This window comes from Pleurodeles waltl, chromosome 7 (genome assembly GCF_031143425.1).
Source record: "Pleurodeles waltl isolate 20211129_DDA chromosome 7, aPleWal1.hap1.20221129, whole genome shotgun sequence".
Classification (NCBI taxonomy): Eukaryota; Metazoa; Chordata; class Amphibia; order Caudata; family Salamandridae; genus Pleurodeles; species Pleurodeles waltl.
In genome coordinates, this window is record NC_090446.1 from 1,159,895,588 (window position 1) to 1,159,967,676 (window position 72,089).

Genomic DNA, 72,089 nt, shown 5'->3' on the forward strand with positions numbered 1-72,089 from the left:
CGATTTTTTAGTACTAGGCCCCCCGCGGTCTGCAAGGTGCTTATGGGCTCTTCAAGCCTTGACAGCTATGTTCAGGGAGTTTGGGGTCCCTCTGTCCCCGGACAAGACCGATGGCCCTTCCACTTGCATTACCTTCCTAGGGATTTAGATTGATTCGGTGGCTGGGGAGTGTCGCCTACGCACAGACAAAATACAGGTTTTTAAAGAGTCCATCAGAGTTTTGTTGTCACAGAGTAAAGTCTCCCTCCACCAGTTACAGGTCCTGGTGGGTCAACTGAATTTCACTCTGAGGATTATCCTCATGGCTCACCCCTTCTCCAGGTCCATTGCTAGGTCCATGGCTGGTTTGACCGAGAAACACCATCACACTAGACTGTCCCTGGAGGTGAGAGAGGACTTAAGGGTTTGGGATGTATTTTTACGGGACTTTAATGGGGCAATTATTTGGCCTTACTCTCCGGTTCCTAGCCACACCCTGGGATTATTCACAGATGCAGCAGGCAGCGTAGGCTTTGGTGCCATACTGGGTCCCTCCTGGTGCAGAGCTGACTGGCCAGCTGAGTGGGTCAGCATAGAAGTAACTAAGTAACTAAGAATATAGCTTTCCTTGAACTGTTCCCCATTATCGTCGCTGTCACCGTTTGAGACCAAAAATTTAAGGACAGGTCAGTGGTCTTCTGGTCTGACAACATGGCTGTGATGGAGGCGATCAATAGACAGAAGGCTACTTGTCGAATGGTACTCCATCTCCTTAAGCACCTGGTGTTGACTTGCTTAAAGCTAAACATTACCTTCCATGCGAAACATGTGCCGGAGGTTCATAACAATGCTGCTGATTTTCTGAGGTTCCACCAACAGGTGGCAGAGAAGATGACTGAGTTCCCGGCATCTCTGTGGAAGATTGGTGTCCCGCTCTCTCAGCTCTTGTAGCAACATCCTTAGCCTCCCGTATGAGGGGGGCCTACGAGAGGGCTTTCCAGCAATACAGACATTTCTTAAAGTCTCAGAATATTTCTGATTGGTTTTCTGCAGATGCAATCTGTGCATTTTTACAACATTTGAGGGACAGGGGTAGACCAGTTTCTTGCGCCAAAGCTAACCTAGCCGCCATTCGTTTTTTCGCGAAACTCCGGAATCAAGAATCCCAGTTAAACACCTTTGTTATTAAGCAAGCGGTGGCTGGGTGGACTAGAGTAGAAGGGCCCAAGTTAGACACTAGGCGTCCCATAACGGCCCCCTTACTGGAGAAGTTATTGAACACAATCGCGTCCTTGCCCTTTGAGACTGCACTATTCGCAGCAACATTCTCGGTGGCCTTTTATGGGGCTTTTCGCATTAGCACACTAATAGGCGCTTCCAAGGGTGACCATTTAGGTGGTCTCCAGTGGCCTGATGTGCAACTCAGTATAGATTTTGTAACAATACAGCTGCGTAAGTCAAAGACGGATCAGCTCAGTAAGGGTGCACGCATTAGACTCCGCGCGGCTCACAGGTCGCCTTTATGGCCAGTGGGGCACTTAACAACTTACTTGTCGGTCTGCCCGCTCGCAAGGTCCCCCGCGCTTTTCATACATGCAAATGGGGACTGCCTATCGCGCTACCAATTTGCTGAGGTAATAAAAGTTACACCAAGGGCAGTGGGGGTTGACCCGCCGGGATACTCGCCCCATTCATTCAGGATCGGTGCAGCTACGTTAGCAGCCTGTGCGGGGTTGCCAGTAGCGGACGTAAAATCCATCGCGAGGTGGGCATCTAACTGTTATAAGAGTTACATTAGACCTGAATTGATATGATTAGTGCTCCTTTCACTACATCTGCAATTTCAGGGTTGATTTCTCATGCAATTTTCTTTCATTGCAGTCGATGGCACCACATGTGGTTTGGGTCTTGGGGCATTCGTTTGTTTGGCGGGCAGCCTACAGGTTGCATCAGCTCCATAAGCCTAATCCGGCAGCAAGCCAAGACGTGGCTTTTCGATGGTGTGGGGTTGGCGGAATGGGAATCACACAGTTTCAATAACTCGTCACATTGGCTAGAAGATACGTGGGACTCTAGTTCCCGGATCTCATTATTATTCACCTTGGTGGCAATGACTTGGTGCGCATGGGAAGGAAGGCACTTAGGGAAACTATCTTTTTGGAAATTACTAAACTGTCTAAACAATTGCCGAACGCGGCCATCGCTTGGTCTCATATGGTACCTCGCCGAAAATGGGGCCCAGGCATTAAATCACGGACAATCAACATATCAGTTTGGAGACTCAACGCAGAGATGGCCAAACTATGCCCAGGTCCTGGACGATTATGGAACATTCCTCATAAACTTTTGAAGGGTCCCGAGATGTTCCATAAGGATATGGTACACTTGTCAGATGCGGGTACAGACCAATTTATGTCTGATATGTGGTTCTTCTCTCACAGTTTGTTTGCGGGTGGGGAGGGCGAAGGACCTTTGGGGCCCTGGTCGCCCTCGTGGCGGGAGAAGAAGTACTAAAGTAACCTGAGGCAACAGAGGGGTCCCCAAGGCTGGGGCCCCGGGATAACACCAGAGACAGGATCCTGAATTCCTGGACCAACCTGTGGATATACACACCAGATTAGGGGGTAGGGATCCCAGATCACTGGGGTGGCCACGGGGCTCCCGCTCCTGGCCGCCCCGTTACACCCTTGGCAGATTGGTGTTTGGAGAGGGGGCGGAACCCTGAGCGTGTGGGCAAGGAACGGTGAAGTCAGGGGTGCCGCCCCCCTATGGGTCAGGTACAGTTCACCTGTGTGGTCTAAGGGAGGTTCAGGACAGGAAGGGATCCTGTCACAATTGATTTATGGTTACAGATTGAAATGTACGAATATAGTTATGCTATTGTAAATATGTTTTGGAAGTTTCTTGAAGTGATTTATGATTAAAAACGTGTGTTATGTTATTAACAAGTAAATTAAATAAAAAACTTCTTCCAACAAAATTAATTTGTCGGTCTGAGTATGACCGGTGTTGGGGGTGAGGGCCTGCTGGGGGTCTCCGAGATCTATAGGAGGAGGTGTGAAAGTGGTGGCCCCATTTTATTCATGAGTCGGGAAGGTATGTATCAGTGGCTGGTGGCTGCAATTGAGGTTGCTAGCCCTGAGATGGGGTGGTAATTGCTTTGCAAAGGGAAAGCTGTCCCTCTAGGACAACATCCGATTTGGGAAATAGTAAGAGGTGGTCTTGGGGGAGCAGGCATTGGTCCAAAGGACCACTGTCTGCTTCACTTACAGTCTTTCCAAATGGGAAGCATTTTTTTAAAATCAGCTCGGGCGGCTTTTAAAATAAAATTGTTTCTCAATTGCAGCTGATCACGGGAGAGGGCATAAATTATGACTTGCCTAATTAATGTTCATTAGGCAGGTCGTCTTGTGACCCTCTGTGAATGGACAATTTGGAAACCTGACATTGCACAAACTACATATCCTAGTTTGTGAATAGATGTTTGATTATCTCATTCATCCATTACATACCCAAAGCAATTCTTTTTCTACAAAATAATGTTTTGCATTGCACTAGGCACTGCTTACCGCTATTGTTGCTTCTCCAGTGCGAGCACCGACTCTAGCTTCTTTCCCAGTGCTTGTGCTTATATTTTGCTTGGAACTTAGATTTTGCAGGTACCCTGCTTTTACTCTCCACAGCAATGCCAAAAGACCACATCTTCAATAGACCACCTTGCCCACAAGTTCTATTTGTTGATCAATTTATCTGTGTGTACTCAAATCGCACAGCATCCACCTTGTGGGTCCTGTTGACAATGCACAATACACCACTGATATTCATTCTTTCCACCTCTTCCATCAGGCTACGCAAAGCTAACCAGGTTTGTACATTTTTTTCTGAATATTAAATGTGCACATTCTCTCCTCAGGAACAGAGGCAAAATAGTTCATAGCAAAGCACCTGGAACTCTGACAAATCCAGCGGTGGCCACCGCAAATCTCAAGGGGTGCGGCGGGCCGGGGAGGGACAGGGATGGAGGGAAATAAAAAAATAATTTAAAAAACAACTTACCTGTTCCAGTCGTCACCAGCCGTGTTGCTCCTCTGCTCTTTTTCTGGCACAGGCTCCCCAGCAATCCTGGAGCTGCTCTCATGCTAAACCTAGCATGAAAGCAGTGCCAGGATTGGACTGAGTGGCTTGTTCTGCTGCTCAGATACTACGTGGGAGTCTGTGGAGTTTGTCCAGCCCTGGAGAAACCTAAGTGCGCAGGTGTGTTTGGCCGACCTGAGACGGCTGGCCAAACACAAATGGGCATTTAGTACACAGATTCCACTCCCCTCTTCCACCTTCCGTGGCCCAGCCCCGTCCCTCCCTGTATCTGCTAATGTCTGATCCAGCAGCTGAAAGATAAAATGATAATTAAATATCATTTTTTCTTTCAGCTCCTGGCTTAGTCAGGGGGGCGACGCTCCTTTGCGATTATGAAGGAGCCACCCCTGGACAAATCTTCCACTCCATATAGAGTACTGAATTTACCTTTGGAAAAAAACAGTGGAAGCCATGTAAATAACGCATTGTTAAGCTTTATGTCTTTTCAGTGCAAGCTTGAAATGTGATTCACTCTGCCCTCGAAGGTGCTGAAAATGGAATACATTTACTTTGGAAACTCATAAATTGGGAGTGGTAGCAGAAAGGGTTGTGTTACCCTGGACAGGTTGATAAGGGTAAGTGCTGTGAGGAGAACGGCAAATGAAGCTCAGGCTATGCATTATTTTGTTTGCAAACTCCTCAACAGTAATTGGCAACAAGGAAAATATGATAGTACAACTGTTTCGGCTTAGTTAGTCATAAATTGCAGTTGATGGTAGCTGTTGGGGTTAAGGCACCTACAGCAGAGAGTGGTTGTGCCTCAGCAAGTTTCAGGATATAATACATGTAAAATAACTCTGATGACTAATACTTTTGCTGCAGAGATCTCTGTGCACTGTATGATCACATGTCTGAATTATAAAATAAATGGGAGGGATAATGTGCCTGCTGCAGAGCACAGCCAGGATGCCAGTTGGGCACAAAGAAATTAGAATGCGGTTGAAATGCAGGCACCCCACTGAAAAGAATAATGAACTCTCTGAAGCTCCCTGCAATGAAGCACAGCATATGTTTATGAGTGATGCTGCCTTTGTCCCATTGTTGGTGCAAAGTACTGAGACACAGGTGAGACTATTCACAGAGACGAGCTTGGAACCTGGTTCTGGTTCAAGAATAGCTGTTGAAATAGTTTCCACTGGTCCTGGGACTTGTGTGTTACCTGACAATAAACTCAGGGGAATATTTACTAATCTTTCATGCAAAGCAGGGCAGCAAGCAGCGTTTCAGCGCTGCATTTTGTGAAAGGGAGACACTAGAAATGCTCCATATTTATAAAGTTAAGAAGCATTCCTGCTCTTTCCTCACTGTGTGCTGCCTAGTGCCAATGCCGGCCCACTTGCACTACCATGCAAGGGTGCCTCCCTTAAGGGCAGGATGTTTTTGGGCGAGATTGAAAAACCTTCCTGAACAAAAAAAGAATCCTTACAGGCATTTTCTTCTTTCTGTCTGTGTTGCAGTGATTCATGCATAGAAAGGTTATTTCTCCTCATTACTGCCTCAGCGGGGGAGGTGTAGTATTTTGATGCATTCCCAGGCTTACCAGCTTTAACATGTCTGGAAATGCTCCAAAATCCAGAGATGGATCCATGGGAACATCCATTCTGCCCCCATTGGACAGGAACAGGCACAGTGTAACGCAACGCAGCTGTGTTGCATTACTGTCGCTTTACAAAGCCATGCAAAGTGGCGCAAATCACCACCTGCGTGGTATATTAATCCCAGTTAGGGGCTTGAGTTAACTTGCGACTGCTTGCTTCACGCAAGGACAGTGCAAGTCCTTAGAAATCTGGACCTCAATCTGCCCCAGCCATATGCATCATTCAGTACAGCTGCCCGAGATGCGGCTGACTCCTAACAAGACCCTTCCAGACACAGGCCTGATATTAGTCATCTCATGCCCTATTTCTGAGACACATCTTTTGCTTGGGGGTGTCTTTTTGTGGTGCTCCGTTTCTATTAGCCTTTCTGGGTTATATATGTGACTGATTCTTTCACAGCCCCTATAGCCTATGGGAGATACAGACCTGACACGCGTAATTCTTCCCTAGCGAGATTCACCTGTTCACCACTTTCCTGCAGACCAGTTTAGCCTCTAAACGAAAGTCGAACATAGGCCACTTTATGATGGAATAATAACATCGCCCTCTATGTGACCGGCATTTACATTGAAAATGCGCATACACACATCTCAAGCGGTCCACCTTTTGCGTCTAGAAACTATAGAGAGAGCGCAACAGGGGCGGAAATGGCGTTGATGGGGAAAAGGCAGCTCGTCCATCCCATGTCTCGCAGGCCGTCGGTTATCGTTCAATTACCATGTGGGATGTCTGACGAAAAAGGCTCCACGTTACAAAATGTCGAAAGACGCTCCAGGTTCCTCAGACCCCCGAGGTCCAGATGCGCCTTGGGAAATGAGGCGGACGCTGCACTTTTGGAACCGCCGCGCAGCTGTTGCGTAGGCCGTGCCGGGTCCCCCGGGCCCTGGATTGAGGTCAGTCGCTGAATTTGTGCTGCTGCTCTGGGTTCTAACCTTCACAAGTCATCCAATCACTGTCTGGCCCTTCACGTCAGCACTTGTCAGTTATGCGGTTCCTTCCGTACCCCGGTTATGAAATGGATCAGTCGCGTGCACGTTGTGCGCAAAATACATTATACCCAGTGCTTCATTTGTACTTGTTTCCGGCGCTGAGCACCAGCATTTATTTTTTAGGGCCGGGGCTTATTCTTATGCCTCAAGCATTTGCGGCGAGCAAAATACATAAATGGGGAAGATGGTGGAAGGGAAAAACGAAAAAGCGTCATAAAGGGAGAAAGTAGAAAGCTGCAAGTGTGAGCTGAAAGGCCAGGGAGTGGCTTTATGTGGTTTCAGGATTACGCCGCCTCAGTATTCCGTTCACACATTTAATTGCCGCAGCCCCGTGTTTAAGAGGAGGGCTTTAGGCATCGGCACCTTTTTATTTACAAATTAAGCACTGATTGTACCGTACATTTTCTAACAATAGGTGGGATATATGTTCGCCAAAATTGACAATGAAACTCTGATGAGGGGTATTAGGGCTGCCTTGTCGGCAATGTAGCAAACTACCCCCAAACAGCTCGATTCCAGTAAGATTTTGCAAAGCGTTTGACTCTCGCGAAGTCACCGGACTATATAACCACAAAGTACACCCCATTCTTAGATAAAGTGCAATTAGGAGAGAAGAGGCTCGACAAGGAGGCGCAAAAGGCCAACTGTCGACGTCCATAAAAACTCCAGAAATTTCCCAAGGAACTTAAGAGGTGATGGCAAGCACTATAAAAGTTAGTTTTTGGTTAACAGGAGGACAGGAGAAAATGAAAGGCGATATTTGATGCTTCGAGGGCAGTATTTTTCCAAATAGTAGCTGAAATTCTTAATTTTAAAGGCAGAGCACCTGCACTTGTCAGCAGGGGTGCCTTTATGGCGATGAGAGGGCTGCTCCCTTCCCCCCAGTTCAGACACCCGTCCATCTTAGAACTGCAGTGCCCCTGCAGGGGGGAAAAGAATACAGCCTTGAGTGGAAGTAAAGCTGGGGGAGCAGCCGAGGGATTACTTCGCTGTAGAAATCTTGGCCCCGCTTTAACACAGGATATTCATGGCTAAGATAAAGTTTAACAAAATCTGGCCTTTTCATTATCCTTATTTTCAACTAATTTACAAGGGTCACTGTAGAGCGCCAGACTGCTATAAGTGAATGTGTCTAATCAACTTCGATGAAAAAATATTTGGAATGGCCACTTGCAAAAGAGTGTCAGATTGGGCTGAGCACGGGTTGGTAATTACAGAGGAGTAATCTTACTTCCAATCAGACAAGTGGATCAATGGGTAAACCTTTTGTCCATAGTCCAGAAGAACGTCTGTGTATATATAAAAACAGTATGCCTGGGATTTATTGACTATAAGGTGACATTGGATTCTCAACTTCTGAGATATTTATGGTCAAAAATGTCGGATGTTGAAATAGAATCAAGTGTACTGTGGTGTCTAATTGTGCAGTCTAATGGTGCAATTCTTGCCTTCCACTTCTGAATGGGTGAATATTCGAAAGAGGAAGCCTTAAAGGTCAATGAGGTTTAAACCATAACAAGAGCCCTTTAAAGGACATTGATATTTAACTTAGAAAATCTAATGGAGACTAGCCAGTGCATGTCTTTGAACACCTCGTTAGAGGTTCCAGCATTTACAAACAGCCTGGTGGCATGCCTTGAAGTAGATAGTCAACCTGTGAAAGACTGTTGGAGGTGGCACGTTCTGGTTGGCTGAGGTAAGGTCTAAGCCAGGCAGAACCCCCCAGTCCAGTTAGGGGTGGGTGATTGCACTCACTGTATAACCTGCGCTCACCCTTGGGTAGTTTGGCACTGAGCAGTCAGCCTTATCACAGGGTCAATGTGTAAAGCATTGGCACATCAATCTTACACAATAAATATACGGAGCGTCACAAAAGAGACTTCCCACGTTGTGTACATAAAGAAGATTTGTATTCAACACACACATTAACTAACACAACATGTAAATCATGTACTTCAGGGCATAAAATCACATTTGGAAATATCACTTGCAGTACTAGGCCCAACCGTGTTAAAACATCAGCAATATGTACACTTGGGAAAAAACCTACTTTCCTTCACAACACCCTCAAAAAAAGTGCAAAACATTATCGAAATGAGACCTACCCTAGCAATTATTCCAGTTCAATACAACACAGTTAAAGGGTACACCCTCGTTCACAATGATAGCAGAAATGTGTACACACTGATAATTACAGCACTTTTAAATATGCTTGTGGGCCTAGGCCGCACAGGTAAAAACCAATGTCAACCGTGATAATCTTTTGGCAAGGAAACAACATGTACAGCAACACCGTTCTGTGGTGCAGTTAATCACAAGCCGTCAATCCCACACAATCACTCCACTCCGCTAGATGGTGCCATGGATATCAGACAGCCAGGCTTGTATAGCACGCACAAGCACACACTCGCTCCTAACACCCAATGCGGTGCATTGATATCCGGCCGGTCAGTTGTTACTGCACTAGCAGACCTCATGGGCCCAAACCCTTCTCCACCCTTCAACCAACCCCTAATACCCTACCTCACCGACTGGAGATGAAAGAAACCTTTCCCTGGGTACTAATCCAATCACAGCTGGAGACACAATTATTCAGGGTCCCAGGAGAAAGGTGTGAGGGGGGGGAATAGTTGACAGACTGATCATTCAGTAGTCAACAAATGTAGGTTTGGCCCCCACTTGGGAAGTTCACCTAAAGGTCTCCGCCTTCCAGCATGAGCCCTGTTCTGACATGCTTGGGGAAAGGGTCACCGTAGGACACACGCCATTCACAATAGCACCCATCGGAGCTGGGCACTCCAGTACACAAATCTGCTCCTCTACGCCACCCTTGGAAATGGCAAACGAACCCAGATCTGTGACTGGGGTTGAATGTTTGATTTTCTCTGCATTCTGTCCATCATCTGTTGTTTTTGCATTTGTCGCCCCAAGTGGGAAGGGTATGCCCAGACGTGGGTCCCGTGCTTGCTATGCCACCAGATTCAAGCTAGCCTGGCTGATGAAGGGTGATATCCTGAAACCGATCCCAGGATGCTTGTTTCTGGTCCAGGGATGACCTGGCCTCGCAGTTCGGGTTGAACTGCTCCCATGGGAAACAGGGTCACAACTGATTTGCATATGGCTGGGTCCAAACTGGAATGGCATGGAAACCACAAAAAATGATGGATTAAACCCAGAACTGTGACTGGGGGTGAATGTTTGATTTTTTTCTGCATTTGGTCCACCATCTGTTGTTTTTGCATTTGTCGCCCCTTGGAAATGGGCACAATGTCTGGTGCATGATGATTTGAGTCACACCAGACAATTCCAAATACATGCAAAGAGATACAAGTCTGTCCCTCCCTGGAATGAGGCACAACATCTGGTGCACAATGACGTGAGTCACACCAGACAATTCCAGTCACACACAAAGATGTGCCAATTTCGTACTTCCCTTGACTGAGGCATAACACCTGATGTGCGATGACTTGAGTCGCACCAGATGATTCTGGTCACATTCGAAGAATTATCACTTCTGTACCTCCCCGAAATGAGGCACTATGTCTGGTGCGTGATGATTTAAGTCGCACCATATGATTCCAGTCATAGACGAAGAATTACCACTTCCACATCTCCCTGGAATGAGGCACTACGTCTGGTGCGCGATGACCTGAGTCGCATCAGAAAATTCCGATCACACATGAAAAGTTACCAATTTCGTACCTCCCTGAACTGGGGCACAATGTCTGGTGCGTGATGACTTGAGTTGCACCAGACAATTCCGATCATAAACGAGGAGTTACCAATTCTGTACATCCCTGAAAGGAGGCACAAAGTTGGTGCATGATGACTTGGGTTGCATCAGACAATTCCGATCACACACAAAGAGTTACCAATTCCATACCTCCCTGGAATGAGCACAATGTCTGGTGCACGAGGACTTGAGTCCCACCACACAATTCCAGTCACACACACAGCCGCAAGTTCAGTGGTGCCACATGAGGTAGAACGCAGCACTGTTACAGGTACGCCCCCACCTCTGAGGGTCGCAACCTGTGAATTGGACACTGCACACAATGAGCATGCATTTGGCATGTTGCACAAGAGAAGTGCGGCACAATCCATGCGGACATGTGGGGTCCCTCAACCAATGAATCTGCTCACCACCAACAAGACACTTATGCTTGTTGAGGCCACATGATAAAAGGCCACACTCCTTGAATGCGGGCAGTACTTTGAGGGCTCTGCACCAGGCAATCTGGTCTCCAGTCACGATACTTAGTTCCAGGCTCACACCGCTGCTACCAGATGGAACCCAGCAGATGGTGGGGGCACTTAGGAGGGCACAGCTCTCCAGATGTCACAGGTAGAAGGTGTAGGTCCCTTTCGGGATGTCTTTGATGTCCCTGAGACCTCCACCAGAAAACAGGGGGCAAGCCAACAAACCTGTGGAGAGCACCCTTTGGGGTGCTACACAGCAGCAGGCAATCATCCCAGGTCAGCCACTATTCAGGAAGGGTGCGCAGAGATTACTCCTTTATGCACAACAGATTACTCTCTCAGTGTGCACCACACAGTCCAGTACATTTGGTCCTGTGTCCGCACAAGCATATCTCTAATTTGCTGTAGTGTGGCACCAGTAGTTATACTGTAGTGTCCCTTTGAAGTTGGGGGAGGTTTAGAGGGTTCCCTTTTGAACTACAGACGTCTCCCATAAATTTCAGTCCTGTCTGCCATGGGGCCATGGAATGCAGATCCTAATCTTTAAAGGGGCTATGATCAAGTGTCAAAACCTTTATCTCTAATCTATCCAGTCAGGCTCTCAAATGGCAGAAATATGTAATTCCGGTTTCCCCAAGCTTTATAGCCATCGCTGGGGAATGTAGAGATGTGCTTCCCCAGGCTTCAGTGTGGATTAGAGTCAAATTTAAAAAGGCACACAAAAATGTTTTAGAGTATAGACATGCTCACTTTCTAGAAGTGGCATTTCAAAGTTAATATTGACAAACCACCTTTACCATAGGAAGGGGTTTGTCAGAATGATTCCAATGATAGGAAACATTATGAGGCTGCTCACTGAAATCCACTATTGCAGCTAGAGTTAATTGTAAACTTACCCCGTCTTAACTTATGGGCAGAGCAACTCTCATTGGTAGTGAAAACACTCATGGGTATCCTTCACTCCCTGGGCATACATGACCTTGCACACACACACACCTGCACTGGCAGGATGGACACGTTTAAGAACACCATAGGTGCCATTGCACACACACAGCCCAGCTATGACAGGTTGGACACATGTTTAAGAACACCATGGGTGCAAGTGCGCACACACAGGCCTGCTATGACAGGCTGGACTCATGGTGAAAAACACCAAAAGTGCAAGTGTGCACAGACAGGCCAGCTATGACAGGCTGGACTTGTGTTTAAGAACACCATAGGTACAAGTGTGCACACACAGATAATCACCACTTCCTAACATATGTAAGAAAGATGAGCACACTTTTGAAAGTGCCCTGAACCCTAAGGCTACTAAGAGAGAATGAGCAAAACCTACAGGAAAAAGCAATAACATTTGGGGAAACACTACCTCAGTATGTCAGGCCCAACAAAGACAATTAAAATGTGCCATTGCTCTACTAGGACAAGATTTGGCAAGCACAATTACAGTTGCTGACCACAAGACAGGCAAAAGGCCTAGTCGTTTCCTAAGAATACCAAAAAATATCAAGATTTAGTGCTGCCAAATTCTCTTTTGAAAAGCTAGATTCAGGAAGTTGGTGTTAAGACCATCCAATATGCAAAACTTGTTAAGGGGAGTATATAATTTATTTGGGAGAGAGCGAAACACAGGAATTCTTAATCAAACATTCAGGCATAGAATATAGCCTATAAAGGGTACAGAAAGGGACGGGTGGGGGAAAGAGCAATGCTTGGACATTTTTATGGTTCAAAAAGATAGAGCCATCTTGAGAAATGTAGGCTGAGGAAATTATTTCTTGGAGAAATGCAAGTATGGTGGAAAACCTCATAAGAAAGATCCCAAAAGCACATCTGTTTGTGCAGTCAGAGTAAACAGAGGATACAAACTGTTTGACTCTCTTCTTCCATTGGTGCCTAACACTGTGAACACAGCTTTTCTTCCCTGTGGCTAGAAAACCTTGGAGCCTGGAAGTCCAAGGAAGCCGCCTAAGTATGCTTTGTTCAAGTGATTGTAGAGCACCATAAATGTTGCCCAATATATAGAGCATGCCTTAAGTGCTTGCCTTAAAAATATTGCTTTCTATGACACTTGTCATGGTAAACGACACCTAATGCATGAATATTTAATAATTACCACCTGAGAACTAACGTTATGCAGGCTGTACAATAACACAGATGAACTAAATTGGTAGACTTAGGACATCCTCAGTTTCTTTTTCATCACATTTATCGCCTCCTCTCAGTAGGGTAGACATTATGGGACAGGTCTCAGAGATCATTCATATCTAAAGCAAAGTATTAAATTGAGAAGTGAAACGTCTTCAGTCCCCGATTGTTAATTCTTTTAACATGTAAACATAAATATGTATTGATGATAATGTAATTATTAATGAAATGTATTAACTTCTGTATGTGACAATGAAATGTTTTATGTCTTATCGAGAAAGGTGGCGATTGAGCATGACTCGAGCTCGTAGCACAAAAGGGATCATGGAAATGTCCTTGTACAATGCCTCCTCTGAGCACTTAGACTTTAATGTGCGATTTTGAAGAATACTACTATGTGGAGTTCTTCACATCATTGCACACTTTGCACAGTGACCTCTGATTTCCATTATGCCCTTTCAGGTGATTGAGTTACCGCTTCAATTACTGATTTCTCTGCTATGTGCATCAAGCCAGCCCCAGAGCCTGTGCTAAGAGCACAGTGGTTGTGCATTATTCAGTGTAAGCTTTAAGAACCAGCACACACACACACACACACACACACACACAAAGTGATAGAAGGAATGCTTGCAAATAATCTGACCACTGGAAAATGCTTGGGGAAGCACTCCAGCCCATCTTTTTTTGCCCACTATTTCAACTCAGATTAGACTCAACCATATGCAAACTCGCCTTGGTCCTGCTCTTATAGCAATAGTCCAACCAGAATGACAGGCCAGGCTCTCTCTAAACCAGAACACAAGCAACTTAAGACTGGATTCTGCCTATTTGGATACAAATCATCTCACTGCCCTGTTATAGACCGTGTCTTATTTTAGCACTTGCATGAGCACTTTCTATCCTCACCCTAAGTGATCCGGCCCTGTTCTTGCAGCACATATACATACATGAGAGAAACCTTCCTCCATTTTGTTTCAATCTGTTTTATTATTTAAAATTTTTGTAGTTGAAATTACAGTGAACATGTGTATACAGTGGTATCATCCAGTTTATAAAAATTTTCATTATGATACATGTTGTTCAGCGATTTACATTATGCACAACACCATAAGTAAAAATTATTGAATCGCCTTCAGCAAGAGTAATGTTTTACCTGGCTGGTGTACACCACGTCTCTTCCGATTAATGACCATTCTTTGCGTGTAACCTCAGTTATCAGATATTACATTTCTATTTTAACATAATAACAAAGCGAACTAAAGGGATTACAAACCAGCTCTGGAGCAAACTGGGTTCTACCAGGTATGAGGGTATGTGATTATCTTAACCATTAAAAAACAGACTTCCAGTTTTAGAAATACATACACAGTGTGAGTGAAGTGGGGGTCCTAGGGATCCCACTACGATGGCCCAATATGGTGTGTAGTGTGTAGTTTGGGGCGGTGCTATCTTATATTGACCAATACCATCTGCGTTTGTGTGTTGTGTGTGGTCATGGGAGCATGAGTGAAAGGTTTTTTAGCCCCGACATTTTGTTAATTGAGGCAACTGATCCTCCCGTGCATTGTCAGTGAGAGGTGTGCAAGTCTGCTAGTATTGTGTCCCACTGGCTCGCTATGTGGTATTTGCCGAGTCCCAGCGCATCCTCCTTGTGAAGCACTATACTCTCAGCCTGTGCTCAAACCGTCACGTATCGGGACCAGGCCTCATAACATGGCACTTAGTTTTCTTCCATCTTTAGGTAATTAATGTTTTGGCTAGGATAAATCCTAGGTCAAGAAATCTGGAGGTGGCACGGTTATGTTTAGTAAGGTGGAGTAGTCCTAGTATACATGTTTCCCAGGTGTTAGTGATTGTTCGGCGTGTACAATGCTGTAGTCTATCCATCACTGCCCTCCAGTAGTCCTGTAGCATGGGGCAGGACCATAACATGCAGTATGTCTGCGTCCAGCAATTGACATCGGGGGCAGCTCACGTCAGTTCTGCGGAAGAAGCGATTAATTTGCTGGGGTGTCAGTTAAGCTTGATGCATAATATAGTATTGGATGACGCGGAATCTAGCATTACATGGCACCCTAAGTGGGCTCTCCAATATTTGAGACCATTGTTTATCTGTGTATGGCGCATCCTTATGAGCCTCCCAATGTTTGCGTAACTGTGCAAGTGGAGGGGAGGTGTGGTGTCTCAAGTGTTCTGCTAGCCAATGCACCAGGTGTGTACCTGTGCCAAGTACATGCAAATATTGTTATGTCAAGTGTGTGGGAGCTTCTTGATTAATGTTCCCCCAGGTCTGCCGCAGTGCTCCAGTGAGAGAGCGGTGTAGGAGGAAGCTGCCAGGGGGTATATTAGTATTTTCCCATAATGTGGCATATGGGAGGAGAGTGCCATTGTATATGTCCCCAAGTATATGTATCCCGGCTGCACTCCAAGTGGCCAATTCTGATGTCGACGTGATATGTGTTCCATGTGGCGTTCCCATTAGTGCTATCACTGGTGCGTAAGGGATCACTCCCTTCATAAGGGATACTCTCCATTGATAACAGCGATATGCTGTTCGCAGTAGAGGGGCCTCTGGTGTAGAATGTTTTGTACATGGGTGGAATAAGTGAAGCAAGTCGGGAAGTGTCCATGCCGGGGTGAGGGTTGCCTTGTCCGCCAGATTCCTGCCAGCAAACCAGTGCGATACCCATTGAAGTTGGGCCACGTGGTAGTAAAGTTCAAAGTTAGGCAGTGCCATTCCACCCTGATCAGTGGCACTGTAAAGTTTTGGGAGTGCTAAGCGGTAACGTGTACCGTGCCATAAGAACTCCTGAAGTAAACGTTCCAGTGAATGAAAATATGACACCGGGATATATGTTGGGAGCTTTGTAAAGTAATATAATAGGCAGGTAACGCAACCATTTTTGTCAGTACAACTCGACTTGTCATAGAGAGTGGAAGGGACTTCCAGAAGGTCATTTATGTCCTTAAAGAGGTCACTGCCCGCGTTATGGTCCCCTCCATCAGGTAATCATCTGTGCGGTATATCTGTATCCCCAAATATCTAAATGTTTGCAGTTGCCATACCACCTGTGACTGGGGGAGGGCTGGGATCTGGTGTGGTAGAAAAAAATGGAAAGGTACAGGACTTGGTCCAATTGACGCGATGTCCCAATAGTTCTGCAAAGTTAGTAAATGTTTCCATGATCGAGATAGGCAGATGTGTGACATCCCATAAGTAAATGAGGATGTCATCCGCATATAACGATAATGCATGCATGCCATCTCCTTGGGGTATTCCACATTCCTGTCCCCACTCTCTGAGTGCCACAGCTAAGGGTTCGACTGCTAGGGCAAAAGGGCAGGGGCTGAGGTGGCATACCTGGCGCGTGCCCTTCTCTATAGAGATGGAAAGAGAGATCACAGATCCTGTGCACACTCTGGTCATTGGTGATGTATAAAGTAGCCGCACCATATTAATGAATCCGGTGCCCAACCCCATTCGATGTAATACTCGAAATAGGTATAGCCATTCCAGGGAATCAAAGGCCCTCTCCAAATCAAGCAGCAGACAGCTGGCTAATGGCCGCTGCATCGGTGCATGTCTTAGGAGCTGAAAAAACCTACAGATATTGAACGATGTTGTTCGGGTTGGTATAAAGTCATTCTGATCTTTGTGGACCAGGTCTGGTATCAGGGGTGCTAATCGGTCAGCTATGATCTTAGCCAGTATCTAATTGTCGGTGTTGAGGGGTGCTAGTGGCCTATAGGAGCTGGTTTGTGTTGGGTCCTTCTGTGGTTTTTGCAGGGTATTAAGAAAGGCCTCTTGGAGTGTGGTGGGCTAAGTCCAGCGCCTCCTCATAGAGAAGAAGCAAATGGGATGCTAACTGTGGGCCATATGTCTTGTAAAATTTCAAGGGCAGCCCATCTGGGCCATGGGTTTTATTGGTAGACAGGGCTTTAATGACGGACTGAATTTCAGATAATGAGATGGGTTCATTCAACGCTGCTCGGTGTTCTAATGACACATGTAGTAGTTGGAGACCCAGCAGGAATGAGTCTATGTCTCACACGGGGGTACAAGTAGTGTGATATGGTGTAGTGAAATGGTGAGTCAACTCTGTATGGATTTTGCGTTGAGTGTGTAATAATGTTCCTGTGGAATCATGCAGTGCTTCGATTGGGCGCTGGGATCTGTCTTGTTTTAGTAGGTGAGGACTTTTGGTTGCAGTGAGTCAAGCGCTTGGCCTGTTGCATTTACCTTGTTCGTAAGTTTCCGGTAGTCTGCGTGTAGCAGATTAGGATCGAATGCCACAGTGTCTATTTTAGATCCTAGCGAGGGCCTGGATGGTTCAATGGCAGATAGCACCGCATTTAGCTTTGTCTCCAATGAAGCCTGTCACACTCTCTGGTCCTGCAGTGTCGTTGTTGTTGTGGATGTTGCTTGTCCACGAGGAGTTGCCTGAGAATCTGTTGTCCAGGTTTTCCCCATCTTGCTCACTGTGGTTACTGCACCACTGTCAAGAGGGGTCCGCACTGACAGTCCACACTCTGGGTCCCAGTCCGTCTATCCCCCGCTTGTGGTGCCTGAGGGCTAGCTTTTCGGGAAAGGCCACAGGGACCTCTTATTGCAGTCTATAGTAGTATTGTCTCTGCTATCGTGTGTGGTTTAAATGAGATGTGGCAGCGCTTCTAGCATTTCTAGCACTTTGGCCTTGGCAATTAGGGTGATCAGACATCCAGCACCCTGCTCCCAGTGTCCAGGGCCCTCGCTAGGTCACAGTGCTTTCACACTCTGCCCCGTGTCTCCTGCTGATTTCAGTTACCTGTAGTACGGCCCTACAGAGGTTGCACTGCGCCCTATACCTCCTATGGCAGGCAGTCCCTCGATTTTAGGCCCTGGAGTATCAACTCTCCGCATCGCTCCCCGGGCCCGTTTCGTGTACCTTCTCTGTGGATGTGGTGATCTCTGCTGCGGCAGCTTCTTCTGGCATCAAGCCGTGCCCTGTTTCGTCCCCAACTGCTTGGCTCCCATACAGGTACTCTGGATGCCAATCCCGCAGTACAGGCCTCAGCGCGAGCCTTGAAGTCCACCCCCGTGGCTCCGATCCACTAGGCCATGGCCGGTCGGTCTCACATGGTCATCTCTGGTCGCTTGGGCTGCTAAACAGTCCCCTGCCATCTCAGATCGACAATGGCGGTCCATGATTATGCTATGCAATTGCGGCAGATAATGGGGTGGCTGAGCAGAACTGATTTAACTTGCGTCCAACATGTTTCCCCACTGACCACATCCTTGAAAGAGACCCTCCTCCCTGCTAAGAACCCTACCTCAAATACCATCTTTTCCAGTATGCTTTCTATAGGGCATGCTTCTACAGTGTATATAAAGAGGAAATGCAGAAAGTCCTCTCTTGCTCTTTTCCAGAGTCTTCGTAGTCCCTTGTTACATGGCTCTTGCCGCATTACCCCTCTATTGCATCAATGTATATGTGGCCCAGCTTTAATCAAAATAAAAAAAAGTCTCGGGTATACTGTATATACATTCTTGAAATGATTCTGAAGTGAAATTCAATGTGCTGTTTTCACTGGGGGAGGTTCAGTTTTAATTTGAGATTGTGGTAGTCTAAACCTTCCTTGAATCTTACTAAGGCCATTTTGGTTCATGGCATCTTTTCAAGATATGCGCCGATTGTATTTCGGAGCACCGGTCGCCTGGTATTGTCACCTCCAACAGTGAATACCCCTTTTGCAACTTTACCGATCTGCAACCTCAATGGGGTCACCCATTTTTATCTGTCTTCCTGAGAATGTGAGAGACAAGGAAGAGAGGGGAAAGAGAGAGAGATATCAGTGCCCACCCTTGAAAGGTGATCTTTGACTGTGTGGCCTTTGGGGGAGAATATAAAAAATGCTAAAAACAAGGAGAACTAGTCAGCACAAATTAAGTTGGTGAATAGGGAACTTACAGCACTCAAAGACTGGCCACAACATCAACCACTCTGTGCAACTTTTGTAAAACCTCCTGGGCTCGGCCAAAATGAGTGAAATGTGTTATTGCCCTGGCACGTATTTTCACTTCCACAAAGACCAATCACAGATAGTTGTTGCAATACTTACCTAAGTAACAGCTTACTGACATGGATAAATATTTTGAGATGTGCCCAAAGAATCCACTAATACTTTCAAACCAGGACCCATTACTTAACATTCTGGAGGGGATGTTAACGCAGGAGCATTCAGAACTACATGAGCCTCTGTGATTAAGCATGTGAATTTTGATTTCGTCCCTGATTGCCCCTGCCAGTGATTTAATTGAAAGCACCAGGCCACTACTGGCTCGGTGGGCTCAAGATAGAAGAATGCCACTAATCTCAAACTGACCTGGAACCACGTGGTTGGCATTCCTCAGAATACTGCACGCATTTTCTTTCGCCTATTACCTCCTAAACTAGGGTACAGCTCGGCAAAGCTTTGCCTAAAGAACTACGAGTTTATCAAACAACCACCTGGAGAAACAGCAAGCACCACTATTATGACGCACCAACAAGAGCACGCCTGTTTGCATCTCCTGCAGATGCTGCCTTAATGGACAAGGGGTGGTAATTAAAGAATCGAGGAGTCCCAGAGAGCCTCGATGAAGGACCAAGAAAGTACATGTGATCCATTACCCAGCAGTGATGCTGGCTGATTGGTTTGCTCATTTCCTACATCACTGCGAGTAACTCGAACTTTTCTCCAGGAACCACCCCGTCTCTTTTCTCCCACCCCCTCCAGCCCCTGTATGGCGGAGACCTGGGGCAAATCTTTTACCTGGTGCACTGAAAATGTGTCTGGAGATGTAAAGTGGCATTGTAGCACCCAAGCACCAAATTTTAGGAGCCATTTTGGCTGTTCCAAGTTCCTTTGCTCCTAAAGTTAAGTCCACACTCATGGAATCACCCAAAAAAGCAAAATATGAAATTATACTCTCAAAAGATGGCCTTGCAGGTCTAACAAGGCTGAAACCGGCACAGGGTGGTGTTCCCCATGAAAGGGCAGCTCACCTGGCAGTTCGGGATAGACTGTTCGCATGGAGAAGGGTCCAGTACTGATGTGCATAAAATTGTTCTTTGTCGAGAGCGGCACAGTGGGCAAGAAACAATGGGTTTGGATGCTACCCCAAGCAATAGCAAGTGATTAGAAGTATGCATCCTTTGATCAAGCCATTTCCATGTTACAAAAGTTGGGTCCAGTCATGCTTTTTGCAAAGGCAATCAATGAGTCAGCATTTAATTTGTTACCCGTACACTCAGGTGATTTCCACCTGGTAGGTCCAGTTTGAGGGTGCATTCTATTTTGAAAAGTGCAAGCCAAAGGAGTGCTGTTACATGTGCATACTTTTAGAAGTTCAGTTCTTTCCTAGAGTGGGTGTTCAAGGGAATAACACGTCCCCAATGGGTGATACACTACCTCAATGATTCTTGATTCATTCCCCTCCCCGAATCCTCACATTGCAGCAAAGCCCTGGAAGGTTTTGTGAATTAACTGGGCAGTTTTGCAGTCCCACTAGGATGGGACAAGACGTGCTCTGCCAGGGAGATTACCTTCCTACGCATTGAGTTAGACTCAGGAGTTTGCAGACTTCCTGGGGAGAAGGTAGCAATGTTCAGTGAGTCCTTTAGAGACATCTGACAGCTAGGAAAGTAACAGTCCACCAATTGCAGGTCTTGGTGGAGCAGCTGAATTTTGCGACCCACATCATACCCATGGGTCAACCATTCTCCAGACCCATTGTGCTCACTATGGTAAAAGGACTTGGAAATTTGGGAGTCTTTTTTTGTAGCAGTTCAATGGGTTGGGGGTGTGGTCAGCCTTCTCAGTTCGAGCGTGGAGCTAGATTTGTTCATGGACACTACATGGAGTGCTGGTTTTGGAGCCATTCAGGAAACCGAATGATGTGCTCCGCTAGCTGATGAAGGGTGATGCCCTGAAACCGGTCTCGGGATGCTTGTTTCCTGTCCAAGGAGGACCTGGCCTGGCTGTCGGGCTGGACTGTTCCCATGGGAAGCACGGTCAAGACTGATTTGCATATGGCTAGGTCCAAACTGGGGTGGCATGGTGAGCAAAAGAAATGGATTAAACCCAGATCTGTGACTGGGAGTGAGTGTTTGAAAAGTTTCAACACTTCGTCCATCATCCTTTTGTGTTGCTAAAGGTGCTCTGCAATAGCCCATGCGGCTGTTTGACTCTGGTGTGGTGAAGAACATAGCCTTTTCGAAGCTGTTTCCCGTTACTGTAGCGCTAATCATATGGTCTGGCCAGCTTTGCAACCAGTCAGCAGGTTTTTAGTCAAAAAACATGGCGGTGGTAGGCTCCATATGTCAACAGCGGGCTAGCGGCAAAATGGTGCTCAGGTTGCTTAAAGAATCTTGCTATGTGTACAAAAAATACATTGAAAGCAACACACTTCCAGGAGTATTAAATAATGCTGCTGATTCTTTATTTTGCTTCAAGCTGCAGAAATTCAGAACTTTTATCAGAAAGCCACTGCCTACAGCATTCCCAGTCCATCCTTAGAAGCTTAATGCCCTGTCCTAGCAGAAGTCATGGCAGCCAGTAAAAAAAAAAAAGCCCATGAGTGGGCATTGCAGTGCTATTTGTCATTTCTGAGGAAGGAATACAGACCTTATTCGTAGGTCACATTCCTCACTGTGCTTAGGCATGAGAGCTGATCTGCTGCATATGCCAGCAGCAGGCAGCAGTGTTATCCTTCTTTGCAAAGCTGGGGGGCCATAGTTGCCTGAACGGAGTCTTTTCCATTAGGAGAGTACTGCAGGGTTGGCAAAGACTAGAGGGTAGAAGTCAGAATGCAAGGAGGCCAATCAATTTGCAAAGATGGTAGCATTGTCGCTAGGTTGCCAGAAGTTGTGTTGGTTTAATTTTGAAGCTCAGATTTAGGGAGCACCTTCTTGTACAGCCTTTATGGGGTTTTCATGGTGGGAGAACTCGTGGCAAGATCTAAAAAAATACATCAATGGCAGGGTCTTGTTAGAGAAAGTGATCTGGCCAGGTGGGTCTTTGGCAGTGACACTGGTATTCTGTAAGACAAATCAAGGGAAGTCAGGGGGAGCATATTATTTTGCATAGGGCTCTGGGTCCTCGATGTTGTCCTGTCAAGGCCTTCCAGGGTTACATGGCCATCTGACTTCAGGGGCTGGTGAAGACATTGTTCTTAAATGTCAGTGGATCACCTCATTTAGATTCCAGTTCACAAAGGTGTTGAAGATGATCCTGGCAGCAGCAGGGATTGATCTGTTGAATTTTAGCACTCAGTTCTTTTGCATAGGGTTGGCCCCCTATTCAACGAGGGCAGGTTAGGATGGGCACATAGAAAAACACATTGAGAGGTGAAAGGCAGGGTGCTATGAATGGTATGTGCATTTATACATTGTCTAAGTGGCAGATTTGGTAATTGTATGCTCTTCCTTGATGGGGTGCATCTGTCAGCAGGTGGGTAACCTTTTTTTGTGACTACCAATATATCATGCAGCTAGTGTTGAGTCCAGATAGTAGGTGAACCGTGCTGGCCTGTGGCGTGGTGAGTTCATGGTTGGTGGGGACACTTCAGGTCTCCCTTGAAATTTCACAGGTGTTCTAGACACACAACACCAGTGACATATGGACCTGAAATGGAGGTGCTTACAGCATTTGTTGAAATAGACACAATCTAGTGGGGAGTTTGGGTAGTCACTCTTTGGCAGACCTTTACTTACCTTCACGCATGAGCATTGCCGCTTTGTGACATTGCCACGTTGGGGTTTGGGTGATGCGGTCTCCTTTTGCCCAATCTGTCTATCTGATGGTGTTGGGGTGCCCCAGATAGGGTTGCTCTGGGATGAGCAGGCTTCCTGAATGTTTTTTTGGAGAACAAGGACTTCTCATAATAGTGATTGTGAATTGCTAGCGACTAGAGAGCAGGGACTATTGCGTAAAAGTGATAGTCGGCTTTTAGCTCTGAGAGGAGGTGGACCTTTTGAGATCCCCCCCATCCCATAGTGTAGAGGTGCCAGGAGCCCAACAAATCTTTTCCACACGGCCATAATGAGTTGTAGGTACTCAATGTCTAACAGACTAAGTTAAAAATGGGAATTTGTGTTAAAATCATGTAAATACGATTGATGTGTAGTGTGTTTAGTGCAAACGTTTTTTAAATTAAGGTTTGAAAATAAATAGGACCTGAGATAGTGATATCTCTAACCAAACACATTATTTTGGGCTCAGGCTGTCTTTAAAAAGGGAGGGCATTGCTTTGGTTACACTTACGTTCGGTTAGGCGGAGGGCCTCGACGTGTTCTCCTCCATATGACTCCATTGTAATGCAGCGCTCCTTCAGTGTCCCCAGACGTTGGTTCACACATGGTTTTACCAGCGACTTCCTTTGATTTTGCTGAGAGGAAAGGGCAATCATAGAAGTTGAAAAAACATTTGTTTACATTTTTTTTATTTATCCAATAGGCCTTTCCTCTCAGCAAAAGCAAGGACCCTTAGAAGAGTGTACGTTTGAAAAAAACAGCTCTATACGCCTGTGATGCAAACTGTCTGTACATTAAGAAGCAGCGCCGGCTTCCCAGCGCTGTCAGGGTGAATAGCACACTGGAGGGACGTTGGGTGGCGCAGCACAGAATAGCCCCTTTGCAGGCTTGTAACAATAGTATAGGCAGGGCCACTGGAATTATGCAGTAGGTGGTAGGGTTGATTAAATTATGCAGCAAGGAAAGGCAAGCTATGGCAGCATTACGTGGCACATTTGTGATACTATTACCTCATTCTTTTTTCATTTTGAAACTTATCAACATTGGCTGGGCTTTAGTTGCACTTCATTAGTGCTAGTTTAACACTTAAACTAGCAATAGACTACAGAAAGATGACCAGGCCACCTTTGCAAAAGTCCTTCCACTGCACGACAACACATGTTGCTGCATTATTACTAACCTTTAAACCGTTGGAGCTAGAAACACATTTTTTTGGTTAAAATCTGCAGATTACACTGCAGATTAATTATGTGACAAATTCGGCAAATGTATAATTATGCAAAAATCACTGCTGCAGTACAATCACATAATCCCAGTGGCCCTGGCTATAGGCCATAAAGGGAGCATTCTGAATGGCCAACTTCCAAATATTCCAACCTCCACTCACAGCGCTAAATAAGCTTTTTTCTCAGGAATAATGACTGCGGTGGTCTTTTGGACTTTGGCGGTCCTTACCGAAGACCGCTGTGTAAGCGGGCGCTGAAAGACCGCCGTATTATGAGTCACTAACAGAACACCATCAAAAAATTACCCAAAAAATGACACAGTCGGCCTAAAAGACAGCATGAAAGAGGCATCTGCACCACCAGCACCGCCACACAGAGAATATCCCGGCCGCCAAACCACGAATCACAAATAGGCACGGCAGTGATAGTATGGTGCAAATCCATTGGTGGTCCGAACGGCTGTGGGGAAAAAGCACCTCCACCAGAACACTGCACCACATTGGACAATACCAATACTTCACACCTGATACACATACACACACACCTGACCACAGCACTACAAAACACCCCCCCACACATCCCCAGAACCCCTTGCACCCAGAAATTTTGACAGAGCGAGGCAAAAGCACACTGAAAGAAGGCACTGCACCTAGATATCACAGGCACCGTCACACTGAACACGCATCACACAACACAAAATCAAGAGAAACACAACACGCACATCACCACTGCACACAAACACCACAAACCACACGCACATCCTATCACCCAAACTCACACCAACAAACAGCACACCCAGCATCCCTGCACAATGCACACCTCACCACCCACAACATAACCACCATAGCACCACAAAAAAAAAACAGCGATTCACATACGAGGAGCTGAGGGTCACAGTCAACAAAATCGTCAGAGTGGAGCCGCAATTGTTTGGAGCACAGGTCCAGCAGACATCCATAGCCTGGTAAAATGACTTATGGCAGAGGATCGTCATCCGGGTGAACGTTGTGGGGAACCATCCACACACAAGGGAGGACATTTGGAAGAGGTGGAACAACCTACGGGGGAAGGTACTGGCCATGGCTTCCAGGCACCAAATCACCGTCATGAGGATTTGTGTTGGGCCACCACCACATCCCCCAGAATTATCATTGTGGGGGGTGAAGGTCTTAACCATCCTACACCCAGAGGGGCTGATGGGAATACCTAGTGGACTAGACACTGGTAAGTCAACTACACTCCCTGGCCAACATGTACCCCTTCACGGCATGTAGCCCCACCACCCTCTGACCCCATCAGATCACCCTGACGTACACAAACCCACCATGGACCTAATACCCACCCTTGCATGCCACAGCTCCCTACTAACACCATTCCCTCACAGGCCCACCTAGTGCATGGATACCCTACACTTCAGCAAGTACTACAACTACCACAATGCAACACTCCCTACCCTTGCATGACTGCTACATCCACTTCACATCTCTGCGCTTGCACGTTAAACCATGTCACTCCCCTTCACCAACAAGTAAGTGGAATACATATCAGTACATGGCAATGACAGTAGCAAGACCAATAAAAACGATTGCCCAAAATAGGCCATTGCAATATTCCACTGATGGAAACACAAGCAGTAGTCTAGTAACTGTCAATGCTATTGCTGCCCTGCAAATCCTTTCAATCATGGCCTACAACCATTTGTATCACTTGTACAATACCATTTTGTGACACAATACCTCTCATTCCACAGGTCTCCCAAGTATTGCCACACAGCAGAAGATGTCAGTGACAGAAAGCCCAGGCCTGGAAGCAGGTCCAATAGTAGAGGAATCCCCTGGTTGTCTGGATAGGGATGACAAACCTGGCCCATCAGGCATGACTGGTCAGTCTACCACCACCAGCCTCACCCTGCCCACAACTGAAACCACCTCCCCTGTGGCACCCATTGCACAGCAGAGCCCACCTTCAGAAACTTGTGTCCCAAGGTCACATCAAACATCAGTGTGCCCCACAGGACAGGGGCATGAATCAACATTGCAATCTCAAGACAGTGACGGTCCTGTGTCAGTGGGTGGGGGCACACTGCACCAGGGGCACAGGGGACAAGGGCCAGTGGGAGGGTAATCGTGGACCAAAGAACAAGGCATAGTCCTGGGAGCCTACCAGCAATCCCAGGACAAGATGGGCCAGATACTGACCACCTTGCAGGAGACCCAAAGGGTGCAGGGGGAATACCACCAGGAGGCCATGCAGCAGTGGCAGGTACTCAATGCCATCATGGTCTCCATGTTAGGTGAGTTCAAGGAACTCAACAACATCCTGCAGACATCCTCCACACAACAGCAGGCTCCAATCAGTAGTCACACAACACCACTGCCATCTACATCAGCTACTGGAATAGAGGCCCAGAAAGAGGACCCACAGGCCACCAGCATCCTTACCCCTGCAGCTGAGGGACCTCCCCTAAAAGAGGTCGGCCATCCAGACATCCTGCAGGACCTTAGGCAAAGACCAATCCCCGCCCCCTCCCAGGAAGTGATCAAACTCCTGAACTGTCACCTTGTGTGCCACTGTTACACCCGGTTGGCTGTCCAATGCCAAGTTCCCATCATCCCAAAGCTAATGGATACAAGACCTGTGAAACAAACAGCTGGACCACCCACTCTGATCCTCACCTAAACCAAGTCCCCACTCTTCTGGACTGTGATGTAAAACACTCAAAGAAACCCATATTTGCACAAGTCATGGTGCATGTGTCTTCATTGTTTAAAGTGGCAATTCTGTTTACAAGCAACAATCATATACACATATCGGTACTACAATAATGTCAAAGTGACAGATGTAGTAGGAATCTCCAGCAGGTGTGTAAGTACATCCATATTGTAGTAACATCCAGTGTAACGATGCCAACAGCCAAATCAGTAATCAGATTGAAAACAGACATGTGACCTGAAGAGGGAAAATTACATGGAATTAAGCACAATGTTGTAAGGCATGTACTCCATAGTCATATATCAACAGCAGTTGGTCACACACACAGGATGACTGCCCCAGCAGCTATGATACCACATGTGTAAGGACCTGCATTGTCACTCACACACGTGTAGGAAAGTAAAGATATAACATCCTCTACTGTTCACCTCCCTAAATAGTCAGGAACAGGTAGTTGCCACCCACAGCTGGCAATGCAGCATGTTAGGCCTACATAGTAGGAAAAGACTAAGAAGTCCCCTTTACATTTGCCCAAACAGACAGACTGAGGATCCAAAACCTTTGGTACAACCATAAGGATGTTTGGTTATGGCACCAGCATTTCACACATGTCATTGGCAGCAATACATTTCCACTACCCCTCATAGTAAGCCAGCTACCTTTCAGGGTCAGAAACCAAGATGGAAGACAATAGTCCCCACACACACCTTGATGCATGCAAAATCTGAGTACAGACTTGCTGTACCAATATATAGTCCAAGTGCAGATGACATACAAATCACACATACCTGTTCATCATTGAAAGTAGTGACGAATCAGGTCAGTCCTGTTGTTATGTGCCTCATTCTCGTATGCCTCCTCCTGAGTATCAGAGTCACTGGCCCCAACCACTGCTCCAACATCAATGTCCCCCTCCTCCAACAGTGGGATGTGCCTTCTGAGGGCCAGATTATGTACCATGCAGCAAAGATCTTGCAGATTTTCTATGGTCGGTATAGTAGGGCACCACCAGACACATGGAGGCAACAAAATCTAGCTTTCAAGAGGCTGAAAGTCCTCTTAATCACCCGCCTCGTCCGGCCATGTGCCTCATTGTACCTGTTCTCCCCTCTTGTAGTTGGATGTCTAACAGGTGTCAGGAGCCAGGGCAGGTTGGGCTATCCAGAGTCACCTGTGTTGAAAAGGAGATATTACGATAGGTAACAATGCGAGTGCAGACTGTGTAGGAAGGGGTATCAAACGTCTGACATGGGGAGCAGTACACATACCCATTAGCCAGGCTCTTTCTCCCTGTAGCTGTAACGTCAATGCAGGGACACTGCTGTTCATCAGGACATGGGAATCATGTACCGATCCATTGAATTTTGTGTTTACATGTGTTATGTACTTGTCTGCAAGACACACCACTTGTACATTGGGCTAAAATGTACTCTTCCAGTTTCTCTAGATCTGTTCATTGGCCCTCAGAGGTAGCAAGGTGAAGTGAGTCCCAACAATGGCCCCTGTTACATGTGAGACATGTGGTATATTGTAGAAGGCTGTTCTAACAGTGGGCAATTCAGCATGTTGTGGGATCCTTTTGTACCTGTTTGCATGCTTGAGTAGGGCATCCAGCACATCCTGTAACACCTTACTGAACTTGGGCTGTGACATCCCTGCAGCTAGTCCCACAGTCGCCTGAAACGAGACACTTGCCAGAAAATGCAGGACTGCCAACACCTAGACTGTTGGAGGGATGGCATGGAGATTTCTCAAAGCCTGCAGGAGGTCTGGGTGACGAGTTCCCTGATGGACACACGGTTCAGTCGATAGGTCAGGATGATGTGGCGCTTTTCCATGGTTTCTAGATCTACTAGGGGCCGAAAAACTGGTGCATTCCTCATCACTCCATTTTGGTGGTATCTAGGCAGGGAGACAAACAACAATTTGGGCACTTCTCACAATGTTGTGCACCAAGTATGACATACGACAATCACAAAGTATTGGTCATGTAAGTTGGCTGTCATGGTGTGGAAAGACAGATAACTCCACACTCCATTCCTAGCTAGACAATGCCACATAATCCCTGTAACAAGGGACGTGTACAGGACATGTAAACATACACCTTCCATGTGTTCCACCATACGAATTTTCAGTACAGACATATGTAGTGACAAATGTGGTGAAGCCACCTGACACTCACTACAAAATGTACACCTACATGAATTAGTTTTGTGGCGATATGCAGGTAATGACGCAGTGTGAACCCAGGACAGTCATGTAACATACTAAAATGGCATCCTTCTGTCTTGCATGCATTGGACAGATGGATGTGACCTCATTCCGCCGTGCAACTCCTTCTTGGTTAACATTGACGTTTATGGTAAACTGGGACCAATGACGATCACCGCCGGCGCTGATGGTCATGACCGCTGAGGTAGTGACCGCCATTTTGTATGTGCAAGCTTACTTGACTCCTGCCATTCGGGCAAGGAAGACCTCCACTTCATGTGCTGCTGTGTCCTGACTCTTGAGCAACATTAACATGCACTGCAGGGGATAGGGTCCCAGCCTTCACAGCTGAGGTGCTGGACAAACTGGTGGAAGGGGTCCTACCCCTGCATGGGCAGTTGTATGGGGCTCCAGGGCAACAGGTCACTATAACATCCTTTATCCCACATTTTGGTTGGCGTTTGACAGTGAGTATGTGTGCACATTGACAGGCGATGACTGATTTGGGGTTTTGCATGCACATTATGTGTGTGGTATATTGGCAGTGTGCATGGTCCATGTATGTTGTGTGTCACCTAAGGTTGCAGCTGTATTGGTATCATTTACATCATGACCTCCATTTTCAGAACGTTTCCCATGCAGGTCAGCGCCCACCAGAAAAAAGGGTTGTGGAGACTCATCACCAAGGAAGTGCGGACCCTGGGGGTCTATAGTCAGCGGAGCACCCACTGCAGGAAGCAGTGGGAGGACCTGAGACACTGGGCCTAGAAGACTGCAGAGGCCCAGCTGGGGACAGCCTCCCAACGTGGAAGGGGTGCCCCTCGACCCTGACCTACCTAATGGCCCACATACTGGCGGTGGCCTACCCAGAGTTGGATGAGCGCCTGAGGGCAGCACAGCAGCCACAAGGGAATACTTGTAGACTGTTAGGTGACTGCTGCATGGTTGTGCACTGTGACTCTCACTGGACTTGGGATTTACGTGGTCAGATGAAATCTGGGGAGTGTACAGTTGTGGTTGTCACACCAATCATGTTGGAGTGTGACACGTTAGCTATGTAGAGCCATGCAGGAACAGAAGTGGTGGTACTGTAACACACATTATACTGTACATATGGGTTAATCAAATGTTCAGACATTTTACTGGCTTCATACTCCATCTCTGCATATACTGTAATAGTCCAAAGTGATCTTATTGGCACTGTATTTGGGTAATGACAGGTAGGGTTAGGTAACATTGCAATTGATTTAATTGCAATATCAATGGTCATCTGTACCAAATGTAATCCACACATACCTGTCATTTAGTTTGTGTGCACAGTTCCCCTGGGGTCAGATTTGTTTCATCCTGTCATGACTGACATGGGGTTGGGTATGTTAATGGGTTAAATTGTTGGATCAGTCAATTAGCCAGTTGACAGGCATGTAGGACTTTTCAATCAGGTGTCTAGGCTGCATAGATTAGGTCATTGGTGATAAGTTTGGGTATGGCTTACAGAACTCTATTGTTCATGGCTGCAAAATGGTCTCTTGTTTTCCCAACAGGGGCAAATGTATGTATTGTTTGTATGTGAAATGGATGTGTGGGTTATTACCATTTCCTCCCTTTCTTTTTCTCCCACCCTCCTTCTCTCTCCACCTCTATGTGTGCATTAGCATCATCTGGCGAAGAAGGAAGGGCACACGTGAGTGGGGATGCAGCAGCCCACGATACCCAGGAGGCTGGCACCAGCAAAGCTGAGGGGACCAGTGGGACGAAGGGTGAGGGGAGCACCACGGGGAAGACTGGAGCTACCACCACATCTGATTCAGATTCCTTTTCCGATGGCGACTCCCTGGTGGTGGTGGACCCATCTGGGACCGCCCCAGCACCATCCTTGTTCGCCAACCCCCCTTACCAGCACCACCCTCCCTGTAGCTCCCTACCCAGTTGCCCATGCCCGCTCACCCAGGAGCGTGGGCGTCTCCTTCGCTGCAGGCACCTCTGCCCCTGCCCCAGTCAGCCCTGCTGCCCTCAATGAGGAGACTGTTGACCTCCAGAGGTCCGTCTCTGTGGGGCAGACAACCATTGTGAATGCTATCCAGAGACTGGCATCCCAAATGCAGCAGTCCAATGCCTACCTGGAAGGCATTCACGGTGCCTTGTCTGGCCAACAAAGAACGTTTCAGACTCTGGCCTCCTCGTTGACGGCAGCTACTGTCCCTTCATCTTCCGTCCCCCCTCCAGCTACCTGTTCCCAATCCACAACCCCTCTCCCTTCACCCGTCCAGGGCACACCTAGATACCAGCATGCACCCATTACAACCCACAAGGTCCACAAAGACAAACATAAGCACCACAAATTAACCCAATTCATTGAAGACAATTCCATACTTTCAGACTACCAAACTGGATTCCGCCCAGGAAGAGGCACTGAATCAGCACTCATAGCAATCTGGGATGGTCTTAAAAACACAGTCGACCGCAATGGAGTTGCTTCACTCCTTCTCCTGGAACTCTCGGCTGCCTTTGATACGGTCGACCATGACACCCTTATTCAAAGACTCCACGAAGCCGGCATAGAAGGGACTGCTCTCAACTGGATTACATCCTACCTTCAAAACAGAACTAATATTATCTGTTCTCCCCCTTCTCACCCAAACCGCATCTCACAAAAGCAGGTGCCCCTCAAGGATCAATCATCTCACCTTTGCTTTTCAACATTCACATGATATCATTACCAGAACTGATCAATGATTTTCAACTCACATCCTACAACTATGCAGATGACACACAAATACTACTTAAATTGGAATGCCCCAAAGACATTGAAAACTCACAAATCTTCAGTTGCCTCAGAGCTGTTGATCAGTGGATGACTTGGAGCCATCTCAAACTAAATGCCTCCAAAACGGAAATACTCATATGTGGTGACTGGAAAAAGTATGACCCACTGTGCACCTGGCCTGACGATCTCGGACCACCTCCTCAATTATCCAAGGAAGTTAAAAACCTCAGAATTACCGTGGACTCCATGTTAACTATGAATGCCCAAGTGGACAAATTAGCACAAACAAGCTTCATCACCTTGAAGACTCTGTGAGGCATCTTCCCCCACCTTGGAATTCCACACAAGGTGCAGGCTACTATCTCTTGTACTATCCAAACTGGATTATGCCAATGGCCTCTACCATGGATCATCTCTATCTATTATGAAAAAATAGATCGTATTCAAAACTCCACTGCCAGGCTACTATTACATATAAAGCCACAAACCTACATCTCCCCTTACTTGAGAGCACTACACTGGTTACCTGTGGCCAGAAGATCCACCTTCAAGCTGCTTTGTATCACCCACAAAAAGATATACATGGAACAGGACCACTTTTTATCAGAAACAAAATACCCAAATACATTAAACAAAGAAACCTCCGCTCAAGATTGGCACCCCACCTTAGAACACCACCATACAAGAAAAAGACTATAGGTTGTACATCCTTTTCCGTTCAAGCAGCCAAACTATGGAAGTCATTACCTGCAAATATAAGATCCATGGATAACTATCTTGTCTTCAGAAGACTACTCAAGAGTTGGCTCTTTCCTTCATAGCCACAATACTCAAACAGAAATAGAATGCGTATGCCCGTGTTGATAAATATTTTTTATCTGAATATGTGTATATTCTATATATGTATAGTTCTTTAGGAAATATGTATTGCTACTATGTCATAAAAATAAATTACACACATACTCTTTAAACCTGTTTACCAAATGTATATTTACTCATGATTAAATATGTATATGTATATGAATATATATATATATATATATATATATATATATACATATTTACATATATATATGTGTGTATGTGTATATGTGTGTGTTTAATTAAAAATAAAATCTATAAATAAAACACAAATTATAAATAAGTAAACTAAAGTAAAAAAAGAAAATAAATAATAATACTGAATAAATAAATTAAAGAACAAATAATGATAAAAAGTATATGTATATATAGATATATATACACACACATATATATAAAATTATAAATAAACATAATATAAATTTACTTTCTTGTAAGCTTTACTGTGTCTACCCATCACCATATGTCATGTCTCTATCAATCCATCCTCCATCCCCACTCTGACTCATCTCAAACCCATTCTACTACTTTCATCTCCAAAATAACACTGCCTAAGCTCCTCCTCCTCTTCCACAGCTAGCTAACCCAAAACTCATTTTACTACCATGATCTCCCAAACAACCCTAATAAATTATCCCTCATTTATCTTACCTTGACCCATCCAAAACCACTCCTGCTAGTATGATCTCCCCAACCCTTTTCAGACTCTTCCCTCCTCCATCTCTCTTTTAGTCATCCCAAGCCTCATCCTATTACTATAAACTCCCAATCAACACTTCTGGATTCTTCCCTCCTCTATCCCCCCATTACTCTAGTCAATCCAACTAATAAACTCACATATCCTCTGCTCAAATTAACTCATAAAAAATACTAAAACTGAACTTATATTTCCCTATACTAATCCACCACTAATTCCTCTTGGGTTCCGGAGTAGCATGCTACTCGCAGAAAAGCACTTTGACACCTCGTCAGGGATAGTAAGCGCTATATAAATACTATTACAATACAATACAAGACAGGCATGCACACACACAACACAAATCTGCATACACAACAACAGACACTTCCCACACTGCCTCCCTTACAGTCACATCACCACTCACACCTGCCAGCACTGCATTACCACCCACTGGTCCTGCTAGCTTTCCTATCATACCCTCAATCACCACAAAATACAGACTCACAGACACCCACCCCACACACCACATCTGCACTCACCATAGATACCTTCTCTGCCACCTGCAGCACATCCACCTCACTTGCACACACCACCCCAACATTCACTCACACGTCTTCCATTCTGTCTCCCTGCATCTCTACCCCCCTCCTCCCAAGATATGCACATGCACCCACCACAGACATGCACACATTGCACACACCAGCATCCACGTACAGCACACCAACACGTCACACGAGCACTCTCTCTACCTCCACTCCCATCCCTCATTCATGTGACCACCCCTGTGTACCTAAAAAAGTCTTCCTTGCCACCCTTGACCTCTTCCCTACTCCTCTCACATCCCATGTTACCCCTAAACATTGCGTCCCCCTGCCCTTCCCAGGCTCTTCAACCTCCCATTCCTCAGGTGCCCCCTCTGGTGTTCCCCCTGCTCCTCCATCCAGCAAAAAATCCTCCCCTCCCAGAGCCAAAGTCCCCACTCCCAAGCCCAAACAGAGACATCCCCCTTCCAAATCCAAGCCACCCCCACCAGCACCCCTCCAACCCCTGAGCTGCCTGCACTGCCAATTGATGCCCTTATGACGTGGAGGCCTATTTGCTGTCCAGAGTCAAGTTGGGGCCATAATATATGGACAATGTGTTCTGCATTTCTGGACATTGGACTTGCCATTTGGAACATTTTCTATATATTATAACACTTTTGGAAGGTTCATTATACATCTGCCCACATTTCTGTGTTTGGCAAGCTGAGATGCTTGTCCTTGTTTCCTTCTACACGGTGTGACATCTGTGTGCAACGGTGTGTGAGGTCTGTGTATGGGTTGTGTCTGTGTTGTTGCATGCGCTGAGTAGATGGGTTGTGCCATGTGCTTGTTGTTATGTGTCTGACTGCTTGCTTGTGGGATTGTATGAGGTGTTGTGTGCGTCTGTGTGTATGGTGCTGCATCTGTGGATTTCCTTGTATGTTGGTTGTACGTGATGTGTCACCTGTGTCATTGTTTGGATGTGTGTTCACTGCTATTCATTGTTTGTCATTGCTACATAAGTTTATGGTGAGTGTGGATGTGTGGTGTTTCACAATGTGCCTGTCTATGCCTGCGTTGAGGTGTTTGTAGTCTAGTTGTTGTGTGATTATGGGGTGTTGTGTATGACTGTGTTGGTGGTGTTTGTGTGCATTGTTCTGTATGTTTTGCACGTACCTGCTTGGCTTTGTGTGTGTATTGGGTACTTGGTTTTTACGTATTTTGTGTGTGCATGTGTGTGCTGTTACGGTAGGTTTGTATGCATGTGTGCGTGGCCTTCGCTGTCCGTGTCGGGAATGTGTATTATGTGTGGGTGTGTATCACTGCCAATTCCTCCACTCTGTGCTAGACGTACTTACGGCTGTCGTCATTGTCACTGACCCTGAAGGTGTATGGTGAGATACAACGCTGGGAGGACTTGCAGTTCGTTTGCCATGGTGGCCATGGACGCATCTGTGTACCTGGAGGAAGTGTCTCCTTTTGTATTTCCTGTTTCTGCCAAGATTTTCACCGTGACCAGCCCACCCCGGATATCCTGGCGGTCTGGTGACTCGTAATATAGTGGGCAGGACATTGGTTCCCGCCAGCCTGAAGTTGCCTACTGCCGCCGGATGCTGCTCGTCGGCGGTGGCAGTACTGATGGTAAGTTGTCTGTGTTGCATTGGGTTCACCACCTTACTCATGCGGCATTCTGCACCACCACCCTGGCGGCGGTCTCAACACTACTGCTGGCGTGGCAGTCAAGTTACTGCCAAACTCGGAAGGACCACCTGAGGGTCAATTACATTCACCCACAACCATGGACCCCAGACTAAAATAAGAAAAAGGTAAATATTGTTTGTTTGTTTGTTTTTTTTGCTCTCTAGCTCTGTGGCATTCGGCCTTCTACTTCTCAGTTAGGCAAGTGGTAGAACTGTCCCAGAGGGCCACGCAGGTTTACCTTTGCCCTAGGGGAAGTTAGACGAAGTCAGAAAACGTATGCACTTCGCCTAGTCTGAATATAAAGCTGACCTTGTCAATTCGTATATTCTAAACGAAGCAAACAGAAAACAAGCGTAATTGTGAAAATGTGACACGTACACCAATGCACAAGAAAGAACAGACCATAAATAGACTACAGTAATGGAGCTGTATGTAAGTGATCCTCACACGTATTTTCTACCACACATTGCTCTTCTTAAATCGAACCTGAGCCCGAAACTCTGGTTTCCTGTCTGTGGTCTGATGCGCCAGGTATACAGCTTGCGTGTTCTGGTTCCAGTGGGGATAGCCCAGGGTTGCCCTGGCTTGGTTACCTAAATATTGATGTCTCGTTGAGGCCCATTAGTGCCGTAGCACGTTCAGTTAATGGCCCGTAATAAATGACTTCGTTCAGGTGTGTACGGCTGTCTGAACTGGTTGCTAAGTGCGAGTGGAACACTAAACCTTCTCCGCTCACCTCTCCCCTCCACTGATGGGCATGTTTCATGTTGTGCCACATGGAGCCATTTCTCACCATGGAAACCAGCTACTGTGACCTGGCCAGATCCAATGTGGCTAAAGGACTATGGGGCATATTTGCAAAAAAGTGGTGCATCATAAATGATGGGCCACTTTTCTTGCGCCCCCCCTTACTGGCACCTAATGACACCCTAGTTGCACCGTATTTACAATACGGCGTACCATGGCCGTTGAAGGCACAATAGTGTCAAAAGCTTTGATGCTATTGTGGTGCTTTGCTGCACTAGCGTAAATAAAGTTGACGTTAGTGCAGCAAAGCACAGGGAGGCCCTTTGAATATAATGGATGCGTTATTTTAACGCCTGCTCTGAGCAGGCATTACAAATTGACAGATAACATGGTGCAGTGAAATGTTGTAAATTTCACTGCACCATTTTTGGGGCCTCTCGGTGCCGGAAAGCTCCCCTTGCATTCATTATGCCCAAAGCAAGAATAATGTGGCACAAGGGGTCGCAAAGTGGTGCAATGGAAGCACTGCGCCACTTTGTAAATATGGCGTGGCAGAAAGGCCACATTAGTGCCACCTTAGCTTTAAAAAAATGAAGCTAGATGTGGTGCAATGGGCTTGTAAATATGCTCCTAAATGCCATATGAACCACAACACTGGTCACAAAAGAGGTCCCAAATAATACACTGACTTGATGTTCAGTCATTGGGGATTGCAGAATAAAATACCTAATGAATATTAATGAGGAAAGTCACTATTTACAACATCCTATGATTGAGTACAAACACAGGGATGGCAGCCTGCAAAGCACAGCAGGCCATCATCCCTACGTTTACAATTCCAAATGGAAAACTTTTATGTTTTAAAGCAGATTGTGTTTTTTAAACGTACTGGGGCTGATTTAAAAAAAAAAAAAAATCCTCTTTTGAAAAAAAATCAGGGGAAGCTTGCACCCGAAACCATTTATAAAGGGGAGGGTGTTCCCCAGTGCCATTATGAAACTTGAGGGTGTCCACTTGCAAAGCACAAAGAGGGTGCCTCCCGACCTAGTCAGGAGCTCTCGAGGGGCCTGCCACCCCTGCATAGTATACTGTACTGAGGTGGCCCTCCTGGAGCTCGGGGCCCACCCCCGCAATGAAAAGTGGGAGGGCTGCGGGGACTTTTGTTATGCCAGTGGTGTTCCCTTTGCTAATCAGTTATCACCTCCTTTGAGGAGTCCTGTTAACTCGTCAATGGTTTGCCTCTGGAAATATGGCAGCAAACCATTGATGCATACAATACTGAAATGCAGTTGGGAAGAAATGCTCTTTCATGCCCCTTCCTAACAGTGATTCGGCATGGGTTGGAAAAAACTGTTTGCAAATTGGAAATGCTTTTTGTCTGACTGATGAAATGAGTTTCATGCATATCAAAAACCACTTTGCTGTTCTAAAAATAAGTGAATGTGTGAATCACAGGGATTGAAATAAAAAATGGATTTGTACATCAGGCCCTATTTACCATTCTGGCCTTTAAACGTTCATTTTCCTTTGGTATTGGTTTGGAGGCCCGCTGGATGGTAGTGGACTATAACATAACATAGTGTAACATAATGCAACACATTCTAACATAAAATAACACCATAACATAGTGTAACGTAATGCAACACAACACATTCTAACGTAAAATATCACAACACATGCTAATATAAAATAACACAACACAATGTAACATATGCTAACATAAAAGAACACAACACTGCACAATGTAACATATGCTAACATAAAATAACACAACACGACATTACGCAGTGTAACATATGCTAACATAAAATAACACAACACGACATTACGAAGTGTAACATATGCTAACTTACAATAACACAACAAAACACAATGTTACACATGCTAACATAAAATAACACAGCGCGACACAATGCTCATATTTCAACATAAAATAACACAACACAATGTAACGTATGGTAACATGAAATAACACAACACGATGCAGTGTAACATGCTAACATAAAATAACACCACACAACGCAATGTAACATATACTAAAATAAAATAACACAAAACAATGTAACGTAACATATGCGAACATAAAATAAAACCGCACAACGCAATGTAACATAAGCTAACAAAATAAAACAACACAGCGCGATGTAATAAAGGCAGCATAAAATAACACAACACAACGTAATGTTACATATGCTAAGATAAAATAAAATAACTTTGCTGCAGAGGCCTGAATGTAGAGAAGAGCGTCGAGGCAGTTACTTGGGTGGGGGTGTTCCCTGCTTGCTCCCACTTAGTGATGGCCGTGCCGCTTCACCTGGCATATTTTCCAAGTTTTTCTAGTGTTAGTCTGCGTGGGAAGAAGGACAAATGGACACAATTGCAGGCTAACAGAGCTGTCATGTCAGAGTCCTCGCACTAGCAGATAACATCCAATTACACTGAGGTTTACACTGCCAATGCTTTTGTGTTCAGGAGGTCAAAGATACAAAAGTTTTTCTGCTCCTCCTTTTATTGTGTATTACTGCTGCTCTCTTCTTCGTGTTTCTTTCTCCTCTCAATCCCTCCTCTTTCTTCCTTAATTCCTCCCCGGTTCTGACATGTAGTCACCACTTTTTCCTTTCTCCTGCTCATCTCATGATATCTCCTTTTCTCTTTCTTTTACATCTATTCGTCTCTGCTTCCATCCTTGCCTTCATTTCTCCTGACTTTCCTCCTTTCTTGACGTTATTCTTTCCCTGCACATTTCAGTATCCTATCCTCCTCTTTACACTCCTTTTCTTGCTTCTTACTTTCTCCCCAACTCTAATCATCCATCCTTAGCATTTTTCCAACATCTACACTCCGTAATTCCTAATTTTCCCTCTTGTTCTCCTTCAACTCACCCCATCTTTCCTCTCTGTTTTCGACCTCTTTCTTTCCTCCACCCCTTCCTTTCTTCCTTCTTTAAGCCAAACTTTCATATTCTCTTGCATCCACACTTCATACTTTGACTTATTTTTTATATCCTTCTATCTACACCCGCTTTCTTCCTTCTCTAATCCCACTGTCTATAGAGCGCAGAAGATGAAATCCGTGATTTCTGAAGTGCTTACTCGGTTGCCGGATTTTCAATATTGCAAAGAGGTGAAAGCCGTGTGCACCTCTTTTCTCCCTGTATATGACTTTCTTTACATCAACACCCCACCCCCGCTCCTCATCTATATCAACAAATGGAGGCTTATATGGGAGGCACAAGACAACTGACTTCTCTCTTTAGTCACTAATAAAATCATTGTCAGGGCAGAAGGTGGTGGGTCATTATCAATTCTAATAAAGGCTTCTTAGTCCAGTCGTGCAATCTAAGGTGCTAAAGTGAAAGAATCCAAAATGTTATGGAATACACTTTTTTTTTATCTAAAATTCCGCACTTCAAGCTGTGTCAGTCAGCTACACTTGCTGGATGGGAGATCCAGACTGAGGAAAGAGTGGGATCTCTTGGCTCTCCGCTCGCCCAGCATTAAGCCTGAAGACCGGAGCACTGCCGGTAGATCGAACGCAGGTAGAGCTACAGTGGGCAGGTATGGGAGCCCCCACCACCATCACTATCACTATCACTTGCTGACTACCTTGCCCATACCCCACACGCCTCTTCAAGGAGCGAGGCCTGGAAACGAAGGGAGTCCATCAAAGTAAGATGGACGAGTCACTCATGCCAAGAAAGCCCACCATCCTATGATGTATGTCACGCATGCTAAGGTAAGTGAGCCACTCAAAGGAGTTGGATGATTTCTTCATGTTAAGATGAATGATGCCTTTGCACTAAAATGGACAAATCATTCCTAGTGAGATAGATGAATACCTCATCTCTCAAGCTAAGACGGACAAGCCACTCTCAAAACGATGGACGAGCCTCTCAAAGGAAGATGGATGAGTCCTTCACACTAACGAATAAATCCCACCTACTAACCATAGCATAGCATGTCCGCTCTGCTAAGCTGCAAGCTGTCCAAGCGTCTCATAGTAAGATTGGCGAGTCCTTTGTTTTGGGATGTGTGTTTTTAACAATGCAAAGGAGGAGCCCCTTTTATCAAGGAACTTTATTCCTGTGGTTGAGTCACTTTTATTTATCCCGTCAAGTACCAGCCAGGGTTGGGTGAACACTTCCTACAAATCTGGCTGAAATGAGTTTCATTCAAGTCTGTCCCACATGGACTTTTGTTTTTAGCTGGGTAACTCCCACATATTTACCTGCACAACTCCAAAAAACACTTCTCACTAAACTGGTTGCCTGACACACCTGATTGGGCAAGCGCATCCCATCGAGCTGGGATGGTCACCATGGTAAGCTCCCTTAGGTAATAGGGTTTATGCATTTTCTTAAGCAGTGGTAATCTTATTTTAAATTGAACAAGTGAATTGATATTGTCACTGTCTGGCATCAGGGAAGATAGGTGGCTTGCGGATTACTGGACAGACCTTAAATCCAGGAGACCTGAGTGGTGTTAGCCTCAGCATTCCAAGTTGTAGACACACTATGATCCTGGCCATATCATTTCTGTTTCCAGTGCAGCCATTGAGTTATCTTCCAAAATCGAGGATACTTAGAAAGTGCTGTAGTAACAAGAGTGAGTCAGCACTCGGCAGATTGATTTCCATATACACAGCAATGAGAGGCCTCGTGCCCGACCGCACTTTTACACTCACTTTGGGGGGTGTACAGTTGCGTACTCAATCAAGCGAGTCACCAATTCTCAGATTATTTGCTTCTTCATACAGACATACTCCACCATGAGCTCCTCTGGAAGTGCATATCTGCAAGAGGCCATAAAATAAGAATAGTATCGTTGTGCGCTTGGATTTGGTAAAAAGCTGCAGAATGTGGCTGCACACAGAAGTCTCTGATCTGGCTCTTGAATCGTGCACCAGAGATCGAGTCTTCACCCATCCTGTAAGCGACAGCACACTGAGGCAGGGGCAAACCACCTGCCTGCATACAAACTGCAAGTGACTGCACACTGAGGCAGGGGCAAACCACCTGCCTGCATCCAAACTGCAAGCGACTGCACACTGAGGCAGGGGCAAACCACCTGCCTGCATCCAAACTGCAAGCGACTGCACACTGAGGCAGGGGCAAACCACCTGCCTGCATCCAAACTGCAAGCGACTGCACACTGAGGCAGGGGCAAACCACCTGCCTGCATCCAAACTGCAAGCGACTGCACACTGAGGCAGGGGCAAACCACCTGCCTGCATCCAAACTGCAAGCGACTGCACACCGAGGCAGGGGCAAACCACCTGCCTGCATCCAAACTGCAAGCGACTGCACACCGAGGCAGGGGCAAATGACCTGCTTGCACTAATTCTGTAAGCAACAGCTCACTGAGGCAGGGGCAAACAACCAGTCTGCACACAACCTGTAAGCGCACACACAGGCAGGGCGAAACCTCCAGCCCGCACCCAGCCTATAAATGGTTGCACACAGAGTCAGGGGCAAATATCCAGTCCTCACCCAGCCTACAGAAGACTGCAAACATAGGCAGGGGCAAATGACCAATATTCACTCAACCTATAAGGTACAAGAGTCAGGGACAAACGCCAGCCTCCACCTAACCTGTAAGCAACATCACACTGAGGCATGGGCAAACGACTAGCCTACAATCAACCTGTAAGTGGCTACACTCAGAGTCAGGGGCAAACGAGCAGCCTGCACCCATCCTGTAAGCAACAGCACACAGAGACAGGGGCAAATGACTGACCTGCACTCAACCTGTGAGACTGCACACAGAGGGCCCAGCCTTTATAAGAATGCACACAGAATCTGGAGCAAATGACCAGCCTGCACCCAACCTATAAGCGACTGCACACAGTGTCGGGGCAAACGACTAATCTGCACCCATTCTGTAAGCGACAGCACATAGAGTCAGGGGACAAACGAGCAGCATGCACCCATCCTGTAAGCAACTGCACACAGAGGCAGGGGCAAACGACCAGTTTGCGCTCAACCTGTAAGTGACTGTGCACAGAGACAGGGACAAACGTCCAGCCTGTACCCATCCTGTAAGCAACAACACACAGAGGGAGAGGAAAACGACCAGCCTGAACTCAAGTTGTGAGAGTGCACACAAAGGCAAGGGCAAACGTCCATCCCGCACGCAACCTGTAAGCGACAGCACACAGATGCGAGGGCATACGACAAGCCAGCACCCATTTTGTAAGCAACAGCACAACAGAGGCAGAGGCAAATGTAGAGCTTGCATCTAGCCTGTAAGCAACAGCACACAGAGGTAGAGCAAGCGTCCAGCCCACACGCCAGCCTGTTAGTGACAGCACACAGATAGATGCACGTACAGCCTGGACCCATCCTGTAAGCAACAGCACACTGAGGCAGGACCAAACGACCACCCTGCGCTCAAACCGGAAGAGGCTACATACAGAGTCAGGGACCAACTACCAGCCTGCACCCAACCTGTTAGAGACTGCACACAGGGTCCAGGGCATTAACCTGTGGGAACCCGTCCTGTAAACAACAGCACACGGAGGCAGGGGCAGACAAGCAGCCTGCACTCAAACTGTAAGAGACAGCGCACAGAGTCAGAAGCAATCGACTAGCCTGCACTCCGCCTGTAAGAGCCTGCACTCAGAGGCAGCGGCAAACGACCAGTCTGCACCCAGCCTGTAAACGACAGCACACACAGAGTCAGGGGCAAGTGACCAGCTTGCACCTATTCTGTAAGCAACAGCACACAGAGGCAGGGGCAAACGTCCTGCCTGCATCCATCCTGTAAGCGACACCACATAAAGGCAAATGTCCAGCCTGCACCCAATCTGCAAGTGGCAGCACACAGGGGCAGTGGCAAATGGCCAGCCTGCGCCCACACCCTCCCTCAACCCCCAACCCTCGCTGATACAGGCACGGCACTCTGCATCCGAAGCAAAGGGTTGATACATGGATGCCTGACTGTCTCGCCAACTACATTGCCCACTGACGGAACTTAAAATGGACACTGGAGCGAGAGCCAACCCCTGTAAGGCAACCACGGAGCCCTGGCGGAGAGAAAGAAAAGCCAACTTCGGGTTAGCTACAGTTCTGCTGAGGGCAAATTGATGGTCTGACCCCACAGCCCTACCATCTGCCACCCGGTAAGGCTGAAAGGATAGTACAGCCAGGGCACGTGGGCACGTGTGTATGCATGTGCTCTGTACATGGTCAAAGGCAGACCTACAAGTTTTAAGAGAAGGGTCCTCAACTCTTTTTTAATTTGGAGCAGCATTGGGGTGGTCCTGATGCATATGGAGATGATCATCTGACATGCTGACATGCTGATGCTCTTAAATAAAGGGTTAGGGTTAGGGTTTTGTCCCACCAACAGGGGAGATATTTGCAAGTCAAAGATAGACCTATTCAAATTTGTTAGGAGGTTAAAATTGAAGAAATATTTTGATACGAAATTGACAGATATTGAAGCAATTCCACAAGTGAAACCAACACATAGTGGATTATCAATACAAGATATACATGATACAGTGGCTCTAATGTCCATTACAGACTATAAGGAATATCCAACAACGATATCCACAGTGTTACATGATTTAAATGTGGTGTCAGATGCTCATATTACCAGTGGACTTAGACAAAAATCAACTTGGACACCCAGACAAGCTATGGACAATAACATCCATGTATTCTTTAAACTGGTATGGAATGACTTGGACAAAGATGAGGTGAAACCGAAACGAACAATGAGATACAATTTAAAATTTAAGGAGTATTTAGCATTGAAAACTTTGAAGTATGATGACGATGTGATTATTAAACGGGCAGATAAAGGTGGGAATATATAAGTGATGAACCGTGAGGATTATGAGAAGGAAATATATACACAGCTGTATGATACTAATTGTTATGAGAGACTATTGTACAATGCAATGGTGTGGTTAACTAGTAAGATCAACTGACTACTTAAAAGTTGGCATGATAATAATCTATTGAATGATGAGGAATATTCGTATCTACAAGTGAATTGCCCCAAATTTCCTTGTTTGTACACATTGCCTAAAATACAGAAAGAACGCGAATTTCCACCTGGGAGACCAATAGTGTCAGGTATGGGGGGTCCCACTGAAAGATTATCTGAGTTTGTTGATATATTTTTACAACCTTTTGTGATTAATCTTCCTTCACATATTAGGGACACAAAACATATATTGAGTCTGTTATCAGATATTCATTGGGAATCTGGGATGTTTATGGTAACTTTGGATGTGGTGGCCCTATATACTAGTATTAAACATGAATGTGGAATTCAAGCAATAGAGTATATGCTCAATAGGAGATCAGCTAGCCTAATGGAACATACACAAATGATATTACAAATGATTGATCTCATCCTAAATCATAATTATTTTCTCTTTAAAAAAGATTGGTTTAAGCAAAAACAGGGGGTGGTGATGGGATCGAGATTTTCTCCCTCATATGCAAATTTATTTATGGGATAGTTTGAGGAGAAATGGGTATGGGGTCCAGGAGCAGCGGAATGGCAGACACACATCCTATATTGGGGGACATATATTGATGATTGTTTTATGATATGGACAGGGAATGAGGAGACTCTAAATAGATTTTGTGATCATCTTAATAACAATGAGGTCAATATTAAGTTTACTTATAAATACAGTACAACTTGTATTGATTTTTTAGATGTCCAACTATTTGTGGAAAATAATAAAATAGAGAGCAGGTTGTACCATAAATCAACATCATGTAATACCTTAATACACGCAACTAGTGCGCATCCGAAATACCAGATAGATGCAATACCATTTGTTGAAATGGTTAGAGCGAGACGTAACTGTAGCAAAAATAGTGACTTTTATAACTGCATTGAGGCTATGGGACAGAGATTCATTGCCAGGGGATATTCGGTGGATATTGTCAAGAGTTCTCAGCTAAAAGCATCCAGAATATCTCGATCACATACATTGGCACACAGCAGAGCCTTAAAAGAGGTAAAAATGAGTAATGATACTAAGAAGGTAAGAATAGTATTAGATTATACAGATAACTCATCTAGATTACTGAAAATCATGAAAAAACACCGGGCAATCCTACTACAAGATCAAACCCTGAAGAAGTGTATCAGCAACAAACCAGACGTATCCTATAGAAGAGGAAATACACTCAACGATATTCTTAGTCCAAGCTATTTAGAAGAGAAACTTAAGCCAAATTGGCTGAATTCACACAATATGGGTTTTTACAAATGTATTTGCTTTGCAATGTGTAGGTGGGCGTGGCATGCAACAAAGGATTTTCAAGGTATTGAAAACAGTAAACACAGTATTCGATCACATATAAATTGAAATACTAAATATGTAGTATACATGCTAATTTGCAAATGTGGAAAGATATATGTGGGTAGCACTAGTCATCCCCTTAGGGTGAGAATATCGGAATATTGGAGAGCGATAAGACAGGAAGATGAGCGCTATCCCATAGCCTCACATATGAGAGTATGCGAGATACAGGGAGCCCATAAAGTCTTTACGTTTTTTGGATTTGAGCACTGTAAGCAAAACCCACGAGGTGGTAATAGGGAATTAGCCGTAAGAAGGAAAGAATCCCTTTGGATTATGCGCTTAGGGGCAGTGGAGCAAGGTTTGAATTCTGATCATGAATTGGAATATTTTCTTGTTGACAGATAAGAAGTTCATTAACTGGATCATGGGTATTTGGACTATTCTTACTATATGAACAATAATTGTACATAACAATTACATACAAATGTACTCAACTTATGAAAAGCATAGGATTGTGGTATAAAATAGGTGTGTAGAGGTGACTTTTAGGTATAAGATATGCAGGGTGGATACTTATTGTATATGGTTAAACATTCTAGAATATAGTGTGATAAGGTACATTGATATTACTATTTTGGTTAAAATGGTGAAATAAACAGTATTCAGTACTTAGGGTATATGTGGATGTGGTGAATAAGATGAACTTCAAGTTGCCCTAACTGTGGTTTAGGATTTTGAATATTATTATTCACTTTGTCAGTGAAATTGTGTTTATGAGAACTTTAGGCAGCTCAGTGCATGTAGTGAACCGCGACTTGAAAACGAGTCTGTTTTTTATGTCTACGATCTGGGATGAGGGGGCCGGAATTCGTTGAAAAGAAAAAAGGTTCTATGTAGACAAAACACAACATCTAATGCACCCGTTTTTTGGGGGAATAATGGTGCGTGGTGAAGGAGAGATAATAAGGATTTATTGAATTGATATTTAACGAGAAATACGATACGAGGACTAGTCCGTCTTCTATGTTTCTGAACGGAGAAGGCAGGCTTTTAAACGCCGACAGGAAAACCGTTCTGCTCCTTGCTGTTTATCCGACGTACTTGCGGATCACATGTAAGAGAAAGTACTAAGGTAAGGGTCTGTGAGAGGGAATTATGATCATGGAATTACCAATTATATTAGGAGGCTATTAACTCGACGTAATATATTTTAGGACACACTTCTTCACCGCTCGGGGCATCCAGATACAGGCTTTTTATAGGGCAAACACACGTAGTCAGGTAAGCGTTACGATTGTGAACACTGCCTTGTAAGGCGTACAGGCTCTAATTTGACATATAATATGTAACTAACTAGGGAATACACATATATTTTCAGTATTACAGACTATATATGGCAGCATATTAAATATATCCCAAGGATTATGAGAAGGTACAAGTTCCCTTTTCCATTTGCTTTCTTGACAATAATTAAGAGCACACACATTGCATGATTGTATTACTAAGCATGCTCTCCACCTTTGGAGCGATTTAATTTAATTTAAGAAGGCCAGGATATAAGAAACTTGATATTAAATAATTATGTTATAAGATTTGGGATTTGTACTTAAGTAAATCAACATATTAAATATAAGATATTGGCACTCTGAAATGATAAATAGATATGCTGATGTACTCTGATAAAAATCACGGTTTTCACATTTGAGCATGTATCATTTATGTCACATTGGATGGTGAGGGACTCTCATATTGGTATAATGTTTTGTATTAATTATATATACAATGAAACTGTTTGTTGTAGGAAGTCCTGATGAAGTCAAGGGGTATTCCCCAGACGAAACACGTGTTGACTAGGACCGGAATGTGAGCAATATTTGGATACCAGATCTCTCAAGAAGAAGAAGAATAAAAAATACTGTGACTCAACTCACGTTTCGAATGCAGACTCTCAAAGCAACTTATATAAACATGGACTATTGATGCTGACTAATTTGTAACATGTGCTGCTGCAATTTACAGCATATGGAGATGATGTTTCAGATCGTAGGTGAATAGCAGGAAAGGCATGTTGCCTAGTTTTTTCTTTTTTTTCCACTATGTATGTATGTAGCAGAGTTATTGACAGAACCCGACAAGTGAATGGTTGCCCCTGCCCCAGCCCAGCTGGCTCTGCAGTGGCAGTGGCCTGTGAACAGTGCTCGCCTAGACCAGGCTGTTCGGGGTTATCTAACGCAATAATATCTGCAAGGCAACCCATGGTTACCAACACGATGGAGGTATAATATTCTCTCGTACAGCGAGCAAATATACGCAAAAGAGTGACAAAATGGGGCATGATTAACCCACCGGAGTGGGGTGCATTTCCTTTGTCATTACAATACCTAAAAAAACACCTCTTGTGCCTTATCAGCTCACCCTCCCCCCACGTCTCTTGACACCTGACCAACAGCGTGCGTGCATAGTATGATGAAATCTACAGAAGGTACATGGATCAAACATGGGAGGGGGTGGGGGCTGCAGGCATGGCAACCAGCTTCTAGTTACCATGCCATGATTGGGGCTCGCGCGCCGCCAGAGCCTTGCAAAGCATACAGCATTAGCACTAATGTCAGGCATTAGCTGGGCAGGTGATCCGGCTCCACGCTTCATGTGCCCAGGAGGGGACCAGCCACGGGGGCAAGGGGCCATCCGAGCACTGTCTGTTGCTTAGAGACAGGGATTACTTGAATCTCAGCCAGGCCATCCAAGTCCGCCCATTTCCCTGCCTGCTGCTTAAAAGACCCCAGTCCTGTTTATTCCCTTGTACTATTATTTGATGTTTTATTTTTAGTTCTCTTTTCAACGGGTCTTTTGCTCTGCCTTTCATCACTCCGTACCTCCGCCTTTATTTCCTTTAATCTTTGTTACCCCACCTGACGTTTCTTGCCCCTTTCTTGCTTCCTTCCACCTTTTCTATTTCCCTCCTTTCTATTTTTTTCCTCCCACCACCTTTCAAATGAGCTCTGGGGTCAAAAAGTCCTGGTACAATGTCCACGTGACACTCCACTCTTCATTTTCTGGTGCAAGATGACTGTGTAGCTAGTCTCCTTAACAATGCTCTGTGTGATTAGGGTGTGTTGCACATCATCAAGGTTTTTGAATATCTAAAGTGGCATTCCTTTTAGTATGGGCCACAACAGTCTCAGGCCAGGACACTATGGCCCAGACTTACTAAAGTGTGGCATGCACGAGCCATAGCTTTGCACACAATAGCATTCAACACATTTCATGATCAAAATAGTTTTACGGCTGGAAGTTGACGCCAGCTTGGTGCGTTGTGTTGCAGAGTGCGAATGACCAGGAATCTATGAAAAGTGGTGTGATGCGACAGTAACCGCGCAAACACCCTCAGGCATAAACGTGAGCCCATGCTGATAAAAGTCCCATGGGGTAACACAAGAGAGCACCAGCACAAATTGCATGAAATCAATCGGACAAAATGCAATCGGGGGCACACATTTAACAATAAAAGCCCACTGAAACAATGCCCTCATCCCAAAAAACAGGACACAGTGGAGGTGGTCAAAGGTTAACACAGACCACGACCGCTACAGCTGGCCAGAAATGATCCCAGGAGAACATTGCACGGGGGGAGCACCTACAAAGTGAGGACGACACTGTTTAGTAAACCTATAGAGGAGATGCGACAAGCGTCTAGGCTAAACGGGAACATATTAGTGAGGCTCCTAGAATACATTGCACCCATCCTTGAACCAGCGTCAGCCAGGTCGCATTCAGCACTAGCTCAACTTTAATGATTTGCTGTACTGCATTACTGGCATCACGCTACTTCCAAAACACACGTGTAGAAGCCAATGGGATGTCACTAAATGCACCATTGCATTTTTTCCATTCCCATAGAAGAATGTTTTTGCACACTAAACTCCGTGACATTATTGTGTGCTGTGCATTACACAACTTAGGCTTGATGAATAACCAGCCAACAATGTGAAAGCACATGAGGAGGATACCAACAGGGGCCATAAAATGGACACAGATGCAGAGGAGTGATGGGTGAGGCAACAGAAAATCGTACAGAACCTCTTTACTTGTATTAAAGATAAACATAGGAACATATGACCTGCAGGTGTCACTAAGCAACATTGATGCCTCCAGCTGATAGGTTTTTCCACAGATATAACGAGTAATTATAATAAGACAAATGCACAGGTTAGTCAAACACGCATATGTATGCAAATCTCTGCAAAAGGTCCGAGGCTTTTCTTTGAAACTGTGATGATATATTAAAAAAAATATATTAAAAAATTAAATATAATGTCTAACATGTTGCTGGTGCACATCGTCAGCCATGTGATCGTTATTCCTTTCATTGCAGGATTCCTAGGCCTCACTTTTGCCCGACACCATGGCATGAGCCTGCTTGCTCCTCTTCCGTAGCCTGCCCCACCATGGTTCATAATGAAGCTGAATGAGAGTGATGTCTCGCACCTGGCCTGTGGGTCATTTGCAGGGAGGTGAGCACACAACTTCTAATACATCAGTGATGCACTGAAGTATATTGCCAATGTGTCCTTTGGATTTTACCAGTGGGCATTTATGCCCTAGTTCCGCCCGGTTAGTAGACGAATGGCCTGTACAAAGCTGCTTATCTACCAACCCAGTGCCTGTCGGGTACCTTTCACTTCAGAACTGAGGGGCATATTTATACTCTGATTGCGCCGAATGTGCGTAAACATTTTTGACGCACATTCAGTGCAAACCGTGCACCTTATTTAAACTTTGACGCCCGAGCCCGCGGACGTCAAAATTCCCCGTGTGTGTCATTTTTTGGATGCGGGAAACTGCCTTGCGTTAATGACATGCAAGGTAGGTGTTCCCGCCCAAAAAATGACTAAGGCCTGTGCACCTTATTTATACTCCAGTGTCATTTTGACGCACAGGAGGGGGCAGGCCTTAAAAAAATGGCACACAGCCTGATGTGCGCCGTTTTTTAACGCCTGGGTCAGGGCAGGCGTTAAGGGACCTGTGGGCTCATGCCCATGGTCTCTGACCATGGAAGGAGTCCAGAGGTGCCCTTCCCTGCCCCCAGGGACACCTCCTGCCACCCTCGCCCACCCCTGGAGGACACCCATGGATGGGGGGACCCATCCCAGGTAAGTACAGGTAAGTTGAGGTAAGTATTTTTTGTATTTTTTTAAAGTGGCATAGGGGGGCCTAATTTGGGCCCCCCTACATGCCACTGTGCCCAGCGGCCATGCCCAGGGGCCAAAGTCCCCTGGGCATGGCCATTGGGCAAGGGGGCATGACTCCTGTCTTTGCTAAGACAGGAGTCATTTCAATGGGTGTTGAGCATCAAAAAATGGCGCAAGTCCGGTTTGAGGCATGATTTTTGCCTCAAACCTGACTTGCACCATTTTTTGACGCACAACCTCCATTTTCCCCTACGACGGCGCTGCCTGGTTTGAGTCATTTTTTTTTTACTCAGACCAGTCCGCAGCGCCGGCTAATGTCATTCCTTAAGTAAGGCGCCCGCATGGCCCGTAGGAATGGCATTAGCCGGCGGTAAAATTTTTGGCGCAAAGCAGCGTCGGCGCTGGTTTGAGTCAAAAAGTATAAATATGGGCCTGAGTTCTCAAGTGGCATCCCATAGAGCCTGATCCACCCCAGCAGACATTTGCTTCTGTTCCACTGAGCAATACATTATCCTCAAGGTCTTCCTTAATATCCATTAAGGTGTAATCCATTCCCATAATGAAACTGTTCAAGTGTTTAGAATCATGGGACAATATACTCAAGGGCTTCACATGGGCTTGTATTGCCTCTAGGTGAGCATAGATGGCTGTCAGGCCATATCCAACAACAGTGGCAGTGTGGGCCTGACACTGAATGTTCATATTGTTGAACATCTAGTAGCCATCCTCATGGTCTGTTTTGGGGTGTCACGCCTTTACCTGTTGCACACATGGATATTATTTCTGCAGTGGGTCCTGTTGCCATGCTGGCAGTTGTAAGCTTGGGTGGTGCTTTGGTGATGTCATCAAGGAACCTCACTAAGTTGACATAGGTGCATTATAGTATAGTGTCTGCATCCTGGCAACATGGTGAGGATGTTGGTTTGGACTGTCCACTGGAGTGGTTCCACCTAGACAGAGCAAGATCATTTGACAATATGGAGTGCTGCTACACCATGCATATCATGATTTGTGTACACTCATTCTCCAGATTGGGTAATCAGAACTGCACTTTTGGCAAGATGTTTTTCTTTAAGTGCAGGGATCCTCAACTGTTATGTAGCTTTGTAAAATGTGTATTTTTGGCAAATTCGTTTATTAACTGTTTTAATGCCTGGCCATTCAATCAATCAATTAATCATAACATTTGTAAAGCGCAGTACTGTCACCCCAAAGGCTATCTGGGTGCTGATAGTGCTGTGTCTCTGTCAAAAAGCCACATCTTAAGTGTTCTTCTGAAGTCCGCCAGGGAGGGAGCTGTTTAGAGGTAGAAGGGCAGGCTGTTTCAGGACTTGGCTGTTGTGTAGGAGAAGGAGGGGACTCACTGCAGCTGTGTTGGATGCGGGTTGTGTGTGCAAGGTTTAGCGAGGTGGATTGTAGTTGTCTTGCTGGGTCATAGAAGCTCAGTCGATGGTTAATGTAGGGTGGTCCTAGGTTGTGGAGAGCCTTGTATGCAAGTGTGAGGAATTTGAATTGGCATCTCTTCTGGATGGGGAGCCAGTGGAGGTTCCTGAGGTGTGGGGTGATGCTTGAGCACTTGGGGAGGTTGAGGATGAGTCTGGCTGTGGTGCTCTGTAGTGTCAGGAGCCCTTTAAGCATCTGGGAAAACACCCTGGCATAGAGAACATTGCCATAGTCGAGGCGGCTGCTGACCAGGGCATGCGTGACTGTCTTTTTGATGTTGGTAGGGATCCATTTGAAGATTCAGCTGAGCTTATGGAGGATGTAGAAGAAGGAGGAGGAGGCAACTGAGTTTACTTATCGATTCATGGATAGTGGGCAGTTGAGGACGATGCTGAGGTTTCGTGCGTGGTCTGATGGAGAGGGCATTGATCCGAGTTCTGCTGGCCACGATCTGTGGTCCCATACAGAGGTGTTCTTCCTGAAGATCAGGACTTTCATTTTCTTGGTGTTCAGTTTGAGGCAGCTGTTTTTCATCCATGTTGCTACGCTGGTCATGGGATTATGGAAGTTGACTTTGGTGTTGTGGGGGTCTTTGGTGATTGATAGGATTAGTTGAGTGTCATTGGCATAGGAGACTATATTGAGTCCGTAGGATCTGACGATGCCTGCAAGGAGGAGTCATGTAGATGTTGAACAGGGTTGGGCTGAGGGAAGATCCTTGACGTATGTCACAGGTGATGTTCTTGGGTGTAGAAGTGAAGGGAGGAAGGCGGATGCTCTGCGTGCGACCTGAGAGGAAAGAGGGAACCCAATTAAGGGCATTTTGTTGAATGCCTATGTTGTGGAGTCTGTTGAGGAGAGTGTGGTGGGAGACTGTATCAAACGCTACATAAAGGGTCCATAAGGATAAGAGCTTCCGACTCTCCGTGGTCCTGGAGGGTCTTGATTTTGTCCGTGGTGACGATCAGTGCAGTCTCTGTGCTATGGTTGGCCCGGAATCCTGATTATGAGGTGTTGAGAAGGTGGTTTTGTTTGAGGTAGTTGGTGAGCAGTTAGTTAATTGCTTTCTCTGGCACTTTGCTGCCTTGATGTGGTGCTAGTAGTTGTGGAGGGCTGCCTTGTAGGTGGCTCTTTCAGAGGGATCCCTGATAATGCACTATTGTTTCTCGAGCCGGTGGCAGTCGTGTTTGGAGTTTCTGAGCTCCGGAGTGTACCATTTCGTTGGCTTGGAGTTGTTGTTTGTTTTAGCTGGTTTTAGTTGGGCAACTCTGTCGGCGGATTTGGTGATCCAGGTGATGAAGTTATGGATGGCCTGGTTGAGGTTGAGGTCTGCCGTGGGCTCGGGTTGTGTGGTGCCTAAAGCCTGTTCCCATAGGGTCTTGTTTACCTTGCCCCAGCTTCGGTGGGGGGGCAGTGAGGTGCTTGGAGCTGGTGTGCTGGGAAATGGAGATGGTAAAGTGGATGATGACGTGGTCGATCCAGGTGAGTTCAGTAACATGGGTAAAATTGATTCTGTCGGTAGAAGTGAAAATGGCATCCAGTATGTGTCTGGCTGTGTGCATGGGTTTGGTGACCAGTTGGGTGAGGCCGATGTTGCTGAGGTTCTCTATGAGGGAAGTGGTTGTGGTGTTGTTGGGGTCGTTAATGTGGAAATTGAGATTGCTGAGTAGGAAGTAGTGGAGGGAGTCGATGGTGAGGGTGATGATGAGGTTGGTGATGGCATCACAGAAGGCTGGGCATGGTCACGGGTGTTTGAGGAGGGTGTTCGCCATGTTTCAGTGATGAAGGCGACATCTGGGTCATGTGTGGTGATGGTGTCCCAGATTTCTATGGCGTGTTTGCAGGATGCACTGGAGTGGTGCTTGGTTGTTCATAGTCTTCTGTGTGGGTGCAGTGTGGCCGTTAGTGTGTGCAGGTGGGCATTGGTTGCAGGAGAAACAGCAGTGTAGGCAGGTGAATGGTCCTTAGGTTGAGCATGAGGAGGCTGTGAAGCAGCTGTTGATGGGGTGTCTGATGTTCAGTGCCTGGAGCTCCTTGGTGGTGTAGTGCTGGGAGATGGGAGGACCAGCTGGGGAGCTGTGAGTGGCCTAATGGGTGAGGTACTTCTCAACGAGATGACGCTGCGGCCTCCATTATATGTCATGGGGGGAGGAAGGGGCCACAGTGGCAGTCAGGAGGTATTGTCAGGGGCATCAGCAGATGTAATCAGACTCAGGAATGCAGGCGGAGCTGTCGTAATCAAGCTCAGGAATGCCTGTGGAGCTGTCATGATCAAGCTCAGGAATGCAGGCGAAGCTGTGACAATCAGGCACAGGAATGGGGGCAGAGCTGTCACAATCAGGTTCAGTAATGCGGGAGGAGCTGTCCGCGGCAGGCAGCAGGACCATAAAGCCGCTGGGGAGCTGTAACTGGCCCAATGGGTCAGGCACTTCTCACTGAGACCACGCTGGGGCCTCCATTATATGTCCTGGGAGGTGGGAGGAGCCAGGGTGGGAGGTGGGAGTGACAGTGGCACGAAGGAGGCATCTGTAGGGGCATCAGCAGATACAATCAGGCTCAGCAGACGCAAACAGGCTCAGGAATGCAGACGGAGATGTTGCAATAAGGTCCAGGAATGTTGGCAGACTATCAGCAGCAGGCAGGAGGGCCATGAAGAGGGTGTGGAGCTTTGACTGGCCCAATGGCCATTGCTCTTTTACTTATCATATGAAATTGCGTTTTCTTTTTTCAAGCAGTTATCCTGTGATTAACATGTTTTCATTTTCAGTATCAAGGCCAGGCAATGTTTTTACTATGATCACTCCTTGGATAGAGGATTTTTAAATGGAATAGCTCGTCCTTTGCTACTGTTATGGATTTAATAACTACTCAATAACATTAACATTGAAATGTATTTGTGTACTTACCTGCCTATTCAGTAACATTAAAATTGAAATTGATTTATGTACTGCACTGGTAGAAGCGTACAGACGTGTATGATATGAATAGGACAGGTACGGATATGGTCACCCTAGCAATGGTCATTAGTGATTCAAAATCCTACTGGCTACTAATTGAATTCCATGGCTTTGATACAGAACTCTCCTGGGCTAACAGTACTTCAGTTTGCACTACAAAGAAGTGTCATTTTGACACATTGCTTTGGCTTAATATACACCAGGATGTAAGAGGTAATGTATGGACTCTATGTTCTGCGACTAGTAGTACTCCACAGAAAGAGGCTGTATTGCTTATGCTGGCTATGTCATATGTTGGCACTTGGAAGTGAAAAAACAACAGTCAATATGTTCGTTCATGCTGATTGAAATCTATCCTACATCATTCCCTCCATAGTACATGTGCTGTCGAGGTGCTGCATATAGGGATTATGACCGACATGTTGGAGGGTAATGTAATGTGCTTTGTGGTAATAGCAAAGACCGTACCTTGAATACACAAGAGGCAAGGTGGCAGTGTCACACCAAATGGTTGCTACGGTGGCGGCTGCCCTACACACACATCCTATGCACAGTGTTCATTGGGGAACATGCCTAGGAATACCCAGTGGTTGTTATGAAGATGTGGCTACCTGGATTAGAATGCACTCTGCAGCAATTGCTTCCCCAAAAGGTTTAGGGGCAAACTTTGAATTTCATTACACACTTGAAAATGCCAGGAGTCCACAGGACTGGATATAAGCAGGACCATCTTACTTTATCCAGTGTTCACCTCTTGATTCACTGAAGCTCTGTACTGTGGATACAGGACTGGACCAGAGACAGAGTCCATGACTGTCTTCCTTTTAGGAGTTAGAACTAATTGGTTAAGACTGTGAAGCTGAGCCTTGCTAAGAAGGAGATAGTCTGGTTTGCATTCTGAGAACCTGCCTTGCACTACCAGAGTTTGAGATCCTTTGTGCCTGTGCTGTTATGAGATGCTTAACACTGGTAAATCTGACCAAGACCAAAGACAATGCGGGCCGGCTCTACCAACCCAACCCACTCGAAGAACTGCTGGTACAAAGCTGACGTGTGACAGTGTGAGAGACAACCTAAGAGGTGCTTCATATTCCTTATGAGCTCCTGCATTTTACAAGCATGAGGTCAACTTGTAACCCAGCCAGGAGCACCATGTGAGGAGCCTAACATTGTTTTTAGCCCAATAGCCCTTACTGAGTCAGTGCCAACCACTTAACCTGAGCCCATTGCTAGCGCTGTCACAGGCTAACTCAACAACCCTTAGCCTGCATGTACCACTGAAGGACAAAGCACCAGCAAATGTGGTTTCTTGCCTCAAATGACGTCCCAGAGCACAAACGGTGATAGGAAAATGTTTCTTAATATCCTAACGTTATTAAATATGCTTATTTAGTAATTAATACAAATTCTATTCCTTTTTTTATTAAAAAAAAGGCCAACAATGTTCAGCCAATATAGCTATTGTGAGTGATGCTTGTGCTGCCTGAACAAGAACCCATCCCCGAGTAATTATTGACTTGTAATCCCAGTATCCTATGAAATCCAAAGACTAAAAATTGGGCCCTATGCATTTCAGTGGGCTTCCAGTCGTATCTGGTTTCTGAATTTCAAGTGAAAGCAGCAACACTTATTACAAGGATTGCCTCTCTGCCTCTTTTCTTTATGCCTTCTCTTCTCCCTACCCTATTAATGCCTTTAATTTTCACTGCTTTCTATTCTACCCTCTTTGATTCCTCTCTTCCACCATCCGTGACTGCTTCCTTCCTTTCTGTGTCACTTTACATTTTTGTCTTTTTCGTTGATTTCCTATTTCCTTGTTTCTCCCATATCTTAAATTTCATTTAAATTGACATTATATTGCACTTACTAGCCCTGACGAGACATTACATTATTTTCCTTTCTTTGTTTGTTATATTCCTATTTCTCCCTACTCTTCTTTTTCTTCACATGATATGGCCAATGCTTAAACTCAAAATAAAAACATCATCAAAGGCAAAAATCTGTAAGAAAGTAGCTTGGCTTGCACTGAATTCAGGTTCCAGCCCACAGAGATCGAATGAAGGTCCTAGGTCCTTACCGTTTTTCAAACTCAAATAGCAATGTTATAAACAAGCCTTCAACATGTAAGAAGAAAGAGTGGCCACCAAATCAAGCACTCAAAGATCAGGGTATGCAGTTCATTTTTCTGATCCCTTAGTGGGGTAAAACCCTGATCCTAATAGTGGTAACAATCTACAGGTAAAAGACCCAGGCAAGGGATTCTCCAAGCTGGAAACAACTCCTTCCAAGAAGGACTGGGAATCACTGATACTCTTTATTTCAAACTTTTAAAAAAAGGGGAAAGGAAAATCAAAGATCTGCCCCCTTGACCGATCACGCCTCCTTCAAATATTTAAGGAAGTTCAGAGCTGCTCCTAGTGGGATTTGTCATGTCGGCGGGTAGCGACGTACTTTGAGGTATAATTCAACGCAGGCTTGCCCACACGCATTACTCGGGGAGCAGAGCAGGAGCTCCAGGCCCAAGGTATTGCAATTGTGGTGGGTCGGTTAGCAGATGTTGGTAATGGGTCTGCCAGTTTCTTGCAAGCATAGGTCCTGGTGTTGTGGACGGAGGATTGTCTGCAAAACCAGTGGAACTTCCTCTTTTGACCTTTCCTCTTTACAAAGACAATAAGCGAAAATATATGAGTTTGTGTCCACTTGAGGAGAGTGATTACAGTATCGGTCCCTAATGATCTGTTTTGTAAGTCCTCTCTGGGCTCACCCACCTTGGCTACTTTTCAACAAAGTCTCATGAGAATTAGAAGCGAGTTATGTTTTATGATTTTTTTCATAGGGCAAAGGGCAACTCTCCTGGAACGTCTGGGCTACAAGAATGTTCGAAATGTATTTCATTCTATTCTGAAAGATCGAAATTATCTATTTATCTTGGAGGAAACGTAATTGCAGGAAAGACCACACTGCAATGGATTTATTTGTTGTGTAAAAAGCACCGATCCAAAAATTCATGGCTGCCCTTCCAGGAGCAGCTTATTTTTGTCTCCGTTCTGTACGGGAAGGATGGGGTGACTGTCTGTACCACATGTGATTAGGTGTTGGCTTGTTATCAACATCCCTCCTAATCCCCTTGCATTTGAGGAAAATCTTAATAATCTTGAAAATTATCTGTATAATTGCAGTGTACGTTTTTTGCCCCCTTGCCTTATTTTTTCAGTTTATTTTAATTTTAAAATGTCATTGCACTCTCTGTTTAAACTCTATGGTGATTTATTAACTATATATGAAATCCCCACAGCATCTGCTGGAGTAGGGGTAACAAGTGGTAAAGCATGTTAGCCCCACACACCCCGATAAATGTATATGATCCATTTCTATCTGGTAGGGCGGTCAAAGCCACTTTTATCAATTCTACGAGTGTGTCAGCAATAGATTACACATGTACTAACTGAGCAATACAATTAAAAACTCGATTTAAAGGAGACCAATCTCCTTTTCAGTGACCATCGCCCTATGGAAATCTTTCTTAAGGGCCAATCCATTGTTGAAGATCTCAGCTGATTTAAGTTTATTTTACATCCGTAAACTTTGGGTCACGGTTTCTGTTGAAAATGTTCAATATTTGTATACCTTAGTCTTTGGCAGTGGCCTCTCACTCCCAGAAGCACTTTTATATAAAAAAAAGGTTGTTTATGTTGAAGGCGCAATTCAAACTTTGTAGAAGGAAAATGTGAATATAGTATGGCACTTCTCAGGGTGGTCCGAACGTCACTTGATGGGCGAGACATTGAACAGGATATGGCGTCATTTAGCAAAATGTAGCACTGACTAAATAAACCATGAATTAACAGTGCTATAAAGGAAGTACCTAAACTTAATAATACGAAAGAAGCACCTGTCTTCCGATCACCAATGGGAGTTAATAAATATAGCCATACTGGAGGGCAAGACTAAGGGCCAGATGTATGTATGCAGAATCGGGTCCTTTGCTACATGAAAATTGCATTTTGGCATGTACCAATGCTATTTTGTGATTCAGTAATTTATTTACAGAATCGCAAAATAGGTTTGCGAGTCGCTATTTGGAAGAGGCGTGCTGTGGGTGTCCCTTCCAAATAGCGAGTCGCAGTGATATGTAAGATTGTTTTGTGACTGTCAATGCAGTCGAAAAACAATCGCAGTTACACCAACTTCAAGTTGGGGGTAATCCATTCGTAAACGGCAAGGTGCTTTATTTAAAAAGCAGTCACAGACATAGGGGTCTGCTGTCCCCAGCAGGCCACCATCCCTATGAGTGCAGCCATTTCCCTTGGGGTCGCAAATTGTGACCTACCTCATGAATATTGATGAGGTAGGTCATTTGTGACCCCATTGGGAATCACTAAATGTGTCTGAGACAGATTAGTACATTTCATTTCGCGAGTTTCTAATTGTGAGTCGCAAAAAATCACAATTAGAGACTTGCAAAATGAAATAGTCATACTTTTGGCCCTAAATACTTCTGGTGATGGGACAACTCAGAAGCTACTATCTCCCCTTGTACCTTAGAGGCCCAGGTTAATGAATCACAGTGGGGGAGAGGGGTACATTTCCAAATTATTCAAAGGCTCACCACGATGCGCAGACCTCACTTTAGGGCCCAAATCAACAGCTCTTTCTCTGTTGATAATGACTCAAGAAACTGAGGTTGTTGCAGGCATAACAGATACAATGAAATATTCTCGTGCTTGCAGCCTTGACAGCACACCAGGAATCTGACGCATTTCCAGACTTCTAAATCTGGGAATACATCAGATTCCTTCGGGTTCCATGGGTGTTGTGTGGTAACACCCCAATCAACACCCAGGGAACGCCCCTTTCACAGAGTGCTATGCGTGAAAGGCATCCATATTTACGAGGTCATGAAAAGCCATGCAAGGTGGCTTTGTGTGCCTTTGTAAATATGGACTGGCACGCTGCGCCACTCGAGCATCAAAAAAATGACTCTCCTGTGCTTATTAGCAAAAACATGTGCCTGAGATTTTTATGTTCTTTATTAAAGAACATGGCGATTCCCACTATTTCTGTATAAATAATGAGAAGTCCTCAATACCATCTAGATTTTCTTTCATGTCGTATTGCTAAATTTGACAACACCTCTCAGTTTATATGTGGTGTTTAATTATGATAAATCAAAGAAAGTGAGAAAGGTAAAAACAATACTTGCAGAACTGCAAGAGTACTTAGTTTTTTGGCAGATAGGGCGTAATTGCTGTCCAAAAAATCAGTATATTACAAATCGGGGAGACCCAGGGGTTTTGGAGGATAATAAGATCCATTAATTAATCCAAAGATGTGTAGATACAGCGCTAATCAGGGCCACATTCAGGAATTCTTTGTATGAAGATTATGGCCCTCATTACAACCCTAGCGGTTGGTGATAAAGCGGCGGTGATACCGCCAACAGGCCGGTGGTAAAAAAAATGGGATCACGACCACAGCGGAAACCGCCAACATAGACAGCCACTTTAACACTCCGACCGCCACAGCGGTAGCAACAAACACTGCGGTGGTCACCGCCAACAGACAGCCGGAAGACAATGTACCGCCCACGATATTACAAGGCACCAATCCGCCAGCTTTTCTGGGGATGTACCAACGACATCAAAAGCACGGCGGAAACAGTACACTGAAGGGGAACCACTCACTTTCCAACACTCAACGAAGAACCAGGACGCCATGGAGCCTGAACTACAGGTCCTGCCGATGCTGGTGTATCTGCTATTACACCAGGAATATCAAAGATTGCGGCGGCGACCACGGTGAGTACTGCACCTGGCATACAGGGGAGGGGGGAGGAAAAAGAGAGTGACACACACGCAACATGCAACACGCAGCACACCCACCCCCACCCCCACCCTCACCCTCACCCACAACCCCATACAGACAAACACATGCAGCAACAGTACATGTACACCCCGTAACCCCCTGGAAGAACGCAAGGACAAAAGGAATTTAGTCAAATCAGTGATATTTAGAAAATGCAGATAAAGTTAACGATGGCAAACAACAATATATACAAATATTTACAATATGTACAGAGGGCCGTACACTGTCCTTTGCAAATGTCCGTGGCCCAGTGGTCCAACAAAAACATGGACAAAGCCCACACTTGACTCCTGCCTCAAAACGGAGAGAACACTGCAGGGGCATCAGGTCGAAAACACACAGGCACCTCAGGTGGAAGGGGGGGGCACCTCAGCTGGAAGATGGTACTATGCCACTGCTCCGTGAGGGGGCAAAATGCCTACAGTGATGTCCTGGGGAGTGCAAAGCCACAGTCTCTCAAGTGGGTGGTCTGCCCACTGCTTGGTCCTGGGGAGTGCACAGCCACTGTCCCTCAAGTAGGTGGTTTGCCCACTGCTTGGTCCTGGGGAGTGCAAAGCCACAGTCTCTTAAGTGGGTGGTCTGCCCACTGCTTGGTCCTGGGGAGTGCAAAGCCACAGTCTCACAAGTGGGTGACATGTTCCACTGGTTCTGGAGGGGGCCGTTTGCCCAGTCTGCTTCATCCTGCCAAGCATAGGGGGAGTGGATGCATATCTCCACTGGCTCTGGAGGGGGCCTTGTGCCCAGTCTGCTTCATCCTGCGAAGAATAGGGGGAGTGGATGCATATTTCCATTCATTCTGGAGGGGGCCTTGTGCTCAGTCTGCTTCATCCTGCCAAGGATAGGGGGAGTGGATGCATATCTCCACTGGTTCTGGAGGGGGCCTTGTGCCTAGTGATGCTGCACCTGGGATGTGGCAGTTACTATTCCGTCACCTGGGTGTCTGAGGCACGAGATGTGCAGGGAACAGGTAGCATGATACTCCATGGAGGCGGAGCCAGACTCCATCCTGCGGCAACTTTGGCTGCAAACTGCTGGTAGTGCCGGTGCTGGTGGTGGTGCTTCAAGTGGTGGGTGGAGGGTCCAGGCCGTCTCCTGCAGCCTTGGACGGCTGCCACCTGGGGATGCTGTTGATGACAGATGTAGTGGCACCGGCTGGGCATGTGGCGGTGCAGATGGTGGTGCCTGCGGCGGAGATGCTGCCGGTGCTGGCTGTATTGCAGGTGCTGGTAGTAGTGGAGGGAGACACCAGGCCGTCTCCAGCAGCCTCGGACGGCTGCCCACTGGGGATGATGCTGCTGACTGTTGTTGTAGCAGCGGCCGGGCAGATGGCGGTGCAGATGGTGGTGCTTGCTTTGGTGCTTTCCGTGGTACAAGGTTGCTGGGCTGTCAGGACTAATGGTGGTCACCAGTCCCTCACCTGGAGGCTCAGAGACCTGAAATGCCTTGCCTATAGTTTTATTGCCCTTCCCCACCTTGGCAGATGCTGCTGGGACCTTGGCACTGGCAGACGCAGTTTTGGAGGAGGCCTTGCTGGGTGGGTCGTGCGTCTTGTCCGTGCTGCATGCTGGCCCCTTCTTCACCTTGGCAGGTGGCGGAGTTGATTGGTCCTTTGCTTTGGTCGGTGGCACACTGCCAGCCCTGACGGGTGCCCCCTTTAATCCTCTGGGACTTGCAGGTACCACAGCGGACGTCGACTTGGTGGCTGAGGTGCTGACCTGGGATCTTGACACCCTGGCCCTAGGGGAAGGACAGGGGGAGGCGTAGGGAAGAGGTCAATGTTAGCCAGGAAAAGTTTTTTAGACACACTGGGACGGGAAGATGGAGGGTGTTTAGGAGTGGAGGAAGAAGGAGTGGTTGTAGGAGGTGTACGTCTGCTGAGTTTGGGCGAAGGTGCATGGGCTGGATGCTGTTGTGAGGTGGATGGCTATTGAGTGGTTGTGTGTCTGCATTTATGTACTTTGGGAGGAGGGCTCACAGACACACTGGGAAAGGACATCGGGGACGTGTGCATGGTTGTGGGGGTGGTGAATGCCCGTGAGGGGTGTGTAGTGATGGGAGTGCTGATGATAGAGGTAGTGGCTGATGATGTACTGCATGCAGGTGTGAGTGTAGACGCTACTGGGAGGGAGGTAGACAAAGAGGAGAAGGGGGACACAGTGGAGGGAGTGGATGTTGGTATGTTTGCATGGGTATGGTGCTTGTGTGAGTGCCTGTGAGATGATGTGTGATGCTTATGTTTTCCTGAGCTACTTTTGTGTGTTGATTTGTGTGCATGCTGGTCTGAAGGTGTGCTTGGGATAGGGTGAGGTAGGGGGGATTAGGTCTGGGTAGTGGAAGTTGGAGGGGGGAGGCTAGACACAGGGACAATGGCTGCCATCAGTGCTGAGGCCAGAGCCTGAAATGCTCTCTGTTGGGCCGCCACACCAGAATGAATGCCCTCCAGGTATGCATTTGTTTGTTGTAAATGCCTCTCGACACCCTGGATGGCATTCAGAATGGTTGACTGCCCAACAGAGAGGGATCTCAGGAGGTCAATGGCCTCCTCACTGAGGGCAGCAGGGCTGACTGGGGCAGGGCCTGAGGTGCCTGGGGCGCAGGAGATGTCCACCCTCCTGGGTGAGCGGGCACGGGAAACACGCTGAGGGGCTGCTGGGAGGGCAGTGCTGGTAGGGGGGGTTGCGGCTGTACCTGTTGATGGGGTGGGAACAGAGGTGTCCACCACCGCCAGGGAGCTTCCATCGGAGGAGGAGTCGCTGTCTGTGGTCTCCCCTCCTGTCCCCGTCATGGTGCTCCCCTCACCCTCTGTCTTTGGGGTGCCATGGATGTGGTGTGAGTGATATGTGTGAGGATGTGTGGGGTGATGTGTTGGGGTGTATGCTGTGATGTGCGTGAATGGTGTATGGGTGATGGTGGTCTGTGCCTCTGATTGAGTGGGTGCTCTTTGCTTGTCTCTCTGTACTTGGTCTCTTTTTTTCATAGAAAGGGTTGTGGGTAATGTGGGTGTGTGTTTTATAGTGGTATGAGTGTGAGGGTGTGTATTTTGAGCGTGGCGGTGTGTATCGCCAATGGTTTACCACGGTTGACTGACCGCTGTGTTGATTCGTGGGTCGTGATACTGTGGGCGTATTCCTGTTGGCGTAACGGTGTGGGTTTTGCTATCGCCAGTTTATCACTGACCTTTGGTATGGTGGACTTGTGTGGGTGTCTGTACTGTGGATATATTCTGTGTGTGGGTCATAATACCCGTGGCGGATTACCACCGCGGTCACTGTATGTTGGCGGCCGTCGGCACGGCGGTAGGCGGCATTTACCGCCAGGGTTGTAATGAAGGCCTATATCTGTTCATGAGTTTTTTTACAAATATTTCTATAAGATGAATTCTAGGAAATAAATATACCTGACATACAAACTAAGGCATTTGGCAATGACTTTTGTACCCAGTCCTTATACCATCTATTTCTTTTGAGTTGTATACATGCCACTAAAACAAAGCAAAACCTTGAGCAATGCCCTGTGTGCCCAGTACTTGTGCCAGCATTCATGCACTTTGAGCACTTGGTGTGGAAAATTGCCTTTGCTCATGCCCAGTACCCATGCTCACTGTACAAGCAGGGCATGGCATTTGGCTGTTCCCGGTGGCTGTAAAGGAATAGCATGCTTATGGCCATGCTCTGTACTGATGCCCACATTACCTACAGCCATGCCCTGCAGCAAATGGGTGCAGGTGGAAGACCATGCTATAGATCACCCAATTCTGTCTAGCAGTGAAAAAGAAGACCATGCGAATAGCTGTGCCAACAATAAATCTAGGGCATGGCTTGCTGCCATGTCACTTGGCCACTGGATACAGACCAGAGGACATTAATACACTGTGCTAAGTGCCTTCAGGGCATATCTGCTGGCCATGTCTTGGTGATACTGCAGGGGTGGGTATTGGTTGCACGGAATGGCTGTAGTCCACACTCTTTCAGTACAGAAGGTACAACTACTTAGTGTTGGGCCCAAAGCATTGCCCTGAACCTAGGTTGCTGCAAGACCATATATCATGCCCTGCGGGCACCATGGGCAGTGAACAAAGTATGTCACTTAAAATCGAAAACAAGTACTAAAAATGTTCATTAAATGGATGTTATGACTTTCTGTTAAGATCATATACTAACCAATAGCATAACCATTCTTAAACAGTGGTTATCATTGCTGCCATGGACCCTGATGGCAGTAAGGTTACTTTCCCCTGTACACTGGTTGACCAGTAAAATACAGCTGTAATTGGGTAAAGTGGGCTCCTAATATCCCTGGACCCAGGTGCCAATACACTTGATGCACTATTGGTAGCTACATCTCTGAGAGAGCCCCCTTCTCCTTGGTCTTGCAGATATGGTCCAGTGCTGAAAGGCCAAAGTAGAGCGAAGCCCCTTCCCTAGGCCTTGCAGCGCTGGCCCATGCCTATAATATCCATAGTAAAGGCACCAGTGGCAAACCAATGGTGCAATAGGGCCTGGTGCAAGCAAGGTAAGTTGACCCTCCCTCCATCCACAAGCTGGATAGTAAAATTTAACCTTCATTTGTGTGCACTGGGACCCTCACAACTCTGAGCTTGGTGCATGTGATCATGTTCTATAGGTTGTGTTTCAAAGGGACAGACACATTGTGAATCAGCTGTAGTTTTTTTATCTGTGTCACCAGCAGGCCTAAATGTAGGGTATTCCTCTAATTTTAGCATGTGGATATCAAGGCTGATGCTAGTGATAGCAAACAGATGTATTCACAGCAATTGTACAGAGAAGAGTGCTTGATGCATTTACACTCACAAGTTAGAGATATCCTCATTGGCTTTAACTGTAGATGTAAGTATGCACTACCACTCTCAGTAACTTGGGGCATATTTATGAGAAAGTCATGTAGTGCAGCAAGCCACCTTTCTGCACTGCATGGCAGGGAAAGGGCTGGAATGAGCCATATTCCTGCCTCTTCCCTGTGCTGGTGCCATTTTGACTGCCTAGCGCCAAAGCAGGCACGCATGCAGCATGGTGCAAGGGTGCCTGCATTGTAAGGATTCTTTTTGTGCAGGAATGTTTACCTGCAGAATATAGCACACATAGTAAGAAGAAGAAACACGGAGAAATAAGGATATTTCTCCTGGTTACCCCTCACCTAGGGAGGCATAGCATTTTGGCACATTCCCAGGTCTACCACTTTTGGTAAATCTAGAAATGTATCAAAATCCATGGTTGTTGCACGCCTCCCTGGGGTAGAGTAATGCAATGCACTGATTTGTGCTGCATTGCATTACTCTGGATTTATCAAGCCACTCTGGCCCACGCAAGGTGGCCTTGCAGGGCTTGATGCATCACATTTTGGAGTTGCACATGCACCATGTTGTGTGGTGCAACAGCAAAGCAAATCCCTCATAAATACGGCCCAAGATATTTGCAGAGACATTATAGGCTGTGGCCGTTACACTAAGAAGCAATAGAACTTTCAACATCTAGAGAAGATTGTGAACAATAAAAAGGCTGCATTTTCCATCTCAGGGAGCATATTTGGAAACGTGCAAATATTTGTGGCTTTAATGACGTCAGATATGATGACATTGGTGAAGTCATAGGAATCTCTAGGGTTTTGGCACACTGAAATGGTAACTGATCTTAGTAGATAACCATAATATTTCTTAATGAAAGATTTTCTGAGCAAATATTTGTGGATTCTTTGGCGATCCATGTTAATAACTTCCAAGATTTTACCTGTTGTCTTATGTTACAATTACAATACTGTCCCAGTTCGTCTTTTTCTGGCCTGTCCTGTGATTTTTCCACTCAAATATTCAACAATATGTGAATACATTGGAGAGGATGTTCACCAATTAAACCCCAAGGCTCTGTTGGTTATGTGGTGCCCCCAGAGTCCACCTCTTCGCTAGTCAAGAGTGGTTACTGCTTCCTTATACTAGGCTATGGAGAGGCTGGGCGATGGGTGATAGATGATACTAGTGCAGGCTCTTTGCCTGTGCCCCTGCTGGGGAAGTGGCCTACCATCCCTCCCGGGTAAGAGGGCTCCTGTTCCCCCCTACCAGGAGTTATTTATTCTGCCCACAATGTGTATGAACTGTCTGTTGCTTGTGTGGCATGTTTCATGTTTGTTATTTAGGATGTCCTATATAGGGTGCAGTGAATGCCTGTCCAACATGTTTGATCTCTTTTAGATTATCCTTTTCCAGCATATGGAGATTGCAACCTGCATGCTGTATGTTGCAGGACCCTTAGCTTAGAAGACCAGCAGATGCTTAATGTGCTGGCAGCAATACAATGACATCATATCAGCCACGCATTAATGCTAGCAATGATCAGTAGAAACCATATTATCAATGTTAAGACATACTTTCAATACTCCCAGTCAGTACTGAATTTCTAGCAGTAAGGTAACAGTGTCTCATACTCCTGAATTAATGTGCCTCCTACTATTATCTCATAGTACTATCCTTGATTAAATAGGAGGGTCAATATTCAGGAAAACACGAGAAGACTGTTTAGGATTCCTCAAAAGTCTTGCCTGGGAACCCGGTCAGTTTCGTTACGCCACTGCTTTATTTCAGTTTGATTCATGTCAGTTTTGGTAATAAAAAAGATACATGATAAAAAAAACAGACATTTTGCACCCACCTTCATTTTATCATCAGCTGTTTTTAAAAATGAGCCAAGTACCGAACTGCAAATGCTCACAATTCACCCCCAAAAGATAAAGTTTCGTGAGCCCCTCCAATTTAAAGTCTGTTGCATCCCCGCTAACCGGCGTGTTCTTTGGGTAAAAGGAGTACCGCCGAAAAGGGAGTGTGTCAGGAAACAAATCATACGGTTTTGTTGTTTTTATTTCTTTGTACATAAGACCGAAATAATAGTCAATTAAAAATAGGTTATCGCGATTGCCACTGGTTGCTGGGATACCTGTTACCTGAAAATTAGATAGCAACCTTGGTGAGGCAGTATTTCATCCTTGTGGAGAATACACGCCCTTCGAAGGCTGCTGCCCTCTTTCCGCTTAGTGTTTTGCTTAACTATAATCAGGGTAAGGAGGTGGGCTTGATGTGTACATTCTCTATTTTCTACTCCACCACTAAACAATATTCTATGCGGGCGGGAAGTAAGGAGTAAACCACGGCTATTTTGTACAGTTCGAGTGGCAGTTTCCTGTTTGCGCACCAGCACGGCCGAGAGAGGGCTCTGGTCATTGTCTGCCTAGAAAGGGATGTTAAACATAACTGCACGGCATAGAAACATGAATGAAAGGGCTGCAGCAATAATTACCCATGAAGTACTCGCCTTGTTTATAAAGGCTTTGACTTTCCACGACCGCCTGAAGCCTTGTGCTTCTTAACTCCTTCCACCCTCCTTGAGAGCGTCCGTTCCGCATGTACCGCGATCTGGAAGCAGCCTGATGATAGGCCTGAGGAGCTAGTATTCATTCGGAAGGGACACTCAGGCAAAATTCATCCGCCTTCTTACAAGTACCAGAGGCTGTAATGCACTTATTATATAGAAGACGCTTGTGGAAGAGTATTTCCTCCCCCAGACTCTAAATAAGGCACTTTGGGGGTCATTACAACATTGGCGGTAAAAGCCGCTTACCACCGTGCAGTAGACCGCCAACATACCGCCGTGACCGTGGAATTCCGCCACAGCTATTATGACCCACATGTCGGAATCCGACAAAATTCAGACACCCACACAAGTCCGCCACACCAAAGGTCAGTGATAAACTGGCGAAAACAAAAACCTCCACCGTCACGCCAACAGAAATACGCCCACACTATCACGACACACAAATCCACGTGGCGGTCTTTCAACCGCGGTATTCCATTGGCGGTACACACCGCCGCGCTCAAAATACACATACTCATACAAAACACCGCCACATTGGACAATTCAAAATACACACACCTGATACACATACACACACCACTCCCACACACCCATTACAATATAAAACACACACCCACATCACCCACAAACCCCTATGACCAAAATCACAGAGAGAAAGCCAGAGAGAGACACCAGCATCCACAAACTACCATCCACAGGCACTCAACACCATCACCCACACAACTTCCACGCACAAAACACCACACACCACTACATATCACCACACTTATCACCACACACACCACCCCACACATCACCTACACCACCCCATGGCACGGCAAAGACACCCCAGGTTCTCGGAGGAGGAGCTCAGGGTCATGGTGGAGGAAATTGTCTGGGTAGAGCAACAGCTATTTGGAGCACAGGTGCAGCACACCTCAATTGCAAGGAAGATGGAGCTATGGCGAAGAATAGTCGACAGGGTCAACTCAGTGGGACAACACCCAAGAAATCGGGACGACATCAGGAAGAGGTGGAACGACCTACGGGGGAAGGTGCGTTCCGTGGTCTCCAGACACCACCTGGCGGTGCAGCGGACTGGCGGCGGACCCCCACCTCCTCCCCCACAACTAACAACATGGGAGGAGCAGGTCTTGGCGATTCTGCATCCTGAGGGCCTCGCAGGAGTTGGCGGAGGAATGGACTCTGGTAAGTCAAACCTTTAACTACCATATCCCCCACCCTACCTGCATGCTATCACAGACCCCCACCCTCGCCCCCTCCCCTATCACTCCAACTCCTCACAAATGTACTAATATCTCAAACCACACATCCCAACACCAAGCCCAGCATGCAACACCAACGCATGGACACCCATCACTAAAGCATGCACACTGCACATACCCATACACCCCCTAAACCATTATCACACAAGCCCCCACACAGGAATGCTAGCACTGGGGTACACAGTCACCCACCCATTGCACACCATGACACACACAGATGCAATAATCATGCTTTTACACCCCTGCAGGACCACTACCCAACGTCACCAGACAGGAGGGTCCAGACATCTCCACCCCACCCACAGAAGAGGCCCACAGTGATGACAGCAGCTCTGTCCAACTGGATCCAGATGACCAGCCCAGACCATCGTGGGCCTCGGGACAGTCGGTTCCCCTCACACAGGCACAGGCCACCACAGACCTTCCACCCTGTGGTAACACCAGCGCAGCACCCGCTCAGTCGGCCCATACCTCCGTCCCCAGGACACGTCAATCAGCTGTGTGTCCACCACTACAGGGAACCCAGGATAACCCACCACCCCAACAACAACAGGGACCTGGGGGCAGTGGCAGTGGGCACACGGTCCAGGGGACGGAGGCACAGGAACACAGGGGAACTGGGAGGGCTGCTGTGCGACAGGGGGCGGACAGGCCAAGGGAACCCACTCTCCACAAGGCCCTCTCCTCCATCATGGGAGCATACCACCACTCCCAGGAGACGATGGCAACGGTCCTGGCCAAGTTTCAGGAGACCCAGCGCATGCAGGAGGAACAGTATTTGGGGTTCAGGGAGGAACTCAGAACCATCAGCTCCACCCTGGGCACCATCGTAGGGGTGCTGAAGGAAATACTCAACACCAGGAGGGACACTGTGGCACTCCATGGGGCCCCTGACACTAGCATGGACAATGAACTGCCTACCACCTCCGCCGGCACTAGTGGACAGGAGGCACTGCCACAGGACCACCACACCAGCACCCCACCCCCTGAAGATGGAGAACCACCCCGCAAGCGGTCCCTGAGATCCAGGAACAAGACAGAGCATGATGCCAAGACCCCGCCAAGAAATGAAACCACCCTGATTGTCAAGCCACTGTCCCACCTTGTCACCCTATCCATATTGGAACTGCCCCAGCTCCACTTCCTATGCCCATATGGGCAATGCACCTGTGAGATTAATAGACTGGACTCTGCCATGGACACTCCTCCGCCATCACCCCTCACCATTTAACTCCCCCCACCAATATTTTGTATGGAAATAAACACACCTAAAGCACCAAAATCTCTGGAGTCTGTCTGTGATTTAGAAATAGTGTATTTGCAATTACAGTGACAACATTTCCAGGAAATAGTAATGTCAACATACCAATGTCAGACAGCTCTAGTCCATGAGGAATCTAAGCAGATGACACACGTTGGAAACCACACCTGTGAAACCGTAAGGGAAAATGACAACTCAGTGACCATACACTGGGTGAAATCGACAGACAGGATAGAGGTAGAAGTGTAAAAGTACTTGTAGTAAGCAGGAATGTATTCTCACCTGTGTGTCACTGGAAATATTGCTGGATGACTGAGTCTCTGTTGTCAATGTCTTCTTCTTCTGCTTCCTCCTCATCACTGTCCACAGGCTCCACAGCTGCCACAACACCGCCATCTGGACCATCCTCCTGCAGAAAAGGCACCTGTCGTCGCAAAGCCAAGTTGTGAAGCATACAGCAGGCCACGATGATCTGGCACACCTTCTTTGGTGGGTAGAATAGGGATCCACCTGTCATATGGAGGCACCTGAACCTGGCCTTCAGGAGGCCGAAGGTGCGTTCGATCACCCTCCTAGTCCGCCCATGGGCCTCATTGTAGCGTTCCTCTGCCCTGGTCCTGGGTTTCCTCACTGGGGTCAGTAGCCATGACAGGTTGGGGTAATCAGAGTCCCCTAATAGCCACACCCGGTGCCTCTGGAGTTGACCCATCACATAAGGGATGCTGCTATTCCGCAGGATGTAGGCGTCATGCACAGAGCCAGGGAACATGGCATTCACATGGGAGATGTACTGGTCTGCCAAACATACCATCTGTACATTCATGGAATGATAACTCTTCCGGTTCCTGTACACCTGTTCACTCCTGTGGGGGGGGACCAAAGCTCCATGGGTCCCATCAATGGCACCTATGATGTTAGGGATATGTCCCATGGCTTAGAAGTCACCTTTCACTGTAGGGAAGTCCTCCACCTGAGGGAAAACGATGTAGCTCCGCATGTGTTTCAGCAGGGCAGACAACACTCTGGACAACACGTTGGAAAACATAGGCTGGGACATCCCTGATGCCTGATGCCGTGGCCACAGTTGTTTGAAAAGACCCACTTGCAAGGAAATGGAGCACTGATAGCACCTGCACTTGAGGGGGGATTCCAGTGGGATGGCGGATTGCTGACATAAGGTCAGGCTCCAACTGGGTACACAGTTC